This window comes from Lactuca saligna, chromosome 5 (genome assembly GCF_052625555.1).
Source record: "Lactuca saligna cultivar CGN05327 chromosome 5, ASM5262555v1, whole genome shotgun sequence".
Lineage (NCBI taxonomy): Eukaryota > Viridiplantae > Streptophyta > Magnoliopsida > Asterales > Asteraceae > Lactuca > Lactuca saligna.
The window spans coordinates 239,698,915-239,762,600 of NC_136421.1; the positions used below are offsets into that span (position 1 = coordinate 239,698,915).

Sequence of the window (63,686 nt, forward strand, 5' to 3'; positions counted from 1 at the left end):
TCATCCCCTTTATCAAAATTTCCTTGAACTACAACATCATTGTTGTTGCTTGGTCCAACACCATTATTCCTTTTCTTCAATGATGTAAATCTCATACGAAGTGCCCTTTTCCTTGTAGTTATAACATTTGATGTTGGATTTAGATTCGGAACTTGACTTCCCTTTGATACCTCCACCTCTATCTGATGTTCTTCCTATGCCTGCGAAAAAACGGGAACTGGAAACTTCTTCTCCAACTTAAGCATTTTTCATAAGTTCCTTGGACATCAAAGAATACTTCACATCATTCATAGTGACCTTTGTCCTAACATACAACATGGTATCAACGAAATTCTCATATGAATTCATTAGTGAACATAAGAGGATAAGTGCATGATCTTCATCTTTAATCTTTACATTCACACCATGTAGGTCGAAGATGATTCAGTTGAAGTTGTCCAGATTATCCTTCACTTGTGTGCTTTCTGACATCCTAAGAGTATAGGTATATCATGTTCGTTAGAGAATTGTTCTAACACATGTCACACAATTTCTCACAAAGCCCATCAACACTCGTTTGATCCACGACCTCTCTCAGTACTTTATCAAAAACTCAATACAATTACGCAATGTGCTCTTGCCACACTATCAACCAACCTTTTAGCTGCCATGTCCTTTGGCAGTTTTGCTTCTCCTTCAAGTGCCACCACACATCCTTGTTGAACCATAAAATCCCTCATCTTCACCTTGCACAAAGTGAAGTCATTTGAACCATTGAAAATTTTCAAATCAAACTTGTGAGGTTCCATCTTCAATCAATAGAACACCAACCGCAACACTTATATGACTTGCTAGGGAAAACAGACGATACTAGTCAAGATTCAGAGAAAATCTGAAGACACTTTCCAAGTTGTAATGATGTTTAATTAAAACTGATGTTGATAACTATCAAAACTATAAGCACACAAGACACATTATTTATGAGGTTTGGTCAAGGTGACCTACATCCATGGGTAGGAGGGTAGTATTCTTCATTGAGTTCCATGTGCTCCAAATGCTCAAGTCACATATAACAATGTGGTCTTGCAAACCCAGGATTTGGCTCTTGAGGAAATAAAAATATATGAGTTAGCCTATACTGCCGAGTATAAACCCAAAACAACCAAGACTAATAGGTAGTAAAACAAATGATAAAAGAGTTAAATAATAAGGTACGGATAAAAAATATCACCTCTTTTACTATTAAAAGGAAAAAACTACAAAAATGGTCTCTGTGGTTTACAAAAGGTCACAAACTCAGTCCCTGCTAATTTGTTTTGGTACGAATGGTTCCTGCGGTTTGTAAAAGTTGCGCATATGACCCTTTTTACTAATTCCATCTATATTCAGCCGTTAGTCTATATCTCATTCATCCCACGTTGGGGTATTATGGTCTTTTTACATTTAGGACCTCTACTTCTCTTTAAAACACCTAGAATGTAACGCTCAAATAAATCCCCCATCCACTCTCTTTCTCTCTATATTTGTTACGAAAAAGAAGAATAAATGGAAAAGGAAAAATGGTGATTTGCACGCGTGGAGGCATAATTGTGAGAGTTACATCTTGGATGGACCTCAATCCAGGTAGGAGGTTCTGGTCTTACGCTCAAAATGATCCAAGCTATCCATTTCTTGGGTGGATGGACGATCTAATGTGCCCTAGGGTTGTGGAGATTATTCTTGGTTTGCTAAGGACAAAGAATAAAGTTTAAATGATGATGAATGAAGTTCATGCAGATGCTATTAAATTAAAGTGGTTGCTTGTTTTGTCTTGGGTCTATTTTTTTCTTCGTTTATATAACTAAGCATTAAGTAGTAGTGGGATTTTGGTAGTGTAGGGGTATGGTATTTGGATACTGTTAGGGTAAGGTATTTTGGGAAGTATTTTGGGAGGGGTATTATATAGTGGATTGCGAGCTACCATTTCATTTTGGGACTAGAATTGTGTATTGGAATGTAGACTTATGTATTATAATGGTGTAATGTATGCCTTTGGTTATTAATGTTAATGGTATTTCATATTAATTTACTTGAAATGTTGATTGCATATAATGAATTTTGGTCATCTATATATTGGCTTTTGGTCAATAATAAACAACCAAAATCAATGTTGATTACATGTAATGAATTGTGGTCATATATATTGGCTTTGGTTATTCATAAACAACCTACATAAGAACACTATAATTGTAGCATTGCATACAAATTGTTATAAGAATTGAGATCATTACAACCACTTAATTTAACTACCACCAAAAGATCTAATTATCCATTTAGAAAAGTTTTAGACACTAACATCTAAAAAGACATATTACCATTACGTAATATAAACCAAAAGATATTAAAAATACTTGATCATGATCCACTAATCAACTTATTAGCTCCTTGTTTCTACCCTTCAGGCCTTTTTCCATTGTCCTTCTTCTTTTCCCTATATCCAATCACCGCACCATGACTTGATCGACCCACTGCAGTTTGAATTGGTCCACCCACTATAGGTTGACTTGATCCACCCAATGTACTCTGACTCTCCATCTCTTTCCCCTTACAAGTTCTAGAATTATTTTAACGACCCAAATTTACTTCTATCAGTAAGGTTAGTTCCATTACTCGGTTCATTATTATATTCTAAAAGAATATAAATTAAATAATATTTAGTAGAAAAAAATATATAATAACAATTTAGGGTGAAATAATTTACTTATTTAATTATAATTCTTGAAAGGGTGTAAATCAAGTTAAGGGTTGAGATGTCATAAACAGAAACTTGTATTGTAAACTTGCTTAGGGTTAGAGTTGAAATGTGCTAAAAATCGAAATTTTAGGGGCTAGGAGGTGAAAATGGGATACAACCCCCATGGGATTGAACCGATTATGTTCCCACATCTGTTTCCCTAGGTCGTGCAAAATAAGAAGCGAACTCAAACCCATCCCCTGGCTTCGTTACTTGCTAGATGCTGACAGAATAAAAAATCGAGGGTATCGTATGGGATCAAGCAAGGCAGAAGATCAAATAGGACATTGGGAGTATGAGCATTGATGTGGAAGAAAAAAAGAAAGGGACCTGCGATTCTTGGTGTTGGTCGATCAATAGGAGGAGGGATCGATGGTTGTGACTCTAATTGAGGCTAGGAATCAAACATAATCCTTGGTAAAAAAAAATCCTTTGATTTTTCTTTCTGTAGGGGTCAGTACCTCAACTAGATTCAAATTGCTTGCTATGTTAGAGTTTAATCACCTTCCACTTGTGTTTTTTTATCATGCACACTTTCACTTCAATCCATGTTTGTTTGTTCCTACTGTTTGATGAATTGATTGAATTCATGCTTTATGAATCGAATGATATCATGGATTGAATTGTTTTCTTTTGGTATTTTCCTATTGATTCTTGAATCACCAAAACATGTACATTCCTATGTAAGAATTTTCTTCACAAGAATCATGTTTTGAACTCTCCATAAAAGCCTCAAAACATCCCTAAGAAGTTTTGATATGTAGGTAATTATGTAGTTTTTTGGAGTAGAAAAGATTGTATCAAAAGTCTAGCTTGAAAGTTCTCACAACTCTTGGTAGTATTGTTTGTATCTTTGGTCTTCAAAACCATGACTTGGAGGATAAAACAACAAAATTGGAAACCAAATAATGTGCGTCTAAAGTTCATTCAAAGTTCATCCCTACATGTATCTTGATTTGAACTAAAAGAAGTCTTTATTGGTGTATGTAGATTTTTGGTGTTTGGTGCATTAGGGCATCTTACTTTCAATCATCTTTTAGTCAATTCTTGGTCTTTTCATAAACCAGTAAATTGAGGTCTTAATATCTTCATTCAAGCTTATGGTGTGTTAATTCGTGTGTCTCTTATCCTTTTTCCAAGTCATAAATCATATGGTGATTTTTGGCAATTATTGGAAATCTGCACAACCCATCTTGCAAGGGTTGTAGCTGATAATCTGAGTAGAATTGGCCGATGCCCCTCTTTGGATAAAATGTAGAGAACCGAGTCTATCTTTCAGAAATTCTGGATTCAGCTCAATCAGAGTTACATATTCTATTTTATGACCCAGAGACTGAACAATGGTCAAGCTGTGAAACTTTAAAAATAATTGTAACCCATTAAGAAATTAAGGGTGTTAATGGAACTGGGACCCCATTTTGAGGATCCTTTAGTCGTCTAGAGAACCAACTCAGTCCTTCCTTATCACCCTATGACCGACCTCACCCTGTCAAACTAGAGTACGACACTTCCTCCCATATAAAAGCTCGTACCGAGGTGCTCCCATGATGGAATGATAACTGTTGTTGTAAGAAAACTCAGCTAGGGGGAGGTAGGAGCCCCAAATCCCACTGAAATCAATGATACAAGCCCTTAACATATCCTCGAGTATCTGAATAGTACGCTCACTCTGGCCATCAGTCTGTGGGTGATAAGTAGTGTTGGAGCACAATTTCGTACCCAACTCTTCATGCAATCTCTACCAAAACCGAGAAGTGAAGCGTATATCCGAGTTGGATATGATGGAAATCGGTATACCATGGTGAGCAATGATCACACACACATATACATCGGTCAGGTGGTCAACAATAACCCATATGTCATTAAATCTCTTGTCCGTTCTCGGCAATTTGGGTGATGAAATCCATGGTGATCTACTCCCAGTTCCACATGGGAACCTCCAAGGGAAACAACTGTCATTTGGTCTCTGGTGCTCTGCCTTGACCATCCGGCAGGTCAATCATCTCTCCACATGCCAAGCTTTCTCTCGCTTCATGCATGACCACTAATAGCTAAGTGTCAAGTCCCAATACATCTTTGTGGCTCCAGGGTGAATTGAGAACTTGGAATTATGCACCTCCTCTATTATTGTCTGCTGGACACCACCCAAAACTGGGACCCAAACTTGCCTACATTGGGCCATAAGCTCACCACTATTAGTGGAGAATATGCAAATATGGCCCCTAATCTTCCCTTTTTTTCAATTCTCCTTCCGAATTCCCTCGGCCTGAGCCTCCCCAATTAAATCTAGGAGTGGCGAGCTGATGGTCATCCTTTAACAAAGTCCTTAAACGGGGGCACTAGCCACCTAGCGGATCAAAGAGCTGGTGACCACATTGGTTTTCGCAGGATGATATGCAATTTCACAGTCATAATCCTTGACCACATCAAGCAGCATGCACTGCCTCATGTTCGGACTCGGTTGATCCATAAGACATCTCATGCTCTTGTGATCTGTGTAGATGGTACAATGGACCTCATAGAGATACTGTCACCAAATGTTGAGGGTAAACACCGCAACCTCCAACTCCAAATCTTGTGCCAGATACCTAACCTCATGAGGCTTTGGTTTCATGGAAGCATACATAATAACTCTACCCTAATGTTAGAGTACCGCCCCCAAAATCATGATTAAAGCATCACAAAATCTTCAAAACCCTCTAGAAGGGTCAATACTGGGGCCTGACATAACTTTTTCCTCAGAGACTCAAATGCAGCCTGCTACTCAGACCCCTAATAGAAAGCCACACCCTTCTTTGTCAAGAAATTCAGAGGAACAAAAATCTCGGAAACATCCTAAATGACCCTTAGATAGTAACCAGTTAACCCTAGAAAACTCCCAATCTCCAAGGGGGACTTTGGGATCTCCCACTACATAACTACCTCAATCTTGGCCGAATCGACCATAATCTTGTTCTCATTGACGAGGTGTCCTAAGAACTGGACCTCTTGTAACAAGAAATCCTGCTTAGAGAGCTTGACATAAATCCTCTCCCTCCTCATCACTCTTAGTAACTCTTGAAGATGCTCCTCATGCTTCTCCCTAATCTTGGAGTAGACCAGAATACCGACAATGAAAATAATGACCGATCTGTCAAGCATCGGTTTGCATACCCGATTTATCAAATCCATAAATGATGCAGGTGCATTGGTAAGCCCAAACGACATCATCAAGAATTCATAATGACAATAATGAGTTTGAAATACCGTCTGGTCTATATCCTCCATTTCGACCCTTATTTGATGGTAACCCGACCTCAAACCAATCTTGGAGAACCAAGATGAACCTTGCAACTGCTTAAAAAGATTATCAATCTTAGGAAGTGGGTAATTATTCTTCACTGTCAACATGTTCAAGTCTGAATAATCTATGCACATACAGTGATATCAACCATTCTTCTTCATAAACAAAATCTGTGCTCCCCTGGGCGAATTGCTCGGTCGAATAAACTGCTTACCCAATAGCTCCTGGAGATGAGATGAAAAATCATGCATCTTGGGTGGTGGAGGTGATACGATGCCTTAGCAATCATGGTCGTACTAGGGATCAGATCGATCCTAAACTCCACTTTCCTCACCGGAGTTATACTGGGTAATTCTTCCAGTTAGAAATCTGGAAGCTCTCTAAAATCTGGCACATTTGTAATTGAAACTTTCCCCTAGACTTAAGTGTTAACCACATATGAGAGATAACCTCACATCCATGCTAGAGATACTGCCTAGAGTTAGAATCCAAACAAAAAGCCGAACCAAACCTAGTACCCTCTCTATAAATGGTTATGTCCCCCCACTTGGGGTTCGAACCACCACTAAATGTATCTCACAATCGATCATAGCTCCAAACCTACTCATCCAGTCTATCCCCACGATCACGCACATATCCCCTGTAGGGATGGGAATCAAGTTAATCGGGTATGGCACCCTAAAAATCTTCGAAGTACAATTACAAAAAACACTCGAAGTAGAAACCTTGTGTTTGTTGGCGATGGAAACTAGCAACTGACACTCGAACACCCTAAGGGTCATATCAAAATCCATACTAAATGAGAAAAATACAAAAGATTGACTCGTACCCGTGTCAAAAAGCACAAGAGTAAGCACGAAATTCACTAAGAAGGTACTATTGACTACGTTAGGCACCGCCCTGACCTCCTTTGTGATAAGCTAAAACGTGCTACCCCTGGCTGGGTCTCAATCTCAATATCTCTCATCCATGTGAATGAGAAAGGAAACATTACTTCTATGTTGACACAAACTCATGAATCTTTGTCTTGAGCATGCTCAATTAGTGGGCATCTGAACATGCTCTGAAGCAGAAAAAGGCACTCTTAGTAAAACATCTTGGTGATCTCTGTCACCGAATCTGTTGTTTGCTTATGCGACATATATTCGTGGGCTAACCACACTTTCTCCATAAATGGAACATATTTAACACAGAAAATCTGTGTGAACTGCTCCCAAGTTATTGCGACCTTCTATGCTAGAGAATAAGCACTTGTCACCAGCTTCCACCAATCCTTCGCCTCCAAACAAAGAAGGTTCAAAGTGGACTTGACCTTTTGGTCCTCTAGGAAATGAACATGTGAAGAAATAACCCTCTATATAAGATATCCACCTTATAGAGGCGATCGGGTCCTTGACCCCATCAAACTCTAGGGGCTTCATGTTGCTGAAGTCCAAGCACTGCATCATCTCTCCCCATTTAAATCACATAACAACAATAACTGCAGTGGTTGTGGAAGCAATAACCTCAGAAATAGAAGAATAACATTTATCGAATCACTAAATAATAGCGATCTTGACAGAACCAAACATCTTTGAGATCGCCTCCCTAATTGTCATGGTCACTTGGGTGGTGATCATATCACGAGTCTCATCATTAGTCAAACCTGTCCTTTCCGGACAATCAATTACAGATCCCAAATCTCTCATGGTCACCATACTAAAAATAAATCGGGACACATCAGGAAATCACATTATATTCTAGCACATCACAACTCGATCACTCATTCATTGGAATTTATGACTTCCTTGATATGCATACGGGTCCAGTGCTTCTAGTCGTACGGGCCCATACTACCTTCCATACCTACCCATATTCGTCTTGAAAGATCGTTATGAATTACGGACCTAGAAACTAGGATACGTATACATCTTATATCCACTCTCTCAAGAGTAACAAACAATTTCTTACTTGTTGACTTACTAGAGACCTTCCCTACTCGTGAAACTTCCAATAACCCTACAACCGCCTTATGTATGCTAATCACACATAACACTGGATTTGATAGACAGTTGAATAATTGATTCTACCCTAAGCCCATGATTCTACCCTAAGCCCACAACCAGACAAGGAAAATGAAATAAGGCTAAATTAAACATTTTCAGGCTATAAAATCTTAGTTATGTATAACCACGATGCACACACTAAGCAAGTATAGTAATAATGCCAGTTGCACATAGCTTATCAAGAAATCCCCCTAGGCTATCAGGCGTTGTATAATCAGGAAATTATATTATGCAATTCTTGAAGATCCCTAGCCTATAAACTAGCATGCATTCATAACATATCATCAATACACATAAAAAAGGGTGAGTAACTTGGGGAATAACATTCAATGGGCTCCGACTAATTGTACACATCTGATATTGCCATATTTATACTTATTTTTAGGCAATATTTGGGTACATTTTTATATATAAACTAGTAATTTGTTTAGAATAATGGTACTTATGAGTTTAAATGTTATTTGCAGCCAAAAGAAGACATTTTGAAGAAAAGGGGCTAAAAACATCAAATGAAGAAACTTTGGGGGTTAAAAGAATAAAGGACAATAAATCAAGGAAAAGCGGATTCACGACGTGAATATTTCTAGATTCACGACGTGAATCTATATTCTAGAAGATATGTACACGGGTGAAGGAATCCTTGATGGGCACGGCTATCTATAACTCACGATGTGAATATCTTAGTATTCACGACGTGAACGAGGAAAATCAGCAACTATATATATCTTTAACTATTACGATTTGAAAAGCTTTTAGTTGGCTAATAAGGGTTCTAAAAGGCGATTTTGAGCAGAAGAAAAGTTCTGGGGAGAAGCTTTCAACACCAAAAGAGTGAAGGTCTATAATTTAGGTTATTTAATTGTTACTTAGGAACATGTTTCAGTATACTTTGATTTGTGTTAGTGTGTTAGATACTATTATGAGCAGCTGAATCTAGCTACTCTTGTTTAGCTAGATGAAGCTTCAAACTTATGAATAGTTTAATTTTTATGGATTTATTTAGTTGGTGAATTGCTTGTGTTGGATTTATAGTTACCTAGCATGCTTGTGTTTGTTTCTCTAGTTGCTTGCCTCCATGTTCTGTGTAGATTAGTGACCATTAACTGCATGAACTTGTTTACCTAGTGATTTAGTGAAAATTAAATTGTTAGAGCTAATCTTAGTTAGTAATTAGAGTAAATAAACTTAGTTGTGTTAGAGAACGTGGATTGTAACTATAATTGCGTTTGCATAATAATTCTTAGATAGCATATTCATATTCATAATTAGCTCTGTGTTTAATTGTGTGTGACCATACATAATTTGACATGAATTAATTAATTATTGGTAAAGTTAGACTTAAATTACTAATACAATTACAACCAACTTGATAATCTATAATTATTAGCTAGCCATAAGGACGAAGTGGATTCGAACTAGACAAGAGTGTTTTTACTTAATTGATTGAATTTGAGTTAAGTTCGCCTGATCTTGTAAAATCAGATAAAACCCCTTTCTAAACTTGTTAATAATTAGGTTAATTTGATAGCAAGTATATTAATTAGTAACACCATTCCCTATGATCGACACTCGACTTACCCAAGCTATACTGTAATCTGACTAGGTACACTGCCTATAAGTGCATAGTTAGTTTAAGTTTGTTAGGTTATAAATATTAAAATTAGTGGGTACTTTCGTGCACATCAAGTTTTTGACGCCGTTGCCGGGGAACGGATTAGTTTATTTGCTTTAGGTTAATCGATCCTTTTTTATGGGTAAAACCTGCAAAAAAAAAAGTTAATTTTCCAGCAAAAGTTTTAGTTTAGTTTTCATTATCTGTTTCAAAAAAAAAATTTATCTTTTTTTTTTATTGTTTTTCAGAACTCACGACGTGAATTGTTAGATTCACGATGTGAGAACTGTGAATTCCAGTTTCCCTTAGTTTTTAGTTTATTTGTCTTTTTTAGTTCCGCTTTACGTTTTGTTTATTTAGTTAATCTGCAGGAGTTCATGACCAGAAGCTCAAACACACCTTTAGTGCCACCACTTGAAGATCCTGAGTCGGCAATTAACAAGAAGAAGACGCCCTTACAAGAATTCAAATCAGTGTTTTCAAAGAAATCGGGAAAAAAGACTGGGGAGTCAAGTTCATCCTCGAAGAGCAAAAGCAAGCTTGCACACTTGGATCAAATACCCTTCCAAACCGAGTCCGAGTACGATACCAAGCCCGAATTTGAAGAACATACAAGCGAACCCGAGAATGAGCCAAGGCACGAGACGACAAATATTGAGGAAATGTCCATGGGAGCTTACAGGAAGAGAATTCGAGAAGATGTTGGTCCAGGCTTAGTACAACCTGCCATCCTGACCACTGCCACATTCGAGATAAAGGGACATATCCTTTCTGCACTAGAGGATATCCCATTCTATGGAAAGGATCATGAGGATGCATTAAAAAACTTAGATGAAGTAAATGATATTTCCGATTACTTCAATGTCCCAAATATTAACAGAGACACCATTTTGCTAAGGATGCTTCCCGTTGCCTTTAAAGGAGCTGCAAAGGATTGGTTAAAAGCACTTTCACCCGGTACTGTAACTACTTGGGCTCAAATGTGTGAGCAGTTTTTAGATCAATACTGTCCACCATCCAAGATTGCTAAACTCATAAAGGCAATAGCCAATTTTGAGCAAAACCCGGGAGAGTCACTTTACGAAGCTTGGGACCGTTACAAAGGGTTGTTAAGGAATTGTCCTCAACATGACCTTAACATTCAACAGGATTTATCAATATTTTATGATGGGGTAAACTTGATGAAAAGACAACTCCTTGATTCTCAAGGACCAGTCACTAGGAAAAATCTGGGTGAAGTCAAGGAATTAATTGAAGAATTCGCGAAACACTCTCGCGAATACCACAACCCTAGGCGGGAAGGAATTAAAGGCGGACGAGGAGCCCAAACTGAAGAAATAGCAGCCATGATGGCTATGATAAATAATATGGACCGGAGGTTGACACAAATGGATCACTCAATTCATGCCATAAGAGTCGGTTGCGAGAGGTGTAGTGACCTGCACTTGACAAAGGACTGCAATTTAGATGAGTTTGGGAACAGAAAAGCTCAAGTGTTCTACTCGAGTGGGGATAAGTTTGATGAAGACTGGAGGAAACCAAAGAAGGACTAGCTGCCATATGAAGAGTATAAGAAGCAAAAAGAAGAGAAGTACAGACAGACAGGTCGAGGCTTCTATCAAAAGGAACATCCACCAACCGAGAAGAAACCCGATCTAGAGACCATGTTGATGAAGTTTATGGAAGCCTCGGAAAAGAGACACGACACTACTGATTCTACTATTAATGAGCAGCAAACTTTAGTAATGAATCAGCAAGCCTCCCTCAATAACCTTGAAGTACAAATTGGTCAACTAACCACTCTGGTTCATGAGAAGTTGTCCCCGAAAAATCCCGAAATGAAGACCCAATCTCATGTAATGGCCATAGATACTGAAGAAGAAGCCATCTATGAGTTCTTAGAGGCACTAGAAGAAGAACAATAGCTGCCCGATCCAAAGTTTAAGAAGCCCAAGCTCGAAGATCAAGAAGCTGTTGAACATCAGAATTCACGATGTGAACCATGTCAGTTCACGACGTGGGCCCGTCAGGAACAGAAAAGTTATGAAGTTGGTCCGATTTATCAGCCGCCCTTGCTGTTTCCTTCCCAAGCTGACCTTATTCCACTAGAAAGAGAGCATATGGAGTTTGTTAAGCACGTGAAGGGTATCTTGATTAATATACCCTTTGTCGAGTCCTTATCCACAATTCCCGAGTATCAAAAATTACTACAAGATCTGATAGACACTCATAACCAATTAAAGAAATATTCAAAGGTGATTCTAAGTGAGCAAAGCTCAAAAGATGTGCTGGGAGAGATACCTGAGAAGATGGGGGATCCTGGACGCCTCACTCTTCCGTGTGAATTTGGTAACAAAATGAAGGTGAATGCTTTAGCGGACTCTGTGGCTAGCATTAATTTGACGCCTTATTCATTTTATCAGAAGCTAGAAGTTTAGAAGATGAAGACCACAAGAATGACTATTCACATGGCGAACCGTTCAGTGACACAACCCCGGGGCATCATGGAGGATATTTTAGTAAAAATTGGAAATTTTATTTTTCCAATAGATTTTGTAGTATTGGATATGAAGGAAGACCCTGATGTTCCAATTATCCTTGGTCGTCCCTTGCTTAACACTGCTGGAGCTCTTGTTGATATTTGAGAGTCTAAGCTCACCTTGAGGGTTGGAGATGAAAAAGAAGTGTTTGGGATAGAAGATGGCTTTCAAAGGAATCATGTTGAAGAAGAGGTGTTCACAATCGATAAAGATAATGAACCAGAAGAACTGGAAAAGCTTATGGAAGAAGAAATCAAGGAAATTCATCAAGTCAATAGAACAAAGAGCATCTGTTCCGTATTTGGTGGAAGTCATTGCTTATAAGAGACCACCTTCTTGGGTAAGCAAGGAAGATGAGATGAAAAGTGATGAAGAAGACGTTACTTCAAGGGTGACAAAGCCAGTAGTGAAAGAGGAGAAGGATGCTATGGAGTGCAGGGAGGAAACTAAAGGAACCAAACGTAAGCTTGATGAAGAAGAGGTCAAGGCTAAAAAGGAGAATTCAAAGAAGGCGTATAAAAGACGAGTCCAAGCTTACAAGAGGCGCTTCAAGGAACAAAAGGTCCAGCTGGTGGTAGAATCTTCAAAAAATTCAACGTAGGAGGCATGGAGTCTAGCTCAAGACTCCAAGAAAAAGAAGTGCTTCTCGGGAGGCAACCCGAGTTTGGTTTGCAGTTTTTTCTTTCTTTTCTTTTGCGTTTTAGTCTTTGAAACATAGATCATATCATCCGACTCAATTATAACATAATTAAACACTGAATGTAGGGACCCTAAAATGGAAGTAGTAATAATTGAGAATTTAGTTAAGAGTCAAATTTGATTTAGCATGAATTTTCCTTCCAGACAAAATTCTCGACGTGAATTCAAGCGGATTCACAATGTGAATCGAGAATAAACTGGGTAATAAGTCCATGATATAGTTTAGCTGTTTTATAAGTGGCCCAAGATCAATCCGTGAGTGCATGGCCCAAAACTTTAGCCCAGACTAAACTCATGACGTGAATTTTTGAAAACACGGGAACACAGAATAAATCCCTAGAAACCAGTTGACCTTTCCTTTGTTTATTCCTCACGACGTGAAAACGAGATCTGGTCCCCCCTAGTCCCCATTGCTTCGATTTTGGACGACAATTCCTTGATTTTTCTTTGTGCTTACGTAATACTTCCATCAAAGGTAATAATTCTTAATTGTTAAGCTTAATTTTTCTTTAATAATTGAACTTAGGGTTAGGGTTTGTTAATTTGATGAAATGTCGAATTTACTCCTTTAAAGTTCCGTAATAGCCTTTGAATGTTTATGCTTTATGCTTGGAAGTGGTATAGGAGTAAAACCCATTAATTTTGTAACCATATTTGCCCCTGATTGTTGCGATGCTCATTGCTGATAATACGAATTCACAACGTGAATCTTAAAGGATTCACGACGTGAATCCTCAGCTGAACAGTTTTCTGTGTTCCTTTTATTACTAATTTGTTACATTGTTTCTCTTGGATATGTTTGCTACTGTTTTTGCATAAATGGATCCCAGAAGAGAGATTCCATCTGGAGTTGCGGGTTTGCACCCATTTTACAATTTTCCCGCAACAATGTCCCGAGATGTCTTGACCCGTTGGAACAACAGATTAGGATGGCTCTACAACAGAGAAATCGTAGTTGCTCCAACAATCAATTGGACACGGTTGAGAGAAGTAAGGCTCGTAGACCGGGTGGGCCCATTTTTGACAAAGTTATTTATTGGAAATGGGTATTCGTTTACCTGTTTTGGTTGGCGTAATCTGTTCCGGGTACAAGAGCGGGTCTACAAGAAATTTTGTGTTGAGTTTTTCTCAACAGTGACATTTCAGGAAACTGTTCAAGACCTACATTGGCCACAAGCGTTGGTCTTTCGTTTGGGGGGTGAGTACCGGGAGTGCAGCCTGGTTGAATTTGCTTGGAGAGTCGGACTATATGATCGACAAAAGGCTATGACTCCCGAGTTTGGCATGTTTTTGAGTGCGGCTGCTAGAGGATATGCGGAGGGTGTCACGGGGTATTCTTTCTGGAATAGTATTGCGTCCGGAATGTTTAATTCCGAAGTGTCTCCCGAGAGCAGTATTCGGTCCCCGATCCATCGCTTACTCCACCGGTTTATCACCTTTTCCATCAAACATAAGAGGCATGGAGACAAGGTGACTAAACAGAATTTATTCTTCTTATGGTGAATCTTACAGCCTGGTGTGTGTTGCAACATCCCATATTTTCTAGCCTATTTTCTGGTCGGGTCTGCCGCTAGTTCGCGCACTGGGAGCCCCATTTGTGGAGGGAACTTTGTTACACGCTTGGCTCGCTCGTATCATTTGGTTGTTCCTTATTTACTCGCTCCATGACATGTGTGGACGAGCATGAGTTTGGTATGGGATATTTGGAAACTATGCGGGTGGTCAAAAATTTTGGGTCACATTGGGGCATAGTACCTTAAGATGGTGAGGGTGATGATGATGATGATCAGCCGGCCGATCAACCTGAACCACAACCAAGACTGAGATGCAGGAATGTTAGAGGATGAGGAGAACGCGGGCAACCAATGCCTCCACCCGCATCCATGGTGGGACCATCTTTTGGGAATGACATGGCTGGTTATTTTGACCAGTTATCTTTGAGTGTTAATTGGATTGGCGAGACTATGGAGAACGTTGTCCAACACCTTGGAGTGGAGCAGCCACCTCATTTGGGGTATCATTACCCGATTTGCCCGAGATGGACGAAGTATGGCGGACATTATGACATCCCCAAAATCACGGACAGAAAAGACCGGTTTCATTTATGTTTTTTAAACATTTTCAGAGTAAATCCTTTTAAAAAGAGATGCGGAATTTGTTCCCCAAAACAAAACATGATAAAATAGATATTTATCAAAACATTTCGTAAAGAAATATGATTTCATTTCATAATTAAAAGTCGGGATGTCATGTTCCGATACAGATCATAAAGCATAAATGATAGCATTACAAGTCATTCAACAAATATATACATATATACAGACTTGTAAACAAAACAACTTGATGATTCGCCCATCTTAAGCTCTTGTGCCACTTCCTGTTATACAAATAAACTGAGTGGGTTAGGATTGGGAGCCTGCTGAGCATGTAGGGTTTTCAACCCACAATAAATAATTATATTTAATTCAACAATCACCAATAAACCCGATTACCCATTCCCGTTATCCTCACTTTACGTCCCTAAAAATAACATCTATTATAAGGAACCTAATTCAGGATTTTCATCGGTACGGACATTACTGCAGAGGGGCTTCCTCAACAATAAGTGTCCTAAAGGCAATCATGTGGGGGATAGAGTACACCAGTGAACACGTCGTTCACAACACTTACAGGTAATGAGCCTGCTAGTGTTCCACAGGTTAGTCTAGAATAGTCCGTGGTCGTCATCCATACTCTGCTGAATGACTAGAATAAAACCAATAACACCGAGGCCTCTCATCTGTTTATTACACACCAATTATCTACCCATGTTCTACCCAACATATTAGTAGATAAAAATATACATTTTTATACATTGTTTAAAAACCTATATAGCATACTTTAATCGACACATATTCCACATAACAGATGAGGCATACACACATAACACGTATTTCATAGAGAATAAATTAGATCTATAAGATAGAAGAGAGAGTGAATATACACTCACACGTATAACAACAAAATATATACACATAACACGTATTTTTATATAAAATACTTCATAATATTGCGTTGGAATGAAAATAACTACACACTCACATGATCATAAGATGATCGGGCAACACTACGGCTTGGAGACGATGTGTTTCTCCGTAGATCTGGAAGATCTTCACAAAAACCGGCTCCTCGCAGGCAGCGCTTCGGCTCGGGAATAACGCTCTTCGGGATCCTCGGGGCTTCAGATCTTACTTCGGGGGTCGGGAATATTACCGGGGCTTCGGGGTACAAATGGCATGCAAATCGAGGCAAAACTAGAGAGAGGAAAGAGTTTGAACAAGAGAAAATGGCTGATCTTGGTTTCTATTTATAAGCTGGGGGTCTGGGATTACGCTGGGCGTAATTTCAAATTACGTTGGGCGTACTCAGTATGCTGGGCGTAAATTGGTTACGCTGGGCGTACTTTGACGTCACTGCATGCGTCGATCGGTGGCACTCGAGTGTTGGTCAGACAAGTTGCATCCTCCTGAGTACGTTGGGCGTACTCAAATTACGCTCAGCGTAATTTGACTCGTCAAACTTCTAAATTGTATAACTTTCGCATACGAGCTCCGTTTTCAACGTTCTTTATATCCACGCGTAGGTCAGACTATACTCCATAACTTTCATTTAGACTCCGTCGGCTAATTTAACTTTTATTTTTATTATTTATTTTTAGGAGGCCGGGACAGAAAAACTTCGTTATAAATTCATAACATCTTCGTCCGACGTCTGTTCTCACCTAGCTTTTCATCGTTTCGCTACTAACAACAAGATCTTCAATTCTCGTTTAGATTTTTTTGGTTAAAAACCGCTCGATCTCAAATCTTGTTTCCGGCTGCATACTGTCACGTCGAAACTTCAGAAAAATCATAACTTCCTCATACGAAGTCCGATTTGGGCGTTCTTTTTATGCACGCTCTCGGTTTAAAGAACTCTACAAATTTCGTTTAGATTACTAAGGCTAAATATCGCTCTAACGTAAGTTTCACTTTTTACATCGTTCAACGTTGCCGGTTCTGTTGCGAAACTTCGATAGGTCATAACTTCTTTGTTATAACTCGGATTTCCGCATTCTTTATATATTCCGAAACCTCGTTTCAACTACTACAACATTATCCAAAGATATCAAGTTTATTTTACACTTAAATTTTGACGCTCATTTTATTCTTAATTAATCATATCACATAATTAAGCAATTAAGCACAAAACACATAATACTCAAATAATACGTTTTTATTATTTCAAATTGGGGTTACAAAGGTTAACCTAGACTATTACATTGCTAAAAATGGCAAGCCCAGAAACACGGGCGTTACAATTCTCCCCACCTTAGAATGATTTCGTCCCTGGAATCACACATCAGCAAACAAATGCGGATAGCGACCCATCATGTCACTCTCCGTCTCCCAGGTGAGGTTCGACCCATTCGTGTGTTTCCATCGGACAAGCACTAACTCAACCATCTTACGTCGCAACTTCTTAGTCTTTCGGTCAACGATTGCCTCTGGTTCTTCAATCAACTTTTCTTTTCTCATCGATCCTCAACTCCGAAAGTGGAATCATGTCGGGAACTTCTCCCGTGAACTTCCTCAAATAACACACATGGAAAGTGTTATGAATTCCATTCAGTTCTTCTGGTAGTTCGAACTTGTAAGCTTGGTTCCTAATCCTCTGAAGAACTTTAAACAATCCAATAAACCTTGGACTTAATTTTCCCCTTTTACCAAATCTTATAAGTCCCTTCGACGGCAAGACTTTAAGCAAAACTGAATCTCCCACTTCAAAAGTCATCGGTCTTTACTTTTTGTCAGCATAGCTCTTTTGACGATCTTGAGCTGCTAACATTCTCTCCCTAATTATTTTCAACTTTTCAGCAATTTGATGAACCAACTCGGGTCCCATAAACTGTTTTTCCCCAGCCTCAAGCCAACAAGATGGCGTACGACACTTCTGCCCGTACAAAGCTTGATAAGGTGCCATCTTGATGCTCGAGTGGAAACTATTATTGTAGGAAAATTCTACCAAAGGTAAATGTTCATCCCATTTACCTTGGAATTCTAAGGTACATGCTCTTAGCATATCTTCAAGTGTTTGTATTGTTCGTTCGCTCTGACCATCAGTCTGCGGATGGTAAGCTGTACTTAAACACAACTTGGTACCCAATTCCTCTTGTAGACTTTTCCAAAATCTTGAGGTGAAACGACTATCACGATCCGCACAATTGTTAGCGGAACACCGTGAAGTCTCACAATTTCCTTCACATAAGAATTTGCAAGCTTCTCCATAGACCATTTCTCCTTGGCTGCTATGAAATGCGCGCTCTTGGTGAATCGATCAACGACCACCCAAATCATGTCGTGACCATTCCTTGTTCTGGGTAGTTTAGTGACAAAATCCATAGCAATGTCTTCCCACTTACCCATAGGCACATGCAATGGTTCTAAACTCCCGTACGGTTTATGATGTTGTGTCTTGACTCTTGCACAAGTCACACACTCAACCACATACTTTGCAACGTCAAGCTTCATCGTCGGCCACCAGTAGTAGGGTTTCAGGTCCTTATATATTTTAGTGCTACCAGGATGAATCGAGTACATGGTCTTTTGAGCTTCTTCCATCAGAAGATCTCTGACTCCTCCTGTCTTAGGTATCCAAATCCGATCTTGGAACACCTTCAGTCCATGACTGTTTATACCGAACACCAACGTTTTGCCCAAATGTTCCTCTTTTCGGTCATTCTTATCAGAAGCTTCCTCTCGAGCTTTCTTTATACTTTCCACAATGGCCGAGACAACTTCAATTCTCAATGCTCTTGGCCTTTTTCTTTCAACATTGACTTTCCGACTGAGAGCATCAGCAACAACATTTGCTTTACCAGGGTGGTAAAGTATCTCACAGTCGTAATCTTTAAGTAATTCTAGCCAGCGTCGTTGCCTCATATTCAATTCCTTCTGATTAAAGAGATATTGGAGACTCTTATGATCAGTGAAAAGTTTGCACTTCGTGCCATAGAGGTAATGCCTCCATATTTTTAGAGCGAAAACCACCGCTGCCAACTCCAAATCATGAGTCAGGTAGTTCTTTTCATCCTCTTTCAGCAGTCGAGATGCATACGCGATCACCTTATCTCTTTGGGTCAAAACACAACCCAATCCAACACCAGACGCATCGCTATAAACAACAAAGTCTTCAACTCCATCGGGTAGAGAAAGTATCGGTGCCTCGCATAGTTTCTTGTTTAGCTTCTCGAATGCTTCTTTATGCTTATCACTCCAAGCATAAGTAGCTCCTTTGTGGGTCAAAGCTGTTAATGGTCTAGCGATCGAAGAAAAGCCTTGGATAAACCTTTGGTAATATCCGACTAATCCTAAAAAGCTTCGGATCTATGTGGTACTTTTTGGTTGTTCTCACTTCATCACAACTTCGATCTTCGCTGGATCAACCATTATCCCTTCTTGGTTGACCACGTGACCCAAGAATTGGACCTCACAAATCCAAAAATCACATTTGGAGAACTTCGCATACAACTTCTCCTTCCTCAGAACTTCTAACACTTCTCGCAAGTGTCTGTCATGCTCCTCTTGGCTTTTCGAATAAATCAAAATGTCATCTATGAACACTATCACAGATTTATCTAGGAACGGATTACAAACCTTGTTCATTAAATCCATGAATGCTGCTGGAGCATTGGTCAGTCCAAACGACATAACCAAGAACTCATAGTGTCCATATCGCGTTCTGAATGCAGTCTTCTCGATATCCTGCTCCCTTACTTTCAGCTGATGATATCCTGACCTTAGGTCGATCTTTGAAAAATAACTTGAACCTTGTAGTTGATCGAATAGGTCATCAATCCTTGGCAACGGATATCTATTCTTTATTGTTTCCTTATTCAGCTCTCCGTAATCAATGCACATCCTCATGCTTCCATCTTTCTTCTTTACGCATAACACCGATGCTCCCCAGGGTGATGAACTAGGTCTAATGAAATCTTTTTCCAATAACTCATGAAGTTGCATCATCAGCTCCTTCATCTCCATTGGTGTTAATCGATAAGGTGCTTTTGCAATCAGCTTTGTTCTGGGTAACAAGTCAATACGGAATTCCACTTGTCGATCAGGCGGTAATCCAGGAAGATCCTCGGGAAATACTTCCGGATAATCACATACAACGAGAATATTTTGCATCACCTTCTTTTCCTTCTTAGCATCGATCACGAATGCCAAGTATGATGTACACCCCTTAGTCAAACATTTTCTGGCTTTCATTAGAGAAATGATTCCAGAATTTACTCTGTGTTTATCTCCATACACCATAAATGACTCTTTCCCAGGTGGGTTCACTTTCATTATTTTCTTCTTGCATAAAATTTCGGCATCATTGGCGCTAAGCCAATCCATTCCCAAAACGGTGTCGAAACCATTAAGCTCTATAGGCAATAATTCCTCGTGGAACTTATTCCCATTTAGATCAATTAAGATGTTTTTCATACGATAGCTAACATGTACAAACTTGCCACTAGCAACTTCGACTAATAAAGCATTATCTAGTCTAACAACAGGCAAAGCTAGTTTTCTACCAAATTCATGCGATATAAAGGAGTAGTTGGCTCCAGAATCAAATAAAATTTGGGCAAGAAAATTGTTAACAAGAAAGGTACCTGAAGCGACATCAGCTTCATCCTTAGAAGCCTCCAGTGTCATCTGGAATGCTCTCTCCTTCGGCTTTGGCGGAATGTTGGGTCTTGCTGCTTCCTTCTTTTTCGGACAATCCCTTGAGATGTGCCCCTCCTCACCGCAACCATAGCAAACTTTCTTGGTGAGGGTACAGTCGTTGGCAAAATGCCCTGGATTTCCACATTTGAAGCATGTGACCACTTCCCCGTCACATTTCCCATGATGCTTCTTCTTGCACTTGTCGCACCATTTCGCCTCTACCTTTCCTCCACTTCCTCTCGAACCAGATTTCGAGAATTTACTTTTCTTGTTGGATCCTGAAGATCCCTCGAACTTCCTCTTTTCACCAACATCTATCCTTTCCAGACCCTTTTCCTTCTGTTGGGCCTCCACGTTCTTAGCTGCTCGAACAACCGTTTTTAGAGTAGTTGCCATCTTGACTGTCGGACCAAAGTCGGCAGGCAGTCCATTCGTGAACCTCTCAATCTTGGAGAATTCTGTTGGCACTAGGTACGGAAATTACTTCATTTTCTCAGTGAATGTTGTAGCATAGTCATCTACACTCATCTTCCCTTTCTTCAAGTTTTGGAACTCATTGTTCAGATCAATCAGATCTATCTCTGAACAATATTGCGCCCTTAGTTGTTCCAAGAACTCCTCCCATGACATTTTCCAAGCTTCTCCTCGTGGCATAGTATCTGCCAACAACTTCCACCAGCTCAAGACTCCAGTCTTCAGTTGCATAACTGCAAATACAGTCTTCTGTTTGTTGCTACAGTCGCAACTTTCAAATACCATCTCCATTTCGGAGATCCAATCCATAATTTCAACAGGATTTGGGCTCCCAGAAAGACTTGGCGGTTTGGCGCCCAAGAAATTCTTGTACATTCGCCCATCGTTGTTGTTTCTCCTTTCCGGACTGTTCCTTCATTCTTCTTGAGTTCCAATTTGACTCACAATGTGACTATTGTTCCCTTCCTCAGATCGTTCAAGGAATCAGTTCGGGTTCCACGTTAGGTATGATAGGTTCGTCTCTATTTCCATGAAACATCTGTCGCATTTCTTCCCTTTGTTCGGCTAACATAGCCCGAATCATGGCTTGCACTCCAGCCATGGTGATCTGTTCTGGTGCAGCAGCTTCAACAACTACTTGTTGAATTACAGGGGGTTGATTCCTGTTCTCGTTTTCGTTTCCAACACCGCTTCTTGTTCTCACCATTTTTGATCTATACACCGAATAAGGTGAAATTTAGATCTTCATTCACGATAGATATTCAAATCATCCTTATCACTCAGAAACGATTACATGTTAGTTCTAATACCGTAGACATACGCTTAGAATCCTACACACATAAGGTTTCCAGATCCAGTCGGCAACAGACCATAGATCCGAACAAATAATATCATATATGGCAACATATAACATTTAGCACATTAAAGCATTTTAGTCAACTTTCCTAAAATAAACTAGTGCTTGTGTCTAAAATCGAACAGACACACCTCGCAAACTCCACTAGCATTCTAAGTTTAAGTTTAGAAATCCTACAAATTCCTAGTTCGCTTAAACTAATGCCAATTGTGACATCCCCAAAATCGCGGCCAGAAAAGACCGGTTTCATTTATGCTTTTTAAAAAATTTCAGGTTAAATCCTTTTAAAAAGAGATGCGGAATTTGTTCCCAAAAACAAAACATGATAAAATAGATATTTATCAAAACATTTTGTAAAGAAATATGATTTCATTTCATAGTCAAAAGTCTGGATGTCACGTTCTGATACAGATCATAAAGCATAAACGATAGCATTACAAGTCATTCAACAGATATATACATATACAAACTTGTAAACAAAACAACTTGATGATTCACCAATCTTAAACTCTTGCGCCACTTCCTGTAATACAAATAAACTGAGTAGGTCAGGCTTGGGAGCCTGGTGAGCATGTAGGGTTTTCAACCCACAATAAATAATTATATTTAATTCAACAATCAACAATAAACCCGATTACCCATTCTCATTATCCTCACTTTACGTCCCTAAAAATAACATCTATTATAAGGAACCTAATTCAGGATTTTCATCGGGACGGACATTACTGCAGAGGGGCTTCCTCAACAATAAGTGTCCTAAAGGCAACCATGTGGGGGATAGAGTACACCAGTGAACACGTCGTTCACAATACCTACAGGTAATGAGCCTTCTAGTGTTCCACAGGATAGTCTAGAATAGTCCGTGGTCGTCGTCCATACTCTGCTGAATGACTAGAATAACACCAATAACACCGAGGCCTCTCATCTGTTTATTACACACCAATTATCTACCCATGTTCTACCCAACATATTAGTAGATAAAAATATACATTTTTATATATTGTTTAAAAACCTATATAGCATACTTTAATCGACACATATTCCACATAACAGATGAGGCATACACACATAACACGTATTTCATAGAGAATAAATTAGATCTATAAGATAGAAGAGAGAGTGAATATACACTCACACGTATAACAACAAAATATATACACATAACACGTATTTTTATATAAAATACTTCATAATATTGCGTTGGAATGAAAATAACTACACAATCACATGATCATAAGATGATCGGACAACACTACGGCTTGCAGACGAGGTGTTTCTCCGTAGATCTGGAAGATTCACAAAAACCGGCTCCTCGCAGGCAACGCTTCGGCTCGGGAATAACGCTCTTCGGGATCCTCGGGGCTTCAGATCTTACTTCGGGGGTCGGGAATATTACCAGGGCTTCGGGGTACAAATGGCATGCAAATCGAGGCAAAACTAGAGAGAGGAAAGAGTTTGAACAAGAGAAAATGGCTGATCTTGGTTTCTATTTATAAGCTGGGGGTCTGGGATTACGCTGGGCGTAATTTCAAATTACGTTGGGCGTACTCAGTATGCTGGGCGTAAATTGGTTACGCTGGGCGTACTTTGACGTCACTGCATGCGTCGATCGGTGGCACTCGAGTGTTGGTCAGACAAGTTGCATCCTCCTGAGTACGTTGGGCGTACTCAAATTACGCTCAGCGTAATTTGACTCGTCAAACTTCTAAATTGTATAACTTTCGCATACGAGCTCCGTTTTCAACGTTCTTTATATCCACGCGTAGGTCAGACTATACTCCATAACTTTCATTTAGACTCCGTCGGCTAATTTAACTTTTATTTTTATTATTTATTTTTAGGAGGCCGGGACAGAAAAACTTCGTTATAAATTCATAACATCTTCGTCCGACGTCTGTTCTCACCTAGCTTTTCATCGTTTCGCTACTAACAACAAGATCTTCAATTCTCGTTTAGATTTTTTTGGTTAAAAACCGCTCGATCTCAAATCTTGTTTCCGGCTGCATACTGTCACGTCGAAACTTCAGAAAAATCATAACTTCCTCATACGAAGTCCGATTTGGGCGTTCTTTTTATGCACGCTTTTGGTTTAACGAACTCTACGACTTTCGTTTAGATTACTAAGGCTAAATATCGCTCTAACGTAAATTTCACTTTTTGCGTCGTTCAGCATTGTCGGTTCTTTCGCGAAACTTCGACAGGTCATAACTTCTTCGTTATAACTCAGATTTCGGCATTCTTTATATATTCAGAAACCTCATTTCAACTACTATAACATTATCTAAAGATATCAAGTTTATTTTACACTTAAATTTTGATGCTCATTTTATTCTTAATTAATCATATCACATAATTAAGCACTTAAGCACAAAACACATAATACTCATATAATACGTTCTTATTATTTCAAATTGGGGTTACAATGGTTAACCTAGACTATTACATTTCTAAAAATGGCAAGCCCAGAAACACGGGCGTTACAGACGTGGAGGTGACGGAGCGGGTATGAGTGGAGTGCACGATGAGGAGGAGGATGATTGATTGTTTGTTTTATTTTGTTTTGCTTTGGTTTGTTTTTATTGTGTTATTTTGGGATTGTAAGAACTATGAAGATATTATGTTACTTCTATTTTTCTTTGGTTGATATTTCTCAGAAATTGATTGGACCGCCTAGAAAGGGTACCGAGATAGAAGTGCAAACGTCTTTAGTTGGGAGTGTTTATAGTTGAGTGTCGAGACCCTTATTTTAAAATAAGTGTGGGGTGAGTCGAGAGAGTGGATAGTCAGTAAAAGAGTCAAATATTGGTGAATTTAAAAGAGTCTTAATACATTAAGACATTGGGTTGCATTGAACATATTAGAAGAAGATTTGGCAATGTTTGTTTTCTGTCTGCCCAGATTTCACGACGTGAACCACTATTACTCACGTTGTGAATCAGTTCCCAGGGGTGTCTAACATCCGCGTATTTGCGACTTCACGATGTGAACCATTATTACTGACGTCGTGAATTTGAGATTTTTACAAGTTCAAGGCCTTTGACATATTATTCTTTAATGGGTTGATACCATTCTTCTTGTCATTATTCTGGAGGTTATTGTGGCTCATTTTCACTACCATACAATGTGGCGTATGCTTTCCCATGTTGTTCATTCTATTTGGAAGATTTCCACCACATTTTTAGAATATTGAAGGCTCTATTTCATGTTTTTCCAGTGCATTTCTTATTTCGCGAGTTCAAGATCCAAGTTTCTATTTCTCAGAGTCCGTATTCAAGATGCATGTTTTCCACACTTTTGGAGATGTTTACGCCACTATCCTAGGGGAGTCTGTTCCTTTTTCTCCCTTTTTCTTAATTTTGATTTATTTTATGCATACAATGAGGGCATTGTATAAAATAAGTGTGGGGTAGGGGTAGAAAAAGTAAATTACTAGGAAATTTGAAAATTGAAATTTTTAATAATTAAATCTAGTAATAATAATAGTTGGTAGTGTTGCATGAGATGATCCGATGAGAGCTCAAATGTTTAGTTGATCCAACACACGTTATAGTGCATTTGTGGCTTCTCTTATTTTAGTGAAATCATGGAACAAAAACAAAACCTCGCTTAGTTTGAAGGATGCAATATGTTTAGCATCGTGTACCAGAAATGTATCCAGGAAAATTATTATATTTAACCAATAAAGGTTGAAGTTGAGCGCCCCTGCTTAAGCATGTAGGATTTGAGTGAAAAAAAAGTGAGTCACTTGTTAAAAAAATGAGAGAGAATTACAAGAAAAAGTTTGAAGAATTTTTGGAGCATCAAAGTCAAAGCACGAAGAACAAAAACCAAAATTCCAAGAAATTCAAAAATTTGAAGATACTAGAAATCAAATCAAACAAGGTGGGAATTTAAAAAAATCAAAGATCAAATTGTCAAGAAAGTGAAGAAATTCAAAAGAGCTCCATAGTGGTATCATAAATTGTAATTGTCTAGATTATGTATGCTTGGGTTTCTCAGCCAAAAATACCTTGAGGTTAGGAGGTTTTCTGAGGATGGATTCGGAGGGATGCATAAAATGAGCATTGATCGGAAGAAGTGGGCGAGTGTTTATGAAGATTGTGAGTATTTAAAGTATGGGGGGGTACTTTAGGAAAATTTTAGACACAAATGCATGCATTGAGGTCTTGGCATAATGGCTAAGCTGGAATCGAATTGCTCTATGTGATGTTAGTAGTAAAGGGTTAAGTTTAGATTTGCTTGAGGGCAAGCAAAGTCCAAGTGTGGGGTATATTCATATTCATAATTAGCTTTGTATTTGCATAATAATTCTTACATAGCATATTCTCAGGTCACCTGTAGACAGGTACCGATGACAGGTTTTGAGAAGATGGAGCACTTCCAGACTCGTCTTTATTTTGATTTTAACTTTTTGGTGTCTTATTACTATATTTGCATAGAACACACTTGTATGAAATTATATTATTAATGCAATGGATGATGTTGTTGCTTGTTTACTATTATGCATTGTTATGATACTGTACATGACGTCCTCCACCCCGAATGTTTCCGCCAATTTGGTTTGGGGGTGTGACACGAGAAGCCCTACGCTCCTAGCATCACACCCGAGCCTTAAAACCTTCCGAATAAAGCTTAAAATGCATAAAAGGCCGAGATTTCAATTTACAGTCGTACCCTTGGCTCCCGAAGACACAATTGAAAACATGATCACTTGAATCATAGCAACTACATTCGAGATAGGCTAAATTCTTCCTTTCCCAAAGCTCTAATCCCCATGACAACTAATGATTGAGCCACAACCCCAATCAATAAGGTAAATATGAAATTGGGTGTTACAAAACTGGGCCCCATTTTAATGATCGTTTGGTATGTGTGATGATTAGGTGAAACCTTGACAATTTCAATGAGGGCCAAGACTTGAAGTAAAAAAGAACTCGTTTCAAACACAAGGTGAGTCGACAATTTTTCTTGACTTTAGTGCATAACTAAAAACTACATCTCATAGGTGGATTGTTGTTCCAAAATAAGGATTCATGCTAGATTTATAAATGCTTGTGAAAATTGTTGAAAATATGTCGTTTTCATCTTGTGTATGGTTGTGTCTTGGTATCGGTTGATATGGTGATATTCATGTTATGTGATAGTTGTAAATTGCATGCGGATATGATGTTTCATGAATTGGTAGTTATATGCTAAAGTATGGTGACATCTTGATGAACTTCAATACAAAAATAATTGCTCGTTTAATTTGTATTATTTTGGTGTATGCATGTTTTGCGGGGTGTAATGGTGACATCAGTAGAACCTTGCAAGTATAATAGATTGAAAGAGCTTAAGCCTTATCGGTTGTTAGCTACATGAACTTTCTAGATGGTCGTGTGACACGTGGTTTGTGTACACCTCGGTGCACAGGAACTGGAGTGGTGTTGGCTTTATGGTGTGGCCGGATCAAACATCACGTGGGAATCGGGAGGTTTATCAGTAGAATTGACACCGTTTGAAACCGATCCTGAACAACACCATGAAGTACTTGTACTTTGCAAGTCGGAGTAACGAAAGTGGAAGTCTTGTGGTTGGTGTATTCGTGTGGAAGTCATGAGCCACTTAGAGCACTAAACTAGATGAGCACACGATTAGTGAATGGGGTTAATTTGTTGGGTAGACTGTCACTAAGGAACCCTAAAGCAGTTAATTGGTTGAAATTAAAAAATTACATATAATAAATGGTGAATTAAATTATATGTAAAAATCGGTTTAGTTAAGTTGAGAATTATATGATTGAAATAAATTATGATATAATGTTACTTGTTTTTCTTGACTATGCTATTATCATGATTTGCATGGATGACCCATACGAGAATTGTGTGTTTTCTTTTTGGTTGTGTACAACTTTTCGGCTCACGAGGCGGTCGCTGACACTTGTTTCCTTGTTGAATGCCTTTTGATTGGTACAGGTAGCTTAGGAGCATGGCTTAGTGTGGTTGGGTTCCTTTTGGGTAGTTGGTTTTAATGAAGATGCCACTTGAGCACGTTTGGTTTTTATTTTTGGATCCTCTTTTCCACAATGATTAAACAGTTGAATGTTTGTTTTTTGAAAGTGGTAACATGTGGTTCATTGAGTATGGTTTGAAAATAAATAAATAAAAATATAAAGTATTCTATTGCAATTTTCCGTTAACAAGGTTGTTAAAGTTTTAAAAAAAAATGGAGTAAAAATCACGACGTTACAGTTATGTCCTTTGTTATGACATTTAGAACAAGTGACAGTTAAAAATTTCCTAGAAAGATTCCTTGTTTGGCTAGTAGGCTCATCTATAGCCCTCCTCCTCTTTTTCTTAGGCCTTCCAACCTACAAGAAGATCAATGAAATCAATTAATTTCATGGATAACAAAGTATTTTAACCAAAAAATATTGCAATATCTTACTTATGTGTGATGTTTAGGGCCTAAGAGAGTAGTGGGACATCTAGATCTTGGCTACATGCTCCTAACATTGATTGATTCTATCTTGTTAGAGTACATTTCCCTCCATGTCTCTATCTTATAAGAAGGATGCACCCAGTGTGAAATTCAGGGTCTTGCGTTTTTCACCATTTTGAATATGTTCCTAAATTGCAGCAACTACATGCTTACAAACTATCCATGTTATCTCTCAATACCTACATCTGCATGTCCTCTAATTCAATTTCACCACATATTTATCAAACATCATGCTACTTACCTGCTACTTTTCAGAACCACATGATAGTGGGGGTCAATGTACTTTTGCATTTATCAATTTATTTTTGGATAATGTAATGTCTCTTCATCAAATACACCCTAATATACTCTAAACAGGTAATGATAGGTTTATCCTTATCATGGTCTATCTAAGATTTGAATACTTCACACAATTATTTAGCTAACAATCTGAATGTGCTCTACCTGTGATATATAATTAAGAATTAAACAATGACAAAGAATGTTAGATAGCTATGACATAATGTTTAAAATAACTTACCAGAGAAATAGGACCTAGCTCAATGAACCATAGGCATTTTTCTTAGCCATTCATATGTATCCAAATTGAAATCCTTCAAATCTTCCATTACCCTTTCAAAGTGGGTAAGGGTTGTTCTTGTAGCACAATTCTACAACTGATCTTTAAACTCTTCACCCCTCCATTGTAGCTTAATTTTTTCATGTATATGTCTCAAACACCGTCTATGTTCTGCATTTGGATATACTTTTTCTATGGTAGGTATTAATCCATGCACATTTAATTATATTCAAGTTAGTACAAATCAAGCAATCACAACCAACAAAACAAATTATTTCATACCTTTTGTCTGTTAAATAAAAAGTGAAGTTACATGATGCATCCAACTCCAAATCATCACTAAGGCACTTCAAGAACCAAGTCCATGAATCTTGTGACTCAACTTCTACAACAACATAAGCTATTAGGTAGATTCCATTGTTGGAATCAAGACCCACAACTATTAGCATTTTCCCTGGAAATGCTCCTTTCAAAAGTCGCCCATTTAGTCCTAGTAATTCCCTTTGTCCAACTTTGAACCCCAAATTAAGTGCTCTAAGACAAATATATAATCTATTGAATATTTGAGTTTGAACTTGAGGATTTGGTTTACGACACACTTCTAACTTCACTGTTGTTCCTCGGTTGTCGGTATGTAACTCCAAACAATAATCTTTAAAAAAATTGTATTGCTTTTCAAAGTCACCATATAACTGATCCTTTGCAATGGATTTAGCTCTGAACACCTTCATTTTAGACAAGCTTAATTCCAATTCCATATGAAGTTCCTCGTGAAGGGCTGAAATTAGGATTCTAGGGTTGGAATTCACCTTATGGATAATTATGGTGGCTAAGAATCTGGATGTATATGCCTTCATTTTTCTTGCTTGTAAGCATAAATGCTCATCAATGACTATTTTCACCAACCGAGGCTCCTCTTTAGTAAACCTATAAATCTAAATTGCAAAAGGACATGAATCCTTATTAGTAATTATTGTTTTGTCCTTGGATGTGACTTTACTAACTGTAGAGGGCCCACCACTCGAATCTGGAAGCATCCCCTTCACTTCACTCTTACTCTCATTTTCTCATTTTTCCATGTGTAAGGTCCTCCTACTATAGATTGACCCACCATATAACTAATCCTTGCACATCTTTCTTTGTTTTAAAAGATTCACCCACATAAAATAATCTGTCATGAACTACTCCAGATGACCAAGACACTTTTGTTTTCAAATTTCTCAACATCCTTTTCCTAGAGTCCTCTTCAAAACCTGTACTTTCAAAATCATCATTATTAATAATCTCTAATTCATCCCCATCTTGGTTTAAATCTACTTTGTTTGTGGTGCTTGTCCACACCATTTTGCCTCACATACAACACTATTAAATACCTTATATCTACATCCCAAATCATCGAAAAGTACTTTGGGGTGTACAATGTAGTCACCATCATCCTCATATGTTTCTTCTTTTGTTCCATCCTCTTGTTTTTCATCTTCTTCCTCTTCTTGTTGACCGTCTTCTTCATCTTCTGCAACCTCTTCTTCATACTCACCCATATTTTTATATCCATTATCACTTAAAGAATTAAAATCATATAGATTCTCTCTTTGATCAAGGCAACTAAAATCAACTCTAACATCATCCATAGCATCAACTTCTTTTTCTATAGGGACATACAAATCATTAACCTCATGTTCTATGTATGCCATACAACATTCAGTTACTTGAGAATGCTCAAAAGGAACTAGGGACATGGAATAATCATACAACCCATCTTCTACCTGCTTCTGAACATATGACTGTTCAGGTAGGACATTCATGTCCAATTTCTTGCAACAAGAACCAACTTCCTTCTTCTTAGGCCAAATCCTAATGAGTTCAGGAGAAGGATCATCATCTAATTGTTGAATAACAGCTTTGGTTGAGACATGAAGTATGTATGGACTCTGGTTTGACCATGTTCAACATACATACTAAGCTCTCTGTACTTGGTGACATACTGAGTCGTAAAAATAATGTCCTGATTATTTCCTAGAGCCTTCAATTAAAAATCTAAGTCTAGATTAGGAATTCTAAAATGGTAGTACATTGTGACATCCTCAACATACCCTAACTCACGAATCATGTCGTTTAGATCATGAACACTAAAAAGATTAGTGTCAACAAAGTCATAGAAAGCCAACCTTCCTTCAATGTACCTTCTACCTGAATACTTGGTAAAAAAAACCCACGATGATGTATCTTAAAAGTAAACAAATTAGTAGACCCATCTTAAAAAGAAAACATCAACAATGTTCATTATACAAACCAAATCGAGTGAGAACCATGTAAATTCCACATAGTGAGTACCATTTTTTGCTTGTACACCCAAATTTTGAAATTGAAATGGCAAGAAGTGAGGATTAGATCCTTTGTGTAGAGGGTGATTAGGGAAGAGTGTAGCCGAAGGGGTTTCTTGGAGGATGATGTAGACAGGTTAGGGATGTGTACTTACGTAGATTATGATAAGTGTACCACCAAATGAGCGACAAAAGTAAAAAGACCAAAATATCCCCATATGAGACGCACATGTTATAGCCTAACGTCTGAATATGGACGGAGTTAGTAAAAAGAGTCATATGTGCAACTTTTGCAAACCACAGAGACCATTTGTATAAAGAAAAAATTATGAATGATTGAGTTTGTGACATTTAGTAAACCATATAAACTATTTTTATAGTTTGTCATGTTAAAAGTTGTAGGATGTTCAGAAATAATGAAATAAAAGCCTAAATTTGAAAAAAAAAAAAAAAAAAAAAATCAGAACTGTTTTTTAGTTTGAAAAAACGAAACAAAATTGGTCATTATTATTTATGAAAAGAAATTGTACATCACTTGGGAATTCGACAAGTGAACAGATCAAGCATAAACCTAATACGGTACAATTAAGCATGGACATGGTACAAGTCTTAACTCCATTGTTGTGTAAAGCACAAACAATGCTTTACCAACAGATCAAGCGTGCTTGGCGCCGAAGACATGAAACTACAACAGAGATTAATTAATGGGGATGGAGTATTAGACTTTTGGTTTTAGTTAATTGTATTTTGGCTTTGTAATTGAGATTCTATTTAAAATATGATTGGGTTAGAAATTTTAATTGGAATATTTAGATGTAAAGCTCTAAAGATATGCTCATATGCAATTATTGGATTAAAAGTGTACAATATTAATATTTATCCTTTTCAAAAAAGAAAGATTTCTAATAGATAAGTATGGCTTTACAATTGTATATACTATTCTAACGCTACAGGTCCACTGTCATGAGTATGTATAACAACACCCGATAGATGAGGGACCCTACTCCAACTATCTCATTTGGGAGCTCTAATTTTTAGGTCGAGAGTATCTTGTGACATATACTAAATTTTTTATCGAGCTATTTAATTTGATTGTTTGAATCATTTAGTATCATCTTAATGTAGAGTTTCTTAGTCATTCAAGTGATTTTTGATTCGTTTAAAGTTGTATATATTAACCACGGTGAATGTTGACTGAATTCAAAAAAGATGCGTCTAAATTGTTGTGGTACTTCATTCAAAATATAGAGAGTAGATGATTCTATAAAGAGTGAAAGCTACTTTTTATGTTTAATTGATATCATTGAGACCTCAAGGAAATGTCTATGTGTTTAATTAAAGTTCGGGAGCCAACACTTGGAGGAAGTCTTAATTAGCATGGAATAAACAAAGGTAAGGTAAGTAATACGTGTCCATATAAATAGGAATACACGTCAAATGGGAAATATTTTGCATGCGTTTCATAACATTCATGCATTTCTCTAAAAGCATAATATTTACATGAAAGGCATACATGATCATATTTGTTTTAAAGCATGTGGTGATGACTCTGAGAGTTATGCTTTAATTAATTATGTATACAAGTCCATGTGGGAGGCCTCTACTAGTACATTTGGTAGTTGGGACCATGAACTTAGATCACATGAGAGCCGTGATCGCTATTTGAACAATGAAAACAACAATCATTGGACCGAAGCTTTTAATTGTAAACTAGCGTAAGAAAACATTGTAAAGCATATATAACAAATATGCTGCTTGAATCACTTTTGAAAATATATGCTGATAATCACATGTATGTAAAAGTAGGAGTATTTTGAAAAGTATCATCTGCCATGAGAGTATCACAACTACAAGCAAGATACAAAAGATTACAATTATTATCTTCCGTGTACATAATAAAATAAATATACGCTAACCCCCCCCCCCCCCCCCCCCCCCCCCCGGGCAGTCTGAACGGGAGATCTCGAATGGACATTCAGACTATCTCTGAAGTCAAGAAAAATAGTCGAGGGTAGACCTTTGGTGAAGATATCAGTATACCGATAAGAAGACGGAACATGTAACACATGTATCTAACCCAAAGCGACTTTGTCACGCACAAAATGAAAAACAATCACGATATGTTTGGTGCTTTGGTGTTGAACATGATTATTTGATAGATAGATAGATAGCCCTGACTTTGTCGCAATACACCAAATAGGCAACGGAAGATATAAAAGCTCACGTCAGAGGTTGCGTAGCCAACAAAATTCAGCAACGACATTGGCAACACCACGATACTCGGCTTCAATTCTGGATCTAAAAGTGGTACCTTGGCGCTTGGATGACCAGGATAGAGATCCCGACCAAGGAAAACACAATAGCCGGATGTAGAGCGTCTGGTGGACGGATACCCTGCCCAGTCAGCATCCGAGTAGGCGATCATACCATGTGATGGAGAGACATACAACTGAAGACCATTGTCCAGAGTACCACAGTTGTATCAAAGGATGCGCTTGAGAGCCGTGAAGTGAGGCTCTCGAGGGTCATGCATATAAAGACAAACCTGTTGTACGGCATAACTGATGTGAGGGTGAGTGAATGTGAGATATTGGAGAGCACCTGCAAGGCTGCGATAGAGAGTCGGGTCAGTAATAGGCGAACAAGTACCATCAAACTTGGATGATGTATCAGCCGGTGTACGATCTGGTTTGCAGTTTAACATGTTGGCACGTTGAAGAATCTATGTGGCATACTTTTGTTGACATAAAAACATGCTGTGATGGTCTCTGGTGACAGCAATACCTAAACACTAGTTCAGAGAACCCAAATCAGTCATGGAAAACTCTGAACGTAGAGTAGAGATGATTTGCTGAAGAAGACTTGTGGAAGATGTTGTCATCAACATAAAGTAGTAAGTAAGCAAGTTGATCGCCCTGTCTAAAAATGAATAGAGATGTATCAGATTTGCTATTCGTGAAGCCAATTCCAGTGATGAACTGGGCAAATCTATGATACCAAGCCCGGGGTGCCTGTTTGAGATCGTATGATGATCGCTTAAGCAAACAAACGTGATCAGGAGCCTAAGGATTGCAGAACCCTGGAGGCTGATGCATATAGACCGTCTCCTACAAATGACCGTGAAGAAAGCATTCTTCACATCTAATTGATGAAAAGCCCAATGATGAGATAGAGCCAAGCTAAGAACAGTTCGAATGGTGGCTGGTTTTACAACCGAACTAAAAGTCTCATCACAGTCAATACCGGGTCATTGACTACGACCATTTGCTACAAGTCGAGCCTTGTAGCGAGAGAGCGATCTGTTTGAATTGTGCTTCTTTTTAAACAACCAAACACAATTAACCACATTATCATTATGAGGACGAGGTACTAATTCCCAAGTTCCATAAGACATAAGTGCATCATATTCTTCTTTCATGGTGTTTAACCAATATGAGTCTCGAAAGGCGTGAGAATATGTGCGAGGAATGGGAGAAGATGTGGAGTCAATATGGAGATTTAGTTTTTCAATTGGTTTAAAGATGTCATGCCTAGCACGAGTGGTCATGGGTGAGATAGGCGGAAGCTTGAGGTGGAGCCGCCCGTGAAGAATGAGATACGGAACTGGTGGCGGCAGCCTCGGGAAGAGGATTGAGATCAATGTCAACTGCAGCCGCGTCAGTGGAGGAGGCAGCACCGATGGGGGGTGCAACACCGGTAGCTGTCGGAGTAGGAATGGAATCGAGAGGTTGAGCCGGATGAAGAGGATCATTGAAAAAATTGCGAGAATCATTATGATTGAGAAAATCATAGTTCGGGGAGCGGTCCGGAGTCAAAAAACCAAATGGGAAACAAATTCATCGAATGTGACATGACGAGAGATGATAATTTTTTTGGTATAAAGATTAAGGCACCGGAAACCCTTATGATTGGAAGGTATCCAAGAATAATGCAAGGAACCGAACGAGGTTAAAGTTTGTGGGTATTGTTGAGATGAGGGTAGTAAAGGCACCCAAAAAACACGGAGATGGGAGTATGTGGGATGTTTATGGAACAATTTGTGAAGAGCTTCCACCCAATATGTAGGGTGAAGATGAGCTTGAAATAAAAGAGTGTGAATGGAATTATTTATGGTGTGAAGCATTCATTCAGATTTGCCATTTTGTTGAGATGTGTATGGACATGAGAAACGTATATGAATGCCATGAGTGGAACACAATTGATGAAACCGATTGTTATCAAATTCCATTCCATTATCACATTGAAAAGTTTGAATTGTGGTGTGAAACTAATTTTTTACATAAGTGTGAAAATGAAGAAATTTAGAGAACATGTCAGACTTTCTACGTAATGGATAAACCCACAAAAAATGTGAAAAATAATCAAAGAATATAACATAATAGCGAATACCACCATTGCTTTGTAAAGGAGATGTCCAAACATCATAATGTATTACTTGAAACGGAAAATAAGCATGACCTTGAGGCATATCAAAAGAAAGACGAGTATGTTTGCCAAGTTGACAAGCATGACATAATAATTGAGAATCCTCTTTACTACAAGAAATGGACTTATTTGCAACTAAAAACTTGAAAGTTTGATGACTAGGATGACCGAGACGTTGGTGCCAAGTAGATGGGGTAACACTAAGAAGAGCTTGAGGAGTTGGACTTGTAACCGGATAGAGATACCTGGTGCTATCACATCGGATGAGAACTTGTTTGGTCAAAAAGTCCTTCACAGAAAAACCAAACTCGTCAAATTCAATAGAACATTTATTATCACAAGTAAATTTATGAACGGAAACAATACTTTTAATTATTTGGGGAGTGATAAGGACATTATTTAAGACTAGAGTACGAAAAGCGATTTAAACCAAGGGTGGTGGCACTCGTTTTGACGATAGGAATTTGAGACCCGTCACCAACAAACACCGAAGAATTAGTACACTTATGATTAATAGATTTGAGAATACATGTGTTGTTGTTTAGATGAGTCGTAGCACCTGTGTCCATGTACCAGTCAGCGTTGCCCGGGTTTTGAAGAGACATAGTGCTGAATGCTTGAGGTAATGATGTGTGCTGATCCGTTGGTTGCGGGTACTGAAAATACTGCCATCCGGGTGGGAGAGAAGCGGGTTGTCCATCATTGGGTTGCCCGGTAGCAAGTAGCACTTGTTAGGCTGGTGCTACAGTGGGCCACACAGTAGTGGGCTGTCGAGATGTGGTAGCTGGCAAAAAAGACCAAGGGGCCATAATGGGCTGTGGCAGGAGGCCATCTTGAGGTGGAGATGACATGGGCCATGCGAAGAATCCACCTCGCTAAGCACTAGAAGGATGAAAAACACCACTGTTCCGATTGAATCGGCCACCCCGACTGTCGTTTTTCCGGCCGCCGGTGCGACCATCACATCCACGAGAACTGTGACCGCCACCCCTGCCACCAGGAGAGGAGTAATGAGTGGAATTATTGGAGGGTGGAGGCTGATGTTCGGTGTTAAGAATCATCAGTGTCAAGGTGCGGAGTTGGTATAATCCTGTTTTGATCTTTGATCATGGCACGTTCTTCCAAAGTGAGCATGGATCGCATCTCCAACCATGTTAGAAAAGGTTTTTGATGGCGTATGGTCGTGACAATGTGAGCAAACTTTGGAGACAACCCATTTAGGGTATTGATCACAAGATTTCGTTCCGTTACCGGGGCACCAATGTTGCGAAGAAGATCAGCTATGGAATTAATACGTGTATAGTATTCCATAACATTGGAGTCCCCAATGGCTAGGTTTCGAAGTTCATCATCTAATTCCAAGGCTTTATTTTCTTTATTTTCAAGAAAAAAATCCTCAATAGCTTTTCATACTTCGACTGCTGTAGCATCACGAATAAGAATAGCTTGCAGAACCGACTAAGATAAAGTGCCATAAAACCATTGTTTGACAATATTGTCAACAGTCTTCCATAAAGGGTCATTAGGCGATTTGGAAGTGGAGAAACCGTCAAGATGATCAAAACTGAGTATCCAACACAATGGATTTTGAAGAGTTATTTCCATAAATCGTAGTTCAGACGATCGAGATCAAGGAGAAGAGGAACATACGATTTTATGTTGGTGATACCGTAAATCTTTTCAGAAGGGCCGCTTGGAGGAGTAGAAGTATCTGTGTCGGGCATGATGAGATAGAACAAAAAACAGCAAGAAGCAGAACAAGGAGCAAGGTAGAGGGTGAAGTTACGATCGACGTCAGGAGGGATCGATGATATTAGGGTTAGCTGAAAAACCCTGATACCATGTTGAGTCATATTTTTCACATCCAAATGCTTTCGGCCTTTGCAATACAATAAATACAATAATACATGTATGGGCCCTATATCAATATATGTGATGTACAATAAATATATGGACTATACATAATTAAATAGAGACAAAACTGCAAATTCGATCCTTGTGGTTTATCAAAACCTTTGGATGGGGTCCAAAAAGTTTCTAGCTTGTACCAAAGGTCCAAAATCAAGGTTTTCATGGGTTTTTAGTCCATTCCGTCATTGTCTGTTTGTTTGGAGCCACTAGTGCCATCACGTGCCCTCCATGTGAGGGCATTTTGGTCATTTTAGGTCCTAGCCTCCGTTGCCACCACTTCAATTAATAAGATTGCAGACTGTACTCACTCCTTCGTCTTCTACTCATACCTCTTTGGATTCAAACGCAAAAACCTTAACGATCGTTTGCAAATTGGCTTGTGTTCATGCTTTTGAAAATGTGGGGACTTAGAAATGTTGGAGAGATTGTCAACGTTCAAGAAGTTTATGGTAAGATTCAAACTTTGAGAAAACTCTGTATTTTATGATCAAGCTTCAAACTTTGAAAAACTCTAACAATCATCTCTTTCTGTTTTGAAGATGGTTACCCCAACATATTCTCTATTGAACTTCATCACGGAGGGAGTTTCACAAAGTTTCCAAATATCAGGTATATTAATGGCCAAGTAAGGTACTTTGATGTTGTCGACATTGATGAATTTTCTGTTCATGAACTAGACTTGATGATGAGAGAATTAGGGTATGATGGTACTGAAATCATGTATTACCATTTCCGTTTGCCTAATGAAGGATTTGACTTTGGATTCTAAGCATTAGGTAACGATGATGATGTGCGTAATCTCTCACAGTATGTTACCCATAATAACAAAATGATTAAAGTGTACACAGAGCATGGTCAAACGAACTTGCTTACATATTTTATGTCCCCAACTGGTCCAAGAAGGGTTATAATAAAAGACATGGATAATCAGGGTCCTCTTAGACCATCATCACCTGTAGTTGCTCATGAAGTGGTAACTCCAATCCAAATTGATGTTGGTGAGGGTGATTTAGGGTTAGCATTAACCTTATACAAATCAGCAACACCTGAATTTAGTAGGTCTAAAGGTTGGAAACATAGTAAAGGGGCATCGTCTTGTAGTAGAAATCTTAACTTGGATTGGGAAGGTGGTGAAAAAACAATGGCAAATGGTGAAGTTGATAAAGGTAAGGGTGTAGAAGGATTTGCAGATGAATTTGTTGTAGTTGATGCAGAAAAAGAGTTAAACAAACAGATTGATATGAATAAAGAACTTGACATGAATAAATCCAATGGTGAGGGTGTAGAAGGATTTGCAGATGAGGGGTATAGAGTTGTCATGGATAATGATCCTCAAGGAGTCAATGAATTTTCAACTAACATCAACATAGATGATGAATTAATGACAAACTTTCAACCTTTCGAAGGGTTTGAAGACCAAGATAGCATCCCATTTAATGGGTTTGAAGGCCAAGATAATATTCCTTTCAATGATGAGTGGAGACAAGAGAAGCCTGATGACATTGAGCTTGAGAATCAAAACAGTGAAGATGAAGATAGTGACTTTATGATTGATGAGGACAACATAATTGAAGATGTTGAGGTTGACATGGAGGATTTCAATCTAAATATTGATACAGAAGCAGAGTTCAATGGATGTCAAAGTTTGGGTGGTCAAAGAAATGAAGATAGTCATGAACAAGAGGATTTGGAGGTAATTGATAATGACGAGTGGGATTCACTAAGTGATGACTCAGGGGACAACAGGAAAAGAAGAGAAATGATCAAAGAGCTGGGGAAACAAACCTTATGTTTAGCTGGTGAGGTGCACAAGGTAGCTTTTCATATTGGGCAGAAATATAAAGCCAAGAAAGAATTGAAAGATAAAATTGACCTGCATGCTTTAGAGACACGGAGGAATATCTCATTCATAAAAAACGACAAGAGTAGATTAACAGCTGTTTGTGATGGAACTGTAGTTTTAAATGCAAGTGGGGTAGGTGGACCTACCTCTGGGAAAAAGGTAAAGGGTAAAGATGTAAACTCAGATAAAGTTAAATGCACATGGAAACTTCATGCATCTAGGTCAAGTGAACAGGACTATTGGTTTATTAAGACCTATAATCAAAAACACATCTACCTCCAAACACGAAAAATCAGATCTTGCACAACAACATTTCTTTCCAAACGTATTATGGATGAGATTGAAGCTAATCCTGGACTGCATGTTCATGCCTTACAAGAGCAACTCCAATCAAATTATGGAGTTAGAATTTCAGAAGAGAAAGCATTTAGGGCAAAAGCATTAGCCACCAAAAATGTTGCAGGGGATTACGTAAAGCAATATGCAGCTTTGAGAGACTATGTACTAGAGCTACAAAAGACAAATGAAGGTACAACTATAAAGATTGATGTGGTTTCTGAACCTGTGGTTTCATCCCCAACCAAGTAATTTAGAAGGATATATGTGTGTTTATGTCCTTTGAAGAAAGGATTTAAGGCAGGTTTGAGAGAATTTTTAGGCTTAGATGGAGCCTTCGTGAAGGGACCTTTCCCATGTCAAATACTAAGTGTAGTTGGTGTTGATTCCAACAATGGAACCTACCCATTGGCATATGTTGTTGTTGAAAGTGAAAACACTTCAAGTTGGAAACGGTTTCTTCAGTGTCTTGCAGAAGATCTTGACTTGTATTCAAATTCCAACTTCACCTTTATCAGTGATAGACAGAAGGTACTATAGTTACATTTAATATTGTATACTAGGTTCATTACAGACTATTGCTAATTACTTATTTTGTTTTGGTGAAAACAGGGTCTTCTACCAGCCATAGAATAATTGTTCCCTAACGCAGAATTAGACACATATACCAGAACATGAGGATCAGATTTAAGACTACAAAGTACAAGGAGTATTTTTGGAGGTGTGCTACAGCCACCACCATACCAGAGTTTGAAGCAGTAATGGTAGAGCTAAGGAATTATGACATAGAAGCATATCAGTGGCTCTTGAAAATCCCTCCACATCATTGGGCTAGAAGTCATTTTTCAAGTATTTTCTCAATTTGTTGTCTTATTTTTTATTATAGTATAGATATACACTAATTGTTGTTTTGTTAATGAACTATTAGGAAGGGCAATTTCAGACATGTTATTGAATAACCTTTGTGAAGTGTTCAATAGCAAACTTGTTAAAAGGAGAGACAAACCCATTATCAGTTGTTTGGAGTTCATCATAGAGTACCTTATGAAGAGAGTATGCAATGTGATGAAGGTGTTAAACAAGTGTCAAGGTCCATTAACTCCAACTGGTACTAGGATTTTGGAAGCAAACACAACACTAGCTAGTAAGTATCATGCACGATGGAATGGGGGACAAAAGTATCAGGTTAAAGGTCCATGGAATGATCAACATGTGGTGGACATGGAAAAAAGGGAGTGTAGTTGTAGAAAGTGGGAGCTTACTAGAATTCCTTGCAAGCCTAAATGAAATGGCAGACAATAATGAAAAGGTGGGAGAACTCTACACCTATGTGCATAAGGTGTATTGGCTTGATGCATGGAAAGAGATGTACTCCTTCAAGGTGGAGCCTATCAAAGGTAGAGCCATGTGGCCTAAGAGTGACTGCCCAACAACTCTTGTGCCTCCACCACACAACAAAGCTATAGGCATGCCAAAAAAGAAAAGAAGGATTACAGCAGAGGAAAGGATTGAAATCCAACAATGTAAGAGGCAAGCAAACAGTCAAAGTCAAAATGATAATGAAACTCAATCACTGAGCAGGAAGTTTTTGACTGTGACATGTAGTAAGTGTAAGCAAAAGGGTCACAATGCTAGAACCTGCAAGGCTAAAGATGGGAATTGATGTTTAAGTACTTAAGTTGTTTATGTTTGTGAAGACTTGTTAATGCACTTTAGTTGGTACTTTGATGCCTTTTTTTGGTTCCATTTTGATAATATACTTTGATTCCCTTTTATGGAACAATGTACTCCAATGTTTTGATAATGTACTTTAATGCCCTTTGTTGGTAATGATTGTGTTTTGGCATTTATCTGTTATGGTCCCCTTTTGGTAATGTTGTTTGTTATTTGTTTATGTTGTACTGGGAAATCATGAAGATGTTATGGCAATGTACTTAATGTATGCATGTAAAACCATTACAATTGCATATTCAAGCGTAGAGAAAAACCATTACACTTGCATATCATGTCAAGATCAAACCTTTATAATTTCATATTCATAAAAGGATAAAACCGTTACACTTCCCATTGTCATAAAAGCATTACATATACAATGATCCAAAAGACAACACTTACAACATATATAAACCCCAATTAAACCTTCTAGCACCAAAAGACAACATTTTTAAGTGGTTATTACCAAAAAAAAAAACTAACCTCTAATTCCTATTTCCAAAATAGCACAAACAACAGAAACAAAACCCACAAGACAAGCAAACACATCTTCAGCTGACCCACTTCAACCTCATACCTATTCATTGTTCTCAACGGTCCTCGTATGATAACAGTTGATCTTTGACACATAGGGGGATCGAACCACCCCAAAAATCCACATTTGGATCCCTACAAGAATACATTAAACATTAAAGTAGAAGAGTTATTGCATAATTACTGAAATATCATAACCTAATATGAGTTTGCTTACCATTTTAAGGCATGCATAGAAATGACGACCAGGGTTTCGTGAGGTCCATGAGGTTCGCACAACAGCAACGTTCCTGTGACATCCCCATTTTCACGGCCAGAAAAGACCGATTTTGTTTATGCTTTATAAAAATCAGAGTTCTTCTTTTAATAAAAATGTTGCGGAATTCGTTCCCAGAAAAACACGATAAATACGTTATTAAAACATTTTCGAAGAAACGTATTTTATTCATTTAAAAACGTTTGGGATGTCATCGTCAATACAGGAACATAAGCATAAACAAAACTTACATTTATTTACACTAGTGATCTACATCTCTTTAATCTCTCAGTGTAATGTGATTTCATATCAACACCTGTGATATAAATAAATTGAGTGGGTCAGGTTAGGAAACTTGGTGTGACATCCCAAAAATCTCGGCCAGAAAAGACCGATTTCCATTTATGTTTTTAAAATAATTTCAGACTAAATCCTTTTGATTTGAAAGAGTTGCGGAATTTGTTGCCAAAAACAAAACGTGATAGAACAATGTTTACCAAAGCATTTCATAAAAGAAATGTATTTTCATTATATAACTAAAACTCGGGATGTCATGTTCCGATACAGACCATAAAGCATAAACAATAACATTACAAGTCATTCAACAAATATATACATATATAGACTTGTAAACAACACAACTTGATGGTTCATCCATCTTATGCCCTTGCGCCACTTCCTGTAATACAAATAAAACTGAGTGGGTCAGGCTTGGGAGCCTGGTGAGCATATAGGGTTTTCAACACACAATAAATAATTATATTTAATTTCCACCAACCAACAATAACCCGATTACCCATTTCCGTTATTCTCACCTTACGTCCCTAAGACAACTAACACAAGGGACCTGGTCTAAGAATATTTCATCGGAACGACAACACATGCTTCGGGGGTTCCTCAGCAATATAAGTCAAATAAGGCAACCATGAGGGGGATGGAATACAGCGAATGAACACCCAAGTTCATTAACACCTACAGGTTATGAGCCTGCTAGCATTCCACTAGACTATCTAGAAAAGTCTGTGGTCGTCATCTAAATTCCGCTAGATGACTGGATCAAAACAACATCGAGACCTCTCATCTGTTTATTACACACCAACTATCTACCCATGTTCTACCCAACATATTAGTAGATAAAACATACATTTTTATACATAGTTTCAAAACTTGTATAGCATGCTCAATCAATACATTTTCCACATAACAGATGAGGCACACACACATAACACGTATTTCATAGAGAAATAATCAGATCTATAAGATAGAAGAAAGTGAATATACATTCACACACATAACAACAAAATATATACATAACACGTATTTCGTATAAAACACTTCATAATTATGTGTTAGAAGAAAGTAACTACACACTCACTTGATCAGAAGATGATCGGACAGCACTACGGCTTGTAGAAGTAGTATTCTTCGGCAGATCTGGAAGATCTTCACAAAAACCGGACTCCTCGCGGGCAGAGCTTCGGCTTAGGAACCTTACTTCTTGGGATCTTCGGGACCATCGGACTTGCTTCGGGGCTCGGGAATGATATCGGGGCTTCGGGATAATTCTTGCACGAAAACGATGCAAAAACGCGAGAAAAAGAGAAGAAATGAGCAAACTACTCGGCTGCCCTCGACACCCTTTTATAGGGGCTGGAAGGTCGATTTACGCTGGGTGTAAATCCTAGTTACGCTGGGCGTAACGACGATAAGATCGCTAACTCCCCCCCTTCGGATAATATCGGAATTTATATATAAATAAAATATCGAAAATATTTAATAAACTTCAAAAATTCATGTCTTCCTCATACGAACTCCGTTTTCGACGTTCATTATTTCCCCGCGTAGGTAATACTACGATCTACAACTTTCGTTTAGACTCCGTCGGCTAATTTTGACTTTATTTTTATTAGTTATTTTTAGTAGGCCGGGACAGGAAAACTCCGTTATAAATTCATAACTTCTTCTTCCGACGTCCGTTTTCGCCTATCTTTTTATCGTTTTACTACAATTAATGAGATCTTCGATTCTGATTTAGATTGTTTTGGCTAAAAACCGTTCAGTCTCAAATCGAGTATTCGGGCTGCATACCGCTAAGTCGAAACTTCGAAAAATCATAACTTCCTCATACGAAGTCAGATTTTGGCGTTCTTTTTATGCACGCTCTCGGTTTAACAAACTCTACGACTTTCGTTTAGATCACTAAGGCTAAATATTGCTCTAACGTAAATTTCACTTTTTACGTCATTCAGCGTTGTCGGTTCTGTCGCGAAACTTCGACATGTCATAACTTCTTCGTTATAACTCGGATTTTGGCATTCCTTATATCTCCGGAATCCTTGTTTCGAGCACTACAACTTTATGTAAAGATATTGAGTTTATTTTACACTTAAATTTTGACGCTTATTTTATTCTTAATTAATCAAATCACATAATTAAGCAATTAAGCACAAAACACATAATACTCAAATAATACGCTCTTATTATTTCAAAACGGGTTACAAAGGTTAACCTAGACTATTACATCAACGAAAATGCCTAGCCTGGAAACGTGGGCGTTACAATTCTCTCCCCCTTAGGATGATTCCGTTCCCGGAATCACACATCAACAAACAAATGTGGATAGCGACTCAACATGTCACTCTCCGTTTCCCAGGTGAGATTTGGTCCATTCGAATGTTTCTAACGAACAAGCACTAATTCGACCATCTTGCGTCGCAACTTCTTAGTCTTTCAGTCAACAATTGCCTCTGGTTCTTCAATCAACCTTTTGTTCTCATCGATTCTCAACTCCGAAAGTGGAATCATGTTGGGAACTTCTCCCGTGAACTTCCTCAAATAACACACATGAAACGTGTTGTGAATTCCATTCAGTTCTTCGGGTAATTCGAGCTTGTAAGCTTGGTTCCCAATCCTCTGAAGAACTTTAAAAGGTCCAATAAACCTTGTACTTAACTTTCCCCTTTTACCAAATCTTATAAGTCCCTTCCACGGCGAGACTTTAAGCAAAACCGAATCTCCAACCTCAAAAGTCATCGGTCTTCTCTTCTTGTCAGCATAGCTCTTTTGACGATCTTGAGCTGCTAACATTCTTTCTCTAATTATTTTCAACTTTTCAGCAGTTTGATGGACCATCTCGGGGCCCATAAACTGCTTTTCCCCAGCCTCAAGCCAACAAGACGGCGTACAACACTTTTATCCGTACAAATCTTGATAAGGTGTCATCTTAATGCTCGAGTGAAAACTATTATTGTAGGAAAATTCTACCAAAGGTAAATGTTCATCCCAGTTACCTAGGAATTCCAGGGTACATGCCCTCAACATATCTTCAAGCGTTTGTATTGTTCTTTCACTCTGACCATCAGTATGCGGATGGTAAGTTGTACTTAAATATAACTTGGTACCCATTTCCTCTTGTAGACTTTTCCAAAACCTTGAGGTGAAACGGCTATCACGATCCGACACAATCGTTAACGGAACACCGTGAAGCCTCACAATTTCCTTCACGTAAGAATTCGCAAGTTTTTCCATAGACCATTTCTCCTTGGCTGCTATGAAATGCGCACTCTTAGTGAATTGATCAACGACCACCCAAATCATGTCGTGACCACTCTTTGTTCTGGGCAGTTTAGTGACAAAATCCATAGCAATGTCTTCCCACTTACCCATTGGCACAGGCAATGGTTCTAAACTCCCGTAAGGTTTCTAATGTTGTGTCTTTACTCTCGCACAAGTCACACACTCAGCCACATACTTTGCAACATCAAGCTTCATCGTCGGCCACCCGTAGTAGGGTTTTAGGTCCCTATACATTTTAGTGCTACCGGGATGAATCGAGTACATGGTTTTGTGAGCTTCTTCCATAAGAAGATCTCTGACTCTTCCTGTCTTAGGTATCCAAATCCGATCTTTGAACACCTTCAGTCCATGACTGTTTACACCGAACACCAACGTTTTGCCCAAACGTTCCTCCTTTCGGTTATTCTTCTCAGAAGCTTCTCTTTGAGCTTTCTTTATACTTTCTAAAATAGTCGAGACAACTTCAATTCTCAACGCTCTTGGCCTTTTTCTTTCAAGATTGACTTTCCGACTAAGAGCATCAGCAACAACATTAGCCTTACCGGGTTGGTAAAGTATCTCACAGTCGTAGTCTTTAAGTAATTCTAGCCAGCGTTGTTGCCTCATATTCAATTCCTTCTGACCAAAGAGATATTGGAAACTCTTATGATCAGTAAAAAGTTTGCACTTCGTGCCATAAAGGTAATGCCTCCATATTTTCAGAGCGAAAACTACCGCTGCCAACTCCAAATCATGAGTCGGGTAGTTCTTTTCATGCTCTTTCAGCTGTCGAGACGCATATGCTATCACCTTTTATCTTTGGGTCAAAACACAACCCAATCCAACACCAGACGCATCGCTATAAAGAGTGAAGTCTTCAACTCCATCGGGTAGAGAAAGTATCGGTGCCTCGCATAGCTTCTTCTTTAGCTTCTCGAATGCTTCTTTATGCTTATCATTCAAAGCATAAGTAGCTCCTTTGTGGGTAAAAGCTGTTAATGGACTAGAGGTCGAAGAAAAGCCTTGGATAAACCTTCGGTAATATCCGGCTAATCCTAAAAAGCTTCGGATCTTCGTGGGACTTTTCGGTTGTTCCCACTTCATTACAGCTTCAATCTTTGCTGGATCAACCATTATCCCTTCTTGGTTGACCACGTGACCCAAGAATTGGACTTCTCGAATCCAAAAATCACATTTGGAGAACTTAGCATACAGCTTCTCCTTCTTCAAGACTTCTAACACTTCTCACAAGTGTTTGCCATGCTCCTCCAGGGTTTTCGAGTAAATCAGAATGTCGTCTATGAACACTATCACGGATTTATCAAGGAACGGATTACAAACCCTGTTCATTAAATCCATGAATGTTGCTGGAGCATTGGTTAGTCCAAACGACATAACCAAAAACTCGTAGTGTCCATATCGGGTTCTGAATGCAGTCTTCTCTATATCCTGCTCTCTTACTTTTAGCTGATGATATCCTGACCTTAGATCGATCTTCGAGAAATAGCTCGAACCTTGCAATTGATCTATCAGGTCATCAATCCTTGGCAATGGATATCTATTCTTTATTGTTGCCTTGTTCAGTTCTTTGTAATCGATGCACATTCTCATACTTCCATCTTTCTTCTTCACGAATAACACCGGAGCTCCCCAGGGCGATGAACTAGATCTAATGAAACCTTTGTCCAATAACTCCTGAAGTTGCATCATCAGCTCCTTCATCTCCGTCGGTGCTAATCGATAAGGTGGTTTTGCTATTGGCGTGGTTCCTGGTAACAAGTCAATTCTGAACTCCACTTGTCTATCAGGTGGTAATCACGGAAGATCTTCGGGAAATACTTCTGGATAATCACACACCACTGGAATACTCTGCATCACCTTCTTTTCCTTCTTAGCATCATTCACGAATGCTAAATATGATGTACATCCCTTGGTCAAACACTTTCTGGCTTTCATTAGGGAAATGATTCCAGAATTCACTTGGCGTTTGTCCCCATACACCATAAACGAATCTTTCCCAGGCGGGTTTACTTTAACTATCTTCTTCTTGCATAAAATTTCGGTATCATTGGCGCTAAGCCAATCCATTCCCAACACGATGTCGAAACCATTAAGTTCGATAGGTAATAATTCTTCGTGAAACTTATTCCCAATAAGGTCGATTAAGATGTTTTTCATACGATGGCTAACAGGTACAAACTTGCCACTAGCAACTTCGAATAATAAAGCATTATCTAGTTTATCAACAGGCAAAGCTAGTTTCCTACCAAACTCATGCGAAATAAAGGAGTAGTTGGCTCCAGACTCAAACAAAATTTGAGCAGGTAATTTGTTTACGAGAAAGGTACTTGAAACGACATCAGCTTCATCTTTCGCGGCCTCAAGTGTCATCTGGAAGGCTCTCGCCTTCAGTTTTGGTGGAATGTTGGGCTTAGCTGCCTCCTTCTTCTTCGGACAGTCTTTCAAAATATGCCCCTCTTCATTACAGCCAAAACACATCCTTTTGTTGTTCGGACACTCATTGGCAAAATGCCCAACCCTTCCACACTTGTAGCAGATTACATCCTCACGACATTTCCCGAAGTGCTTTTTCTTACACTTATCACACCACTTCGCTTTGCCTCCTTTTCCTCCACCAAACTTTTTCGAATCAGATTTCGAAAATTTGCTTCTCTTACCGGAACCATATGTTCCCTCAAACTTTCTCTTCTCACCAACCTCAACCTTGTCGGTGGTCCTCCCCTTAATCATGTTCTCAACAGACTTGGTAGCCCAGATAGCTGCCTCTAGAGTAGGTGCCTGACAAACTGGTACCTCGTACTCCCATGGGAGTCCCTTTGCATACCGGTCAACCTTTGTCAGCTCATCTGGAACGATGTGCAAAGCAAACTCCATCTTATCGGTAAAGTTATTAGTGTATTCATCAACTGACATGCTGCCTTTCATTAATGTCATAAACTTGTTCTCCAATTCTAACAGATTTTGAGCCGAGCAGAACTTGCGCTTGAACTGCACCAAGAATTATGCCCATGTCAATTGCAGTGGCTCATTAGGGCTTAAAGTCTTCCCTAGAGTGTTCCACCAACGAACGGATCCTCCTCGGAACTGACGTACTGCGAACGTGGTCTGCAACTTGCCTCTGCAGCCACAAGTCATAAAGGCTAACTCCATTTCGGAGATCCAATCCATCACTCCGATCGGGTCCTCCTTTCCAGTGAAGGTCGATGGTTTTCAAGTTAGAAAGTCCTTGTACTTGCATCCCATTCCATCATTCCTTCCATCATGGTTGTTTTGCCTAACTATCGGTGGGTTGGCTTGACCAACAGACCCACTGAAGCTTCCACCTTCCGAGTGCCCTTCATTTAATTGGGGCTCTTCCACATGAATTGACAGTTCTTCATGATTTTGTTGAAGCAACCGCCTAATCTCCTCCATTTGACGATCCAACATTGTTTGAATCATCATTTGTACACCAGCCATTGTTATTGGCTCCGGTGCTGCTGCTACGACAGGTATTTGCTCAATCGCTGGTGGTTGATTCCTGTTTTCATCAGCATTTCCAACTCCACTTCTTGTTCTCACCATCTTTGATCTACACACCAAATAAGGTGAAATTAGATCCTTATTCACGATAGATATTCAAATCATCCTTATCACTCCGAAACGTTTACATGCTAGTTCTAATATCGTAGACGTACGCTTAGAATCCTACACATATAAGGTTTCTAGATCCGGTCGGCAACAGACCATAGATCCGAACAAATAATATCATATATGGCAACATATAACATTTAGCACATCAAAGCATTTTAGGCAACTTTCCTAAAATAAACTAGTACTCGTGTCTAAAATATAACAGACACACGTCTCAAAATTCCACTTACCATTCTAAGTTTAAGTCTAGAAATCCTACAAATTCCTAGTTCGCTTAAACTAATGCTCTGATACCAACTGTGACATCCCCAAAATCACGGCCAGAAAAGACCGATTTTCATTTATGCTCTTAAAATAATTTCAGAGTAAATCCTTTTGATTTGAAAGAGTTGCGGAATTTGTTCCCAAAAACAAAACGTAATAAAACAATGATTACCAAAGCATTTCATAAAATATATGTATTTTCATTATATAATCAAAACTCGGGATGTCATGTTCCGATATGTTCCGATAAAGACCATAAAGCATAAACGATAACATTACAAGTCATTCAACAAATATATACATATACAGACTTGCAAACAAAACAACTTGATGGTTCATCCATCTTATGCCCTTGCGCCACTTCCTGTAATACAAATAAAACTGAGTGGGTCAGGCTTGGGAGCCTGGTGAGCATATAGGATTTTCAACCCACAATAAATAATTAAATTAATTTTTCATCAACCAATAATAACCCAATTACCCATTCCCGTTATTCTCACTTTATGTCCTTAAAATAACTAACACAAGGGACCTAGTCTAAGAATATTTCATCAGGGTGACAACACATGCTTCAGGGGTTTGTCAGCAATATAAGTCAAATAAGGCAACCATGAGGGGGATGGAATACAGCGAATGAACACCCAAGTTCATTAACACCTATAGGTTATGAGCCTGCTAGCGTTCCACTGGACTGTCTAGAAAAGTCTGTGGTCGTCATCTAAATTCCGCTAGATGACTGGATCAAAACAACATCGAGGCCTCTCATTTGTTTATTACACACCAACTATCTACCCATGTTCTACACAACATATTAGTAGATAAAACATACATTTTTATATATAGTTTCAAAACCTGTATAGCATGCTCAATCAATACATTTTCCACATAATAGATGAGGCACACACATATAACACGTATTTCATAGAGAAATAATCAGATCTATAAGATATAACACATAACAACAAAATATACACATAACACGTATTTCATATAAAATACTTCATAATTATGCGTTAGAAGAAAGTAACTACACACTCACCTGATCAGAAGATGATCGGACAGCACTACGGCTTGCAGAAGTAGTAATCCTTAGCAGATCTGGAAGATCTCTACAAAAATCGAACTTCTCGGGATCTTCGGGGCTTCGAAACTTGCTTTGGGACTCGGGAATATTACCGGGGCTTCGGGATACTTCTGGCACACAAATCGAGGTAAAACAGGAGAGAGAAGAGAGAAAAAGAGCAAATGGGCCGGCTGCCCTCGCATCCTATTTATAGGAGGCTAAGCCTCGCACGTACGCTGGGCGTACGCCTGTATGCGGGGCGTAAGCCTCCGAAATCGTCACTGCATGCGTCATCCGAAGAACTCGAGTGCGAAGGTCGTCACGCTTCGCTGTACATTGGGCATACATCGGATCGGCTCGGTGACTCCCCTTCGGATAATACCGGATTTTAAAATTAAATTTTAATATTAATTATTTAATAAATTTTGAAAATTCATATCATCTTCATACAAACTCCGTTTTCGATGTTCTTTATATCCACACGTAGGTGAGACTACGCTTTACAACTTTCTTTTAGACTCCGTCGGCTAGTTTTGACTTTATTTTTATTAATTATTTTTAATAGGCCCGGACAGGAAAACTTCGTTATAAATTCATAACTCCTTCGTTTGACGTCCGTTCTCGCCTAACTTTTCATCGCTTCGATACCAACAACGAGATCTTCGATTCTCGTTTAGATTGCTTCGGCTAAAAACCGCTCGATCTCAAATCGAGTATTTCGGGCTGCATACCACTAAGTCGAAACTTCAATAAATCATAACTTCCTCATACGAAGTCAGATTTTGGCGTTCTTTTTATGCACGCTCTCGGTTTAACGAACTCTACGACTTTCGTTTAGATCACTAAGGCTAAATATCGCTATAACGTAAATTTCACTTTTTACGCCATTCAGCGTTACCGGTTCTGTCGCGAAACTTCGACAGGTCATAACTTCTTCGTCGTAACTCGGATTTCGGCATTCTTTATATCTTCGGAATCCTTGTTTCGACCACTACATCTTTATGCAAAGATATTGGGATTATCCCACACTTAGAATTTGACGCTTATTTTTATTCTTAATTAATCAAACCACATAATTAAGCAATTAAGCACAAAACACATAATACTCAAATAATACACTTCTATTATTTCAAAATGGGTTACAAAGGTTAACCTAGCCTATTATATCAACATTAATGACAGGCCCAAAAACACAGGCGTTACAGTGTCAGACGAAGCACTTCCCTAATTACAAGTCATCCACTTTTAGCATATGAGTGCATAGTTACTTTCATCTTACACATAGATACAAACTATTTAGATAATTAAATTCTATATGTGCTTATTATCTGTGTTCCTGATATATGTGCAAGATGCAATAACATAACATGATTTAACTTGATTTATTTGTATATTTATTTTACTGTACTTATAAAATATTAGGTAGAAAAGGGTTTTGAAAGAGATAAAATAATCATAAGATACCATGCCTAACATTGTAGTACTGCATTACTGAAACTAGTCATCTAGTAGAGTATTGATAATGACTACATGACTATTTTAGGCAGTCCAATGGAGCACTACCAGACTCACTATTTATAGGTGTTAATGAATCATACTATTTAGTAGTATGGATCGTGTGTTCATTCGGGTACTCTATCTCCCTCATGGTTTCATTAATGAAATATATATATAGCTACAGTACACGTTACTTCCAACGATCCTGGAGATCATCAATTTAGCATCAAAGAGTGAGAATAATAGGAATGAGTAATCGTGTTATTTGTTTGGTGTAAAAGCTATATATTTAAGAGATGTTAATTATATCATTATGTGTTGAAAACCCTATGTGTTCACCAGGCTCCCAAGCCTAACCCACTCAATTTCTTTGTATCATAGGTAGCGATACGGAGGTTCCGGGATAGTGATCTTTGAATCTACTTAGAGATTCGAGGAGTATAAGGCCATTGGTATAATAAGTTGTTCTATGTATTGTAAAGTCAAGTTTATGCTTACGTTTTTGTATCAGTTATGACATATATAGTCTTAAATATTAATGAAAATTGTTTCTTTGGAGATGCTTCGATATGAATATTATCTCACATCAAAATAATGTTTTGGATAAATTTAGCATTATTGCATAATCTAAATTAAATATGCATAAATAAAAAGTTTTTAATTGGCCGTAAATTTGGGGATGTCACAAATGGAATTGAAAATGGAAAAGAAAGTTGATTCCAGGCACAACACAACGCGGTAAGACGCATGTCGTGACACTGTAAGCAAGACGGTGACTTTGAGATTTCTACTTTGTAAGTTGTAGACAACGTGCTTTGGCTCTGCGGCATGGTGTATGGGTGCCATGACATAATGGGAAAAGTAGATTGTTATGAGTAATAGTTGCCACGACATGGCATAAGGCTGGTCGTGAGCTTATTTAAGTCACCATGACGTGGTAAGTACCTCGCAACGACACGATTTCGAGCAGTGATAAATCTGAACTTAGGGCCCATTTGTTTATCATCGATCCCTATTCCTCTAGAGCTTCCCTGTGACAATTATGTGGTTAATAAGGCTTTAAGTGAAAATTTAGGTAAGAGCATCTCAAATGCTTACGGTAGTTGTTTTCTTTGTTTTCAAGCTTTTAATGGCTTTAATGGTGAATGTTTTTGAGGTTTTGATGCTACATTTCTACAAGTAAACTTGTTATTAATGCTTGATTAAGTGTCTTAGATCTTAATCCATTCTTTATATGAAATTTTGATGGTTGATTAAGTGTCTTTGTGTTTCAACAAGTAAAAATCGAAGTTCATTCCTCTTTTAATCTGGATTACAGGTGAATAAGGGGTTTCCAAGGAATCGATGCCCTAAAGTTTGTCTTCAGTTCATTCACGCAAGTTTCTTTTCTCTCCCTTCGATTTTTAGATCAAATCAAAAAGAAAGGAATTAATGCACATAGTTTGTCTTCTGTAAGGTGTAAATGCTCTCAACTAGGTGAATTTGGTTGGAAAAAATGGGGTGATGAAACTAGTGGTATCTAGTGTTTTTGTGTTTCTAGTTCTCAAATTTAAATCCAAGAACAAAGGTTGTTTTGTTTTTCTAAAGATTATGAAGGGTTGGTGGAGTTAATGATGGCTCACGATGGTTTCTGGTCTTCCCTGGTGGTTTGTATGATGATGGTGGTTCGGTTGTGGGGGTTTTCATGGTGGTTGTAATGGAGAAACAAAGATGACGAAAGTTATGAAGATGATAAAGATGAGTGATGTTAGGTGATGATGTTGTTAGAGCAGGTGGTCTGTTCTCGTATTAGAGGAATAAGGGTGGTGTTGGATGGTTGCTTATGGTGGAAATGATCTGTTAAATTCCTCCGAGTAGGTTTTCCCATTCGTTGTGCAGCCATCATTGGTGAGAAAAAAAAGGCAGAGAAGAAATTGGAAGGTTGATGCGAAGACGATTGCTGGCAGGAGGCGGTAGAGGTGGATGAAAGGATGTAGGAGACGATGTTGGAAAGGATGAGCTCGAATGAGGTAAGCGGTGTTGGTTGTGTTTATGTCATTGGAAAAGTGAAGGTCAAGAGAGACATAGAAGAGATCGTAAGTGACAAGTGTATTGTTAGGGTTTTGTTTAAAGGAAAAATATAATTAACGATTAATAAAATTAAAAATAAAAGGTAAAAAATTCATTTCAACACACTTAACAGGAGAAAAAAAAAAAAAAAAAAAAAAAAAAAAAAAAAAAAAAAAAAAAAAAAAAAACTAACGACTATTAGTTTTAAAGATTAAATCCACAATCCAAACATCAAATAGGAACATTTTTTGGTAGGAAACTTTTTTTTGGACCATACTTAAAAAATCGGCAAACCACAGGGATCATTTCTGTAATTTTATCTTTTTTTAATGGAAATAAAATATAATAATTAAACAATAAAACATAAATAATAATTTTTAAATAATCGTACTTTTATTGGAAAGTGGAGAGTAACTGTTAAGTCAAGCGCGTGGGGAGTGAGCAAAGAGGGAATCAAAACATTAGGAGAAAGAACCAATGCAAATAAAATGCCTTTCGGCGGGACATAACACCGTCTTGTTTCATGTGTGGTGTGTCTCAAGTCTTACGGAAAATGTTTTTTTTTTTTTCTTATCTTTTTATCCATTTCACAAATTTCAGTTAAATTTGGTGTTTGAACGAAAAGATCTAAGTTCAACTCTAAAGAACGTATTTACTGGGCATCCGTTAAGCCGCTTTTTAGGGAAAAATGATAATTTTACGGGAACTGATTCGTACAAAACACTTTTTTCCATACACAACAATTTGTGTTTTAAAGTGTTGTATTGTACAACTTTATAATGCATAAATTGTTGTGTACGGCAAAAAACTGTTGTGTACGAATCTCTTCCCTTAAATAAAACCTTTGATAATATTGTCAGATCACGATGTCCGAAAGCATTGATGCTAAAAAGTAGGAGCATAAGAAATTAAATCTTCGTCTTATTCAATTGCCGAATCGAGTTAATATTTTATTTACTAGAAAGATCAATTCTCAAAGTTTAGCAATACGAGTAATTAAAAACTCATAGACTTAATTTTTGATATTTTAATCCAATGACTCACAAAAATGGTAGAATAACTTATCCCTTAACAACTTACCTGTAAATATTATCTATGAAGTTTTTTCTTCTTACATATATATACTAATTATTTGCTATCGATAGAATTGTAGAAATGTTGAAAGTTTTTACAAAATTTATTAAAGGTAAAAGTAAATGAGTTATAATGGTGGAGGAATTTATCTTTTCTATACATTCTAATCCATTTTTTTTCGCTTCCATCATTCACATCTTATAATTATTTTACATCATTATCAACCAATTTTTAATTTTCAAATAAATAAAAAATAATTAAATATATACAAAACAATTTTAGGATATATATATATATATATATATATATATATATATATATATATATATATATATATATATATATATATATATATATTCACTACATTCATTTGAAACATCTATGTATTTTTTCTTTTACCACATTTATTTGAAACTCCTATGATTTTTCGATTTCTTTCTAATAATAATTATAAATTGGCTAATAATGTTAAATAAATATCAAATATAAAGTGTAATCATATATAAACTAAATTTTAATATAAAATAATATATTTACATCTACTTATAAAGTTATGTTTTTTTAACTTTTAACATATTATTTTTTATTTATTAGTTTTAATATATTATTGGATGTAAACAATTATCATTTTAAAGAAATAATTTTAGGAGAATTTGTATAAAATATTTAAATTATTAATTTAAATATAACATTACAGAGTCAACTTATATATAAATTTTAGTTTAACTTAAACAACAAAAGAATATTTTGTAAATAGTTAAAAGTGATTAATTGTTATGTTTTTCTAATAATGATTATAAGTTGGTTAATAAGATTAAATAAATATCAAACCTAAAGTGAAATCATAAATATACTAAATTTCAATTTTAAAATAACATTTTTACTTCTATTTATAAAGTTAGGTCTTTACATTTTAACATATTATACTTAATTTATTAAATTTATTATGTTGTTGTATGTAAAACATTATCAGTTTAAAACTACAACTTTTGAACAGTTTTGACAAAATACTTAAATTCTTAATTTAAATATAACATTACAATGTCAACTTAAATATAAATTTTAGTTTCATTTAAAAAACCAAAGAATATTTTGTAAATAGTTGAAAGTGATAAAGATTTCCTAAAGATATTTTTATAATCGTTAAAAATTTTCAAATAAGCAGCTTATAATAACTTACAATAGCAATAGTTAAAAATAACTCTGTATAAAAGATTATATTGTTACCTTTTAAATCAAAAAACAATGTTTATTGTTTTAAATAATTATAATAATAGAAATTAAAACATTAAGCAAATAAATTTAAAAAAAGTAAGTAACAATAACAGTTATAAATAACATTAAATCATATATTATATTTAATTTTATTCATATGTAACTCGCGGATAGAAATCATTCAAACGATTAAGATTATGCAGGGAAACATTTTCTTTTTTACCACATTCATTTGAAACTCCCATGCATTTTTCCTTTTACCACATTCATTTGAAACTCTCATGAATTTTGAAATTCTTTCTAATAATTATTATAAGTTTGTTAGTAATGTTAAATAAATATCAAACCTAAAGTGTAATCATATATAAACTAAATTTCAATATTATAATAATATTTTTACTTGTGCTTATAAAGTTTTGTTTTTACTTTTAACATATTATACTTAATTTATTAGTTTAAATATATTGTTGGATGTAAACCATTATCATTTTATAGAAACAATTTTGGAACAATTTATATAAAATATTTAAATTCTTAATTTTAATATAAAATTACAGAGTCAACTTAAATATAAATTTTAGTTTGACTTAAACAACCCAAAGAATATTTTGTAAATAGTTAAAAGTGATTAACTGTTGTGTATTTCTAATAATGATTATAAGTTGGTTAATAAGGTTACATAAATATCAAACCGAAAGTGTAATCATAAATATATACTAAATTTCAATTTTAAAATAATATTTTTACTTCTACTTATAAAGTTGTGTCTTTAACTTTTAACATACTATACTTAATATATTAGATTTAATATGTTGTTGTGTGTAAATCATTATCAGTTTAAAGCTACAACTTTTGAAAGTTTGGATTAAATACTTAAATTGTTAATTTAAACATAACATTACAATGTCAACTTAAATACAAATTCCAGTTCCACTTAAAAAATAAAAGAATATTTTGTAAATAGTTAAAAGTGATAGATTATAATGATAAATAATTCCTAAAGATATTTTTATAATCGTTAAAAGTTTTCAATTAAATAGCTTAAAATAACTTACAATAACAATAGTTAAAAATAACTCTATTTAAATGATTATATTGTTACCTTTAAATCAAAAAACAATGTTTGATGTTTTAAATAATTATAATGATAGAAATTAAAATATTAAGCAAATAATTATAAAAACTTAATTAATAATAACAACAACTATACATAACATTAAACCATATATTGTATATAATTTTATTCGTGTGTAACTCGCGGATAGAAGTCATTCAAACGATTGAGATTTTGCAAGGAAACATTTTTCCTTTCACCATATTCATTTGAAACTCACATGTATTTTTCCTTTTACCTCATTCATTTGACACTCTCACGACTTTTCCATTTCTTTCTAATAGTAATTATAAATTGGTTAATAATGTTAAATAAATATCAATCCTAAAGTGTAATCATATATAAACTAAATTTCAATATTAAAAATAATATCTTTACTTCTACTAATAAAGTTATTTTTTTAACTTTTAACATATTATATTTAATTTATTAGTTTTAATATATTATTAGATGTAAACAATCATAATTTTAAAGAAACAATTTTGGAACAATCTGTATAAAATATTTAAATTATTAAGTTGAATAATATTACAGGGTCAACTTAAATAGAAACCCAAAGAATATTTTGTAAATAGTTAAAAGTGATTAAGTGTTGTATCTTTCTAATAATGATTATAAGTTGGTTAATAAGATTAAATAAATATCAAACTTAAAGTGTAATTATAAATATACTAAATTTCAATTTTAAAATAATATTTTTACTTATACTTATAAAGTTATGTCTTTAACTTTTAATATATTATACTTAATTTATTAGATTTAATATGTTGTTGTATGTTAACCATTATCGGTTTAAAACTTTAAATTTTGAATAATTTTGACAAAATAATTAAATTGTTAATTTAAATATAACATTACAGTATCAACTTAAATATAAATATCAGTTCCACTTAAAAAACCAAATAATAATTTGTAAATAGTTAAAAATGATAAATTATAGTGATAAATATTTCCTAAAGATATTTTTATAATCATTAAAAGTTTTCAAATAAGTAGCTTAAAATAACTTACAATAATAATAGTTAAAAATTACTCTATATAAAAGATTATATTGTTACCTTTGCAATCAAAAAATAATATGTTTTAAATAATTATAATGATAGGAAGTAAAACATTAAGCAAATAAATTTTAAAAAAATAATTAACAATAACAACAACTATAAATAACATTAAATCATATATAATATTTAACTTTATTCATATGTAACTCGTGGATAGAAGTCATTCAAACGATTGAGATTATGAAGTTATAATAGATTTATATATTATCATATAATTCAAAATAATAAATATCTTATATGAATTTAGTATACGAATTATTATATCAAATTTAACAACAACGTTATTGCTATATTTAAAAAAACATATATTTATAAAGACTTCAACTATATTGTTGTTACCGTGAAATGCGCAGGCATTCGTCTAGTACTACATTAAAAAGGAAATATTTTTCTTTTCACCGCATTCATTTTAAACTCTCACCACTTTTCAATTTATTTCTAATAATGATTATAACTTGGTTAATAAGATTAAATAAATATCAAACCTAAAAGTGTAATCATATATAAACTAAATTTCAATATTAAAAGAATATCTTTACTTCTACTTATAGAGTCATGTTTATTAACTTTTAACATATTATACTTAATTTCTTAATTTTAATATATTATTGGATGTAACTATTATAATTTAAAAGCTACAACTCCTGAACAATTTGTATAAAATACTTAAATTATAAATTTAAATAAAACATTACAAGATCAACTTATCTAAATTTTAGTTTAACTTAAACAACCTAAAGAATAATTTATAAATAGTTAAAAGTGATAAATTGTACTGTCTTTCTAATAATGATTATAAGTTTGTTAATAAGGTTAAATAAATATCAAACCTAAAGTATACTCATAAATAAACTAAATTTCATTATTAAAATAATATTTTTACTTCTACTTATAAAGTTATGTCTTTAACTTTTAATATATTATACTTAATTTATTAAATTTAATATGTTGTTGTATGTAAACAATTGTTAATTTAAAGCAACAACTTTTAAACTATTTGGAGAAAATGCTTAAATTGTTTATTTAAATATAACATTTCAGTATCAACTTAAATATAAATTTCAGTTCCACTTAAAAACCCAATGAATATTTTGTGAATAGTTAAAAGTGATAAATTGGAGTGATAAATGCAAAAAATAAATTATAATCTCAAATTAACTAAAATATATCTAAACATATTTGTATAATCGTTAAAAGTTTTCAAATAAGTAGCTTAAAATAACTTACAATAACAATATTTAAAAATAACTCTATATAAATGATTATATTGTTACCTTTAAAATAAAAAAACAATGTTTGATGAATAATTATAATGATATAAATTAAAACATAAGCAAATAAATTTTAAAAAATTTATTAACAATAAAACAACTATAAATAATATTAAACCATATATTATATTTAATTTTATTCATTAGTAACTTTCGAGTAAAATTCATTCAAACAGTTGAGATTATGCAATTATAATAGATTTATATATTATTATATAATTCAAACAATCAATATATTATATCAATTTAGTATATGAATTATTATATGAAATTTAACAACAACGTTATTGTTATATTAAAAAAAACATAAAATTGTAAAGATTTCAACTCACCACATTCATTTGAAACTTCCATACATTTTTCCTTTCACCATATTCATTTGAAACTTCCATGATTTTTCAATTTCTTTCTAATAATGATTATAAGTTTGTTAATAAGATTAAATAAATATTAAACCTAAAGTGTAATTATATATAAACTAAATTTCAGTATTAAAAGAATATCTTTAATTCTAGTTATAAAATTATGTTTTTTTTTTTTTAACTTTTAACATATTATACGTAATTTATTAGTTTTAATATATCGTTGGATGTAAACTATTATCATTTTAAAGCTACAAATTTTGAACAATTTAAATAAAATACTTCAATTATAAATTTGAATATAACATTACATGATCAACTTATATATAAGGTTTAGTTTAACTTAAACAACCCAAAGAATATTTTATAAATAGTTAAAAGTGCGAAATTGTAGTGTCTTTTTAATAATGATTATAGATTGGTTAATAAGATTAAATAAATATCAAACCTAAAATATAATCATAAATAAACTAAATTTCAATATTAAAATAATATATTTATTTCTACTTATAAAGTTATGTCTTTAACTTTTAACATATTATACTTAATTTATTAGATTTAATATGTTGTTGTCTATAAATCATTATCAATTTAAAGCTACAACTTTTAAACAGTTTGGACAAAATACTTAAATTATTAATTTAAATATAACATTACAGTATCAATTTAAATATAAGTTTCAGTTCCATTTAAAAAACCCAATGAATATTTTGTGAATAGTTAAAAGTGATAAATTTTAGTGCTAAATGTAGAAACTAAATTATAATCTCAATTTAACTAAAATATTTCCTAAAAATGTTTTTATAATCGTTAAAGTTTTTAAATAAGTAGCTTAAAAATAATTTACAATAATAATAGTTAAAAATAGTTATATATAAATGATTATATTGATACCTTTAAAATCAAAAAACAATGTTTAATGTTTTAAATAATTATAATGACAGAAATTAAAATGTTAAACAAATGAATTTTAAAAAATTTATTAACAATAACAACAACTATAAATAAGATTAAACCATATATTATATTTAATTTTATTCATAAGTAACTCGTTGATATAAGTCATTCAAACGGTTAAGATTATGCAGTTATAACAGATGTATATATTATCATATAACTCAAAATAATCAATATATCATTTCAATTTAGTATATATACGAATTATTATATCAAATTTAACAACAACGTTATTGCTATATTTGTAACACCCCTAAAAATCAAACCAATTTAAAACTTTTTCAACCATTCAAAACCATTAAGTTATTACAAAGTGTTTTCAAAATAGTTTAGACATCAGAGTATCCAAGAAATCAAGATCATAAAAATGTGAGGAGGTGCACGATCACGCCTTCGCCTTCCGACGATCATCTGATGTACCTGAAACAAAATCCAAAATCGTAAGCCCGAAGCTTAGGGAGTTTCCCCCAAAATACCCGCACAACAAGTAACACACATATAATAACAACATACTATGGGCCCAATCAACTATCGGGTTGGAATGTCCAGGCCCTCAACCATCAGGTTGGAATACCAACATACTATGGGTCCATTCATCCTTGGGACGGTATACCTCCGACACACAACCATCGGGTTGGAATGCTCATATACTATGAGTCCAATCATCCTCGGGATGGAATACTCACGACCCACAACCATCGAGTTGGAATGCCCAGGTCTGTTGGCTCTCGCACAAAGCAGATAAGCCTCAACCACCAATTAAACATATGCACATTTATCAGATAATCACATAACAGTCTATAGACAGACAAACTAATCTAATAGATCATAACAACATAATAACATCCTATCTACCAGGATACCGATCTAATAGATCATAATAGCATAATATCATCCTATCTACAAGGATATTGATCTAACAAATCATAAAAGCATAATAGCATCCAATCTACCAGGATACTGATCTAACAGATCATACGATACTCGAGTATATAACATATCTATATAACAATCCAAAAAGGGTCGGCCTTGGTGCCTTAGACCCTTGAATATAGTGAGGACAACTCACCTCACAAGTAGCTTGGGATGATAAATGTCAAACTCCCCAAGTACAACTCCAAACTCAAACAGCTACATCCACCAATAATACACTTCCATAAATTTCCAAATTACTAAAATACCCCCATAAGTCAAACTGGTCAACCTTGGTGAAATTCAAAGACAACGGTCAAGGTCAACAGTCCATGTTGACCCAACTCGTCGAGTGTAGCTAACTGAATCGCCGAGTTCCTTCAGAACTCGGGAAACCATGAAAACCCGAGTTGTCTTGTCGAGTTTCCAGACAACTCATCGAGTCCATGTGGTTTTCATAATGTCGTGAAAACCCTAACTAACTCGTCGAGTCATCTCACCGACTCGCCGATTCCAAGCAGAACCAAAAACGACCAATCTTCATCTGACTCGTCGAGTTGACCATGCAACTCGTAGATTCCCTTCAGTCAATTTATCATTCAGACGTTTTTAATCCATCCCAAAGCTCCAAATTGTAGATCTAGCTTCCTAAGGCATAGTTACCACGTAAAGTTGCAAACTTTACGTGCATGCAAGGTCTTAAAGGCCAAAACCAAGCTAAAGAAGAAGTTTCAGGTAAGGAGAGGGCCATAACTTGCTAAAGGCTAGAACTTTATGACTATAAGGGGCTAGAGGAGTCAGATCTAAAGTTACGACTTCATATCATGCCCAAAACCAGAAATGACTCCACAACAAACTAGAAATGATCCTAAACCTTTGCATGAAGAGATCTAGCTAGAGAAAAGTCAAGGTAACGACTTGTTACCTTCAAGATGATGCTAAGATGAAGTAGAAATCAGATCCACAAGCTTCTCCTTGCTCCAAGTTCTTTAGACTTCAAGATCTCTTTAGAAATTCCACCTTCCAAGCTTATTAACACACAAAAATGGAGAGTAGACATGATTTGGGTTTTCTGAGCTTAAGGAGGATGGGAAGGGAGGCAGAGGGAGGCTAATGACCCTTTAAATAGGGTGTAAAACCCTGGAAATTAGGGTTTCATTTTCCAGCTCCTACTCGTCGAGTTGGTATCCTCAAACTCGTCGAGTAGACCTCCTAAATCACGCGGCCTGATCCGCTTCTACTCGACAAGTTGGGGCATCC

General features: G+C 36.4%; 1 non-coding gene across 1 annotated transcript; it reads right to left on the minus strand.

The window, feature by feature from the left end:
* Positions 1-10,720: 10,720 nt before the first annotated feature.
* Positions 10,721-10,827, minus strand: LOC144999040 (small nucleolar RNA R71). The gene has a single exon (XR_013660567.1). It is a non-coding gene; the product is annotated as a small nucleolar RNA R71 (small nucleolar RNA).
* Between the last annotated feature and the right edge of the window lie 52,859 nt (positions 10,828-63,686).